A 72,089-nucleotide genomic window follows, 5' to 3' on the forward strand; every position below is an offset into this window, starting at 1 on the left:
GTATGGAAGTAATTGGGTTGATGGTCACTTCCATGGACATCATTCCCTTTGCTCGATTCCAGTTGAAAACTCTGCAATTATGCATGCTCAAGCAAAGGAACGGAAACCATTTGTATCTGTCCCAGAGGATAGATCTATATGTGTTAAAGAGAGACTCCCTTCTGTGGTGGTTTTCTCAGCAATATCTGTCTCAGGGCACATGCTTCCGGAGACTTTCTTGGGTGACCATGGATGCCAGCCTGCTAGGCTGGGGAGCAGTCTTGGATTTGTTAAAGGCGCAGGGATTATGGACTCGGGAAGAGTCTGCTCTCCCCATAAACATCTTGGAGTTGAGTGTTTACAATTCTCTGTTAACTTGGCCTCAGTTGGCTTTAGCCTCTTTATCAGATTTCAGTCGTATAATATCACCTCAGTGGCTTACAAGAACGCCAAGGTACAATTCAAGGTCAAGAGATCCGCAGGCAGCTCTGATAGATGCTCTGGCGGTGCCTTGGGGGTTCAGTCTAGTTTCTTTTTCCTCCATTTGCTCTCCTTCCACGAGTCATTGCTCGTATCAAACAGGAGAAAGCGTTGGTAATTCTACTAGCTCCTGCATGGCCACACAGGATCTGGTATGTAGACCTAGTGAACATGTAATCTCTGCCTCCTTGGAGGTTGTCTCTGGAAGGATCTTCTAACTCGGGTCCTTCCATCCAAATCTTGTTTCTCTGAAACTGACTGAGATTGAATGCTTAGTTTTGTCTAAGCGTGGTTTTTCTGAGTCGGTCATTGAGACCATGATTCAAGCTCGCAAGCCTGTTACTTGGAAAATTTACCATAAGGTATGGCGTAAATACCTTCATTGGTGTGAATCTAAGGGCTACTTTTGGAGTAGGGCTAGGATTCCTAGAATTTTGTCTCTTCTCCAGGAAGGTCTGGAGAAGGGGTTGTCAGTACTCTGAAAGGTCAGATTTTTGCTTTATCTATTCTGTTGCATAAGTGTTTGGCGATTGTGCCAGATCTTAAATTGTTTTGTCAGGCCTTGGTTAGAATCAGGCCTGTGTTTAAGTCGTTTACTCCTCCTTGCTGTCTTAACCTTATTCTTAAGGTTTGCAGCAGGCTCTGTTTGAGCCAATGCATTCCATAGATATTAAATTATCTTGGAAGGTTTTGTTTCTTGTTGTTGTTGTTTCTTCTGCAAGGAGAGTTTCAGAACTCTCGACTTTGCAGTATGAGTCTCATTACCTTATCTTTCATGCGGATAAGGTGGTCCTACGTACTAGGTTGGGTTTTCTTCCTAAGGTGGTTTCAGTTAGGAATATTAATCAGGAAATTGTTGTTCCTTCTTTGTCCCAATCCTTTTTTTCATAGGGAGCGTCTGTTGCACAACTTGGATGTAGTGCATGCTTTAAAATCCTATTTACAGACTACTAAGGATTTTCACCAGTCTTCTGCCCTTTTTGTTTCTTTCTCGGTAAAGCGTAACGCTACTGCTAGCCTCCTGAGAGAGTTACAGCTCATTCCACTAGGTCTCTCGTCGTCTTGGGCTTTCAGAAATGAAGCTTCTGGGGAACAGATTTGCAAGGCTGCAACTTGGTCCTCTCTGCACACTTTCTCAAAATTTTATAAATTTGATACTTTTGCCTCAGCTGAGGCCTCTTTTTGGGAGGAAGGTTCTTCAAGCAGTTGTCAAATATCTTTCACTTTGAAGAAAACGATATCACGCTATTTGGCGCCCTCTTTTCCATTTTTGTATCTTCAAGCAGTGGTGCCTTCTGTTTAAGTCCACCTGTATTTTTCCCTCCCTAGTCATCTGTGTCCTCTAGATTGGGTATTGGTTCCCACTAGTAATTGATATTGTGGACTCACCATATCTTGGGAAAGAAAACAAAATTCATGCTTACCTGATAAATTTCTTTCTTTCCGAATATATGGTGAGTCCACGACCCCACCCTTATATTTAAGACAGTTATTTTTAACTAAACCTCAGGCACCTCTACACCTTTGCGTTATTCCTTTTTCCATTTCCTTTTGGTGGACTTAAGTGGTTGGATGTGCACCAATATTTTTTGTTTTGCAATTGTTTTGGTCACTTTGGTAGCACTCTCACAATATGTGTGTTAAGATTAAACAGTCCTTTTGTGGTGTGCTTAACCAAAAAACCCCTTTGTTGTATCTCTTAAATAGGGAGCTGACCAAATCCCTCCCCTTTGGTTAATCACGCCACCCAGCCCAGGTGTGTTCCAGATAAATATACTTAATAAGCTAGAAAGCTTCACACTGTGTAGACATGACTTGCTGCAGTGTGGAAACTGGTTAGTGTTAGGACCAGTCTTTATGGGACACCTTGTAAGTGGTGAATATTGTGTGGCTAAGATTCTATTTCATTTAAAGGCATTTTTAAAACAAAAAATGTTTTTGCAGCATAAATATAAGTCAGTATTATTGCGAGATGTTAATCCCAATTTTATTTGAACTATGTAAGTATATTTAGCAGATAAAAGTATTTGTTTTGCAGCACAAATATAAGCTCATATTATTGCGAGATGTTTATCCCAATCTTATTAGAAGCTATGTAAGTATATTTGGCAGACAGAAGGATATACAAATATGCCATGAAAGAGTGGACTTAAGTGGTTGGATGTGCACCAATATTTTTTGTTGTTTTGTAATCTATGTGCAGCAACCAATCAGCAGTTACTGAGCCTATCTAGATATGCTTTTCAGCAAAGTATATCAAGAGAATGAAGCAAATTAGACAATAAAAGTAAATTAGAAAGTTGTTTAAAATGTCATGCTCTTTCTAAATCATGAAAGAAAAAAATTGGGTTTAATGTCCCTTTAAGGTTGCTATCTATCTATTTTTGACTATAGCATGAGTTAACAAAAATATCAAGTTGTATACATCTACACTCATTGTGCTATTCCTCCTCTGACCTTTAGATGGTGCAATTATATTTTATGTTACTATGATTCTGTTTGTTACTGAAATTGGTCATATACATTTATGCCTTGTATTTTCCGCGTGATTAAGGGCTGCAATTTATTTTTCTGTAATTCTTTATTTTTTATTGTTTTATTACATTTTTCAGATGATAAAAAAAAAAAGTAAAGCAAAAATACAAGAGCAATAGATTGGGTGCACTATAACATTAGATTGGTGGTGTAACATACATAGCAGCTTTGTATAACTGAACATTAGTGTTAACTTAAACAGCATTTTGATTTTCATATTCAGTATATTTTTCTAACAAAGTTTTTCTAAAATTTGCCCTGACGTTCAGTAAATACAATAATAAAGCAATGATATAACATTATGAAGATGACATATATTTCTCCCAATTACATTTTACAGAGTGGTAATAATCCATTTGTTTGACCTGGTGAAGGGATATTTGTCCAAAGACAGTAACAAAGTAACTGGCACAGTAGAAATATGATATTTCTTCCAATGTTGAGGAATTAGTTGTTTATAATATATCAGTATCTTTCTTTACTTACATTTCATTTTGAGGGGTTTAATAAATAATAAAATCAGAGGGTCAAAACTAATATTTTGAGATATTGCCCTTTATAATTCTTTATGTATATTATGCCAATATGTTATCGCTGGATAAATCCACCAGCGTGTAAAACATATTGTTACATGTCTTCCACACTCCAACAAATTTTATCTGCATGTGGAAATATTTTAGCCTCTTCTTTAATTTAACTGATGATTGAATATCACTCATTACTTCAGTATGCAACTGTATTCTAAAATTGTTTGGTGCTGTTATGCAGAGGGATCTATCAAATAGCAACTCCAAATCTATTCAGTGCAGTATGAGAATACATATTCATGTTGTATGCACAAGGTTCCATTGTACACTGGAGACTTCAATTTATATAAGTGGATGTAAAATACGATTTGTATTTTTTTAAAAAGGTTGACATTTTATTGACTAAGTTGTGAGTTTATTAAGCATCAGGTCTTAATTATGCAGAATTTTCTCCAGTCCTCCATAATGACTTTTGACCACATAAGATTATTCAGTCTGCAACCAACACTTGCTTTGTTTTTAGCTAAAAATAAGATTTGGGAAGCAATTTTTTGGCACTTAAAATTGCAGTCTGATATGTAATTTGTTGTTATTAAGGCTAGATAAAACTACATAAAACAAGATGACATTCATTACCATTTAGTAATCATCAGTATAATTATAGCCTAGGTGACTATAGTAAATATTTTTCTTCTGTTATGTGTGATCAGTCCACGGGTCATCATTACTTCTGGGATATTATCTGCTCCCCTACAGGAAGTGCAAGAGGATTCACCCAGCAGAGTTGCTATATAGCTCCTCCCCTCTACGTCACCTCCAGTCATTCTCTTGCACCCAAAGACTAGATAGGAGGTGTGAGAGGACTATGGTGATTATACTTAGTTTTTATAACTTCAATCAAAAGTTTGTTATTTTACAATAGCACCGGAGCGTGTTATTACTTCTCTGGCAGAGTTTGAAGAAGAATCTACCAGAGTTTTTTATTATGATTTTAACCGGAGTAGTTAAGATAATATTGCTGTTTCTCGGCCATCTGAGGGAGGTAAAAGCTTCAGATCAGGGGACAGCGGGCAGTTGAATCTGCATTGAGGTATGTAGCAGTTTTTATTTTCTGAATGGAATTGATGAGAAAATCCTGCTATACCGATATAATGACATGTATGTATACTCTACACTTCAGTATTCTGGGGATGGTATTTCACCGGAATTACTCTGTAAAAGTACATTAAACCTTTTAATAGGTATTTAATTCATGTTAAACGTTTTTGCTGGAATGTAGAATCGTTTGCATTTCTGAGGTACTGAGTGAATAAATATTTGGGCATTATTTTTTCCACTTGGCAGTCTGCTTGTTTTGATTATGACAGTTTCGTTTCTCTCTCACTGCTGTGTGTGAGGGGGAGGGGCCGTTTTTTGGCGCTCTTTGCTACGCATCAAAAAATTTTCAGTCAGTTACACTTATATTTTCTGCATGATCCGGTTCATCTTTGACAGAACTCTGGGGTCTTCAAACTTCTTTGAAGGGAAGTAGATTCTCTCAGCAGAGCTGTGAGATTTAATAGTGACTGTGATTTAAAACGTTGCTCTGTAATTTTTAATTAGTGTTATTTTACTAATGGGAACAAACCTTTGCTAAAAAGTTGTGTTGTTTGTTAAGAGTGATGCTATAACTGTTTTTCAGTTCATTATTTCAACTGTCATTTAATCGTTTAGTGCTTTTGAGGCACAGTACGTTTTTATTAAATAAACTTGTAACCGAGTTGCATGTTTCTTGCTAGTGTGTTAAACATGTCTGATTCAGAGGAAGATACCTGTGTCATTTGTTCCAATGCCAAGGTGGAGCCCAATAGAAATTTATGTACTAGCTGTATTGATGCTACCTTAAATAAAAGCCAATCTGTACAAATTGAACAAATTTCACCAAACAGCGAGGGGAGAGTTATGCCGACTAACTCGCCTCACGTGTCAGTACCTGCATCTCCCGCCCGGGAGGTGCGTGATGTTATGGCGCCTAGTACATCTGGGCAGCCATTACAGATAACATTACAAGATATGGCTACTGTTATGACTGAAGTTTTGGCTAAATTACCAGAACTAAGAGGCAAGCGTGATCACTCTGGGGTGAGAACAGAGTGCGCTGATAATTCTAGGGCCATGTCTGATACTGCGTCACAGCTTGCAGAACATGAGGACGGAGAGCTTCATTCTGTAGGTGACGGTTCTGATCCAAACAGATTGGATTCAGATATTTCAAATTTTAAGTTTAAATTGGAAAACCTCCGTGTATTACTAGGGGAGGTCTTAGCAGCTCTCAACGATTGTAACGCTGTTGCAATACCAGAGAAAATGTGTAGGTTGGATAAATACTTTGCGGTACCGGCGAGTACTGACGTTTTTCCTATACCTAAGAGATTAACTGAAATTGTTACTAAGGAGTGGGACAGACCCGGTGTGCCGTTCTCACCCCCTCCAATATTTAGAAAGATGTTTCCTATAGACGCCACCACACGGGACTTATGGCAAACGGTCCCTAAGGTGGAGGGAGCAGTTTCTACTTTAGCTAAGCGTACCACTATCCCGGTGGAGGATAGCTGTGCTTTTTCAGATCCTATGGATAAAAAATTAGAGGGTTACCTTAAGAAAATGTTTGTTCAACAAGGTTTTATATTGCAACCCCTTGCATGCATCGCGCCGATCTCGGCTGCGGCAGCATTTTGGATTGAGTCTCTAGAAGAGAACCTCAGTTCAGCTACGCTGGACGACATTACGGACAGGCTTAGAGTCCTTAAACTAGCTAATTCATTCATTTCGGAGGCCGTAGTACATTTAACCAAACTTACGGCTAAGAATTCAGGATTCGCCATTCAGGCACGCAGGGCGCTGTGGCTAAAATCCTGGTCGGCTGATGTAACTTCTAAGTCCAAATTACTTAATATACCTTTCAAGGGGCAAACTTTATTTGGGCCCGGTTTGAAAGAAATTATTGCTGACATTACAGGAGGTAAGGGCCACGCTCTACCTCAAGACAAAGCCAAAGCTAAGGCTAGACAGTCTAATTTTCGTCCCTTTCGGAATTTCAAAGCAGGAGCAGCGCCACCCTCCACTGCTCCAAAACAGGGAGGAACTGTTGCTCGTTACAGACAAGGCTGGAAGCCTAACCAGTCCTGGAACAAGGGCAAGCAGGCCAGTAAACCTGCTGCTGCCTCAAAGACAGCATGAACCGAGGGCCCCCGATCCGGGACCGGATCTAGTGGGGGGCAGACTCTCTCTCTTCGCCCAGGCTTGGGCAAGAGATGTCCAGGATCCCTGGGCGCTAGAGATCATATCTCAGGGATACCTTCTAGACTTCAAATTATCTCCTCCAAGAGGGAGATTTCATCTGTCAAGGTTGTCAACAAACCAAATAAAGAAAGACGCGTTTCTACGCTGTGTACAAGATCTATTATTAATGGGAGTGATCCATCCGGTTCCGCGGTCGGAACAGGGACAAGGGTTTTACTCAAACCTGTTTGTGGTTCCCAAAAAAGAGGGAACTTTCAGGCCAATCTTGGATTTAAAGATCCTAAACAAATTCCTAAGAGTTCCATCGTTCAAAATGGAAACTATTCGGACAATCTTACCCATGATCCAAAAGGGTCAGTACATGACCACAGTGGATTTAAAGGATGCTTACCTTCACATACCGATTCACAAAGATCATTACCGGTATCTAAGGTTTGCCTTCTTAGACAGGCATTACCAGTTTGTAGCCCTTCCATTCGGATTGGCTACGGCTCCAAGAATCTTCACAAAGGTTCTGGGTGCCCTTCTAGCGGTTCTGAGACCGCGAGGAATTTCGGTAGCTCCGTACCTAGACGACATTCTGATACAAGCTTCAAGCTTTCAAACTGCCAAGTCTCATACAGAGTTAGTTCTGGCATTTCTAAGGTCGCATGGATGGAAAGTGAACGAAAAGAAGAGTTCTCTCTTGCCTCTCACAAGAGTTCCATTCTTGGGGACTCTTATAGATTCTGTAGAAATGAAGATTTATCTGACAGAGGACAGATTAACAAAGCTTCTAAATGCATGCCGTGTCCTTCATTCCATTCAACTCCCGTCAGTAGCTCAATGCATGGAGGTGATCGGCTTAATGGTAGCAGCAATGGACATAGTACCCTTTGCACGTCTACATCTCAGACCGCTGCAATTGTGCATGCTGAGTCAGTGGAATGGGGATTACTCAGATTTGTCCCCCACTCTGAATCTGGATCAAGAGACCAGAAACTCTCTTCTATGGTGGCTTTCTCGGCCACATCTGTCCAAGGGGATGCCGTTCAGCAGGCCGGACTGGACAATTGTAACAACAGACGCCAGCCTTCTAGGTTGGGGCGCTGTCTGGAATTCTCTGAAGGCTCAGGGACAATGGAGTCAGGAGGAAAGTCTCCTGCCAATAAACATTCTGGAATTGAGAGCAGTTCTCAATGCCCTTCTAGCTTGGCCCCAGTTAAAGACTCGGGGGTTCATCAGGTTTCAGTCGGACAACATCACGACTGTAGCTTACATCAACCATCAGGGAGGGACAAGAAGCTCCCTAGCAATGATAGAAGTATCAAAGATAATTCGCTGGGCAGAGTCTCACTCTTGCCACCTGTCAGCAATCCACATCCCGGGAGTGGAGAACTGGGAGGCGGATTTCCTGAGTCGCCAGACTCTTCATCCGGGGGAGTGGGAACTTCATCCGGAGGTCTTTGCCCAAATACTTCGACGTTGGGGCAAACCAGAGATAGATCTCATGGCGTCTCGCCAGAACGCCAAACTTCCTCGCTACGGATCCAGATCCAGGGATCCGGGAGCGGTTCTGATAGATGCTTTGTCAGCACCTTGGAACTTCAGGATGGCTTATGTGTTTCCACCCTTCCCGCTGCTTCCTCGATTGATTGCCAAGATCAAACAGGAGAGAGCATCAGTGATTCTAATAGCGCCTGCATGGCCGCGCAGGACTTGGTATGCAGATCTAGTGGACATGTCATCCTGTCCGCCTTGGTCTCTACCTCTAAGACAGGACCTTCTGATTCAGGGTCCATTCAAACATCAAAGTCTAACTTCTCTGAAGCTGACTGCTTGGAAATTGAACGCTTGATTTTATCAAAACGTGGTTTTTCTGAGTCGGTTATTGATACCCTGATACAGGCTAGGAAGCCTGTTACCAGAAAGATTTACCATAAAATATGGCGTAAATACCTATACTGGTGTGAATCCAAAGATTACTCCTGGAGTAAGGTTAGGATTCCTAGGATATTGTCTTTTCTACAAGAAGGTTTAGAAAAGGGTTTATCGGCTAGCTCATTAAAAGGACAGATCTCAGCTCTGTCCATCTTGTTACACAGGCGTCTGTCAGAAAATTCAGACATCCAGGCCTTTTGTCAGGCTTTAGCTAGGATCAAGCCTGTGTTTAAAACTGTTGCTCCGCCATGGAGTTTAAACTTAGTTCTTAACGTTTTACAGGGTGTTCCGTTTGAACCCCTTCATTCCATTGATATAAAATTGTTATCTTGGAAAGTTCTATTTTTAATGGCTATTTCCTCGGCTCGAAGAGTCTCTGAGTTATCAGCCCTACATTGTGATTCCCCTTATCTGATCTTTCACTCAGACAAGGTAGTTCTGCGTACTAAACCTGGGTTCTTACCTAAGGTTGTCTCTAACAGGAATATCAATCAAGAGATTGTTGTTCCATCCTTGTGTCCAAATCCTTCTTCAAAGAAGGAACGTCTTCTACACAATCTGGATGTAGTTCGTGCCCTCAAGTTCTACTTGCAGGCAACTAAAGATTTTCGCCAAACTTCTTCCCTGTTTGTCGTTTATTCTGGACAGAGGAGAGGTCAAAAAGCTTCTGCTACCTCTCTCTCTTTTTGGCTTCGTAGCATAATACGTTTAGCCTATGAGACTGCTGGACAGCAGCCTCCTGAAAGAATTACAGCTCATTCCACTAGAGCTGTGGCTTCCACTTGGGCCTTTAAGAATGAGGCCTCTGTTGAACAGATTTGCAAGGCTGCAACTTGGTCTTCGCTTCATACTTTTTCCAAATTTTACAAATTTGACACTTTTGCTTCTTCGGAGGCTATTTTTGGGAGAAAGGTTCTTCAGGCAGTGGTTCCTTCTGTATAATGAGCCTGCCTATCCCTCCCGTCATCCGTGTACTTTTGCTTTGGTATTGGTATCCCAGAAGTAATGATGACCCGTGGACTGATCACACATAACAGAAGAAAACATAATTTATGCTTACCTGATAAATTCCTTTCTTCTGTTGTGTGATCAGTCCACGGCCCGCCCTGTTTTTTTTTTTTTTTTTAAGGCAGGTAAATATTTTTTAAATTATAATTCAGTCACCACTTCACCCTTGGCTTCTCCTTTCTCGTTGGTCTTTGGTCGAATGACTGGAGGTGACGTAGAGGGGAGGAGCTATATAGCAACTCTGCTGGGTGAATCCTCTTGCACTTCCTGTAGGGGAGCAGATAATATCCCAGAAGTAATGATGACCCGTGGACTGATCACACAACAGAAGAAAGGAATTTATCAGGTAAGCATAAATTATGTTTTTCTGGATATCCTGCATTTGCTTATTGTTCCATGAGAAAACATGATGATTACATGAAATTGTGCACAAACCCATAAAATAGGATGCTGCACTTTTGTCATCAGAACAGATATGGAAGGGTTGTCTATGTGACGCATTAGAGATCACAATCATATAATTATTAAAATTAGTATTCTTAAAGCTTTATTAGGTTTTCTTGAATATCAGATAACAGTGATTGCCAACATCCTAGCACATGAGCACCAAATATCAATATTTGAAGCATTAAGAGATGCATATAAAATTATGGTTATAAAATACACAAATCTATTTCCTAAAACTTTCTAGTGTCACACGGCCAGATTTAGGTAAGGTTGCATGGTGCCGTCTGTATTGCTGTTCAACGAGCTTTAGAGTTTCCACCTTAGTTTCTGCCCCCTCCAGATGTTTTCAAAGCAAAATATTTTTATTTCTGCTTTTCACCGTGGCCACAAATACTATGGAACGCATTCTTAGATCAGGTGGCAGCAACAATGGCATAGGGTTGGGCTGCAAATTGGCGACCCTGATGTATTATGGAATCTTACAATGATTTTCATTTGTGTTACATGTGTTACTGTAATGCATATCATAAGGTGCAAAACTCCATAGATATATTATGGGCACATTGGCAAAAACAGAAAGACATGTCAAGAATGTTTAAATGTTTGTAATAGAATAAGTCTAAATCAAGGCTTAGATTTCTCATTTAACAATGTATCACTTTTAAATTGTGGTAAGTTATTTAGATTAGGGCAGCATGCTATTCCCCCCCCCCCCTTCCTTTTCCCTGTTTGTGCATTAATATTTCCTCTATTACTTTAGCATTTTCTATACACGGCTAGTATAATATACTTGTAATGTTGTTTTCCTGTATCTAACAAGTTTTTTCTTTCCTGATTTTAGGCAAAGCAGTCTTTAGCAACTCTTACAAAGGATGTTCCTAAACGCCATTCACTAGCGATGCCAGGTGAAGCTGTGTTAAATGGTAACCAGGAGTGGGTAATGCATGCGGACCTGCCTCTTACTGCAGCAATCCGACAAAGTCAGCAAACCTTATACCACGTACATCCGTCGCACACAGCAGATCGACAAGGTTTGTTCACAAGTGTTAATATTATGCAGCCTTTTAGAGAAAACCAAACAGCTCTCCCCCTCTTAATAACTTGTCAAAGGTTCTTGGTAACTGCAGGGGGGACCTTTGCCTCTTCCGAGCTGTCCAGGTATTCTCACCAAATCTGTTAACCTAATGATTGACCTTGGGTTAGCTACCCTTATGCTCTACAAAACCATATATAAAAGACACGCACAAAAAAAAAAAAATTTTATGAACTAGGAACAATTTACGCAAGTTGCATTTCATTGTGTTTTTGGCAACAAGCTAAAATAAACCATTATATGTAGTTACTAGAAAATGATCTCCTTAGATTGAGGGTAGATTTTATTATTCTCTCACAAACTAGTAGAACCATGCCAGGACTGTTTGGTATAGTGCCTTTCACTAGGTAGGGATTATACAGGGATGGGTACCTCCTACATATATCCCTGCCCATCCAGCTTGAGTGTGCTTAGTTTATACTTGTTAGGAAGGCTCAGTGACAGTTATCTTGGACCTAACCTGTGACCAAATTTGTATGACCTTATATACTTGATAGAATAATCCCTGGGTCACTCTCTAATAAATTAATAGACTGTGGCTAACTCTAAAAGTAAATTTTGTTGGTTAAAATCACGTACCTATCCAAATCCTGGAGCAGGTAGGAGAGTGTTTGAATTCTCTAGCTTCCTATTCTGATTCCTATCTACTGTACTCCCATATGGTTTAATTTTGCTCAGCAATGCGCATTAGGAATCTGGTTGTATAATTCGGTTTTTAGATATGCCTCTATTTCTTTCATGTAATTAGCAAGAGTCCATGAGCTAGTGACGTATGGGATATACATTCCTACCAGGAGGGGCAAAGTTTCCCAAACCTTAAATGCCTATAAATACACCCCTCACCACACCCACAAATCAGTTTTACAAACTTTGCCTCCTATGGAGGTGGTGAAGTAAGTTTGTGCTAGATTCTACGTTGATATGTGCTCCGCAGCAGGTTGGAGCCCGGTTTTCCTCTCAGCGTGCAGTGAATGTCAGAGGGATGTGAGGAGAGTATTGCCTGTTTGAATTCAATGATCTCCTTCTACGGGGTCTATTTCATAGGTTCTCTGTTATCGGTCGTAGAGATTCATCTCTTACCTCCCTTTTCAGATCGACGATATACTCTTATATATACCATTACCTCTACTGATTCTCGTTTCAGTACTGGTTTGGCTTTCTATAAACATGTAGATGAGTGTCCTGGGGTAAGTAAGTCTTATTTTCTGTGACACTCTAAGCTATGGTTAGGCACTTTTATATAAAGTTCTAAATATATGTGTTCAAACATTTATTTGCCTTGACTCAGGATGTTCAACGTTCCTTATTTCAGACAGTCAGTTTCATATTTGGGATAATGCATATGAATTAATAATTTTTTTCTTACCTTAAAATTTGACTTTTTCCCTGTGGGCTATTAGGCTCGCGGGGGCTGAAAATGCTTCATTTTATTGCGTCATTCTTGGCGCGGACTTTTTTGGCGCAAAATTTTTTTTCTGTTTCCGGCGTCATACGTGTCGCCGGATGTTGCGTCATTTTTTTGACGTTTTTTTGCGCCAAAAGTGTTGGCGTTCCGGATGTGGCGTCATTTTTGGCGCCAAAAGCATTTAGGCGCCAAATAATGTGGGTGTCTTTTTTGGCGCTAAAAAATATGGGCGTCACTATTGTCTCCACATTATTTAAGTCTCATTACTGCTTCTGGTTGCTAGAAGCTTGTTCACTAGCATTTTTTCCCATTCCTGAAACTGTCATTTAAGGAATTTGATCAATTTTGCTTTATATGTTGTTTTTTTCTATTACATATTGCAAGATGTCTGCGAGTAACCCTGAGTCAGAAGCCAAAGCTAAGTTCATTTATTTTAAATGTTATAAATGTTTATCTTTAGCTATGGTTTGTAATAAGTTATTATGATATACTTTTACATGCAGATTCCATTAGTATTTATGCTTTATACATTTCCATTCTTAAGTACAAGAAATGTTTAGAAGATTTATAAGAAATATTTTTTCTGATTAAGGCTTTGTCTGACTTTGTGCCTTCTAATACAATTTTTAGGTCTTTTTTCACTTCTTTTTTAATTATTGAAGTTTCAAATGACCAACAACATACTGATTTATCCTTCTCTGATGATGTTTTTTTCTCTTTCAGAAATTCTCTTCATCAGATATTGACACTAACAAATCTACTTTTTTATATTTTTTTTATTAAAGTACATTTGTTCTTTGTTGAAGAGGTGTTGATTATTTTGGATATTAAGGTAACTAGTTCTTTAAGACTAGCTGACACTATTTCTGCCTTTTTTTCTTCTGTGATTTCAGAGGTTTTCTTTCCAATTCCCCATACTAGGGAATGGAATAGGCTGAGAATTATTTTTTATTCCTTCTTCAAGGTTTTAAACTATATTCTTTGCCAGCAGTTAAATTCAATTTGGAGGGTTCTCCAATTTATTGGGGCTATCTCTACGCCTACTAATTATGCTATTGTTTCTATAGCAAAATAGTATTTATTTTCCTTTATATAGTTGTATCTTATTTATGGAAAATTATTTAGTTTCAGGTACTTTTCTTGGTCCTGTGATATTGCAATTGGTTCATTTTTTCTGTTTACTTTAAGATCAAGTATCAGATTATGATTTATTTTAGCATTGTTAAAGGGACAACATTTACTAGACTAGGTGCTGTTGCATTTTGTCTTGTTGTTTTGCATTTTGCAAGTCCTCTGTTTTGACTGGTCCTTTTAACTGGACTATCATGCTAATGATTTCATTTGTGTCTTCATTTTATTGAATATATTCGCAAATGAGGGTTAATCTATGTCTTTAGCTATTTTAGCTAGAAGAATTTTGTGGTTTTTTTTTTAAAAAAAAAGAAAGAAAATCCATATTTCTCCAACATAGGTGTGTCCGGTCCACGGCGTCATCCTTACTTGTGGGATATTCTCTTCCCCAACAGGAAATGGCAAAGAGCCCAGCAAAGCTGGTCACATGATCCCTCCTAGGCTCCGCCTTCCCCAGTCATTCTCTTTGCCGTTGTACAGGCAACATCTCCACGGAGATGGCTTAGAGTTTTTTGGTGTTTAAATGTAGTTTTTATTCTTCAATCAAGAGTTTGTTATTTTAAAATAGTGCTGGTATGTACTATTTACTCTGAAACAGAAAAGAGATGAAGATTTCTGTTTGTAAGAGGAAAATGATTTTAGCAACAGTTACTAAAATCGATGGCTGTTTCCACACAGGACTGTTGAGAGGAATTAACTTCAGTTGGGGGAAACTGTGAGCAGACTTTTGCTGCTTGAGGTATGACACATTTCTAACAAGACTTGGTAATGCTGGAAGCTGTCATTTTCCCTATGGGATCCGGTAAGCCATTTTTATTAAATAAGAATAAAGGGCTTCACAAGGGCTTTAAAGACTGGTAGACATTTTTCTGGGCTAAAACGATTGATATATAAGTATTTTTAATACTTCATAATTTGAGGAGTTATTTTATTCTTGGGAATTATGTAAAATAACCGGCAGGCACTGTATTGGACACCTTTTTCACTGGGGGCCTTCTCTAATCATAGGACCAAGCCAGCCTGGAGGCCAATGCAAGGCTGGAACAAAGGTAAGCAGGCCAAGAAACCTGCCACTGCTACCAAGACAGCATGAGATGTTGGCCCCCGATCCGGGACCGGATCTGGTGGGGGGCAGACTTTCTCTCTTCGCTCAGGCTTGGGCAAGAGATGTTCTGGATCCTTGGGCGCTAGAAATAGTCTCCCAAGGTTATCTTCTGGAATTCAAGGAGCTTCCCCCAAGGGGGAGGTTCCACAGGTCTCAATTGTCTTCAGACCACATAAAAAGACAGGCATTCTTACATTGTGTAGAAGACCTGTTAAAAATGGGAGTGATTCATCCTGTTCCATTAGGAGAACAAGGGATGGGATTCTACTCCAATCTGTTCATAGTTCCCAAAAAAGAGGGAACATTCAGACCAATCTTAGATCTCAAGATCCTAAACAAGTTTCTCAAGGTTCCATCGTTCAAAATGGAAACCATTCGGACAATTCTTCCTTCCATCCAGGAAGGTCAATTCATGACCACGGTGGATTTAAAGGATGCATATCTACATATTCCTATCCACAAGGAACATCATCGGTTCCTAAGGTTCGCCTTTCTGGACAAGCATTACCAGTTTGTGGCACTTCCATTCGGATTAGCCACTGCTCCAAGAATTTTCACAAAGGTACTAGGGTCCCTTCTAGCGGTGCTACGACCAAGGGGCATTGCAGTAGTACCTTACTTGGACGACATACTGATTCAAGCGTCGTCCCTACCACAAGCAAAGGCTCATACGGACATTGTCCTGTCCTTTCTCAGATCTCACGGGTGGAAAGTGAACGTAGAAAAAAGTTCTCTATCTCCGTCAACAAGAGTTCCCTTCTTGGGAACAATAATAGACTCCTTAGAAATGAGGATTTTTCTGACAGAGGCCAGAAAATCAAAACTTCTAAGCTCTTGTCAAGTACTTCATTCTGTTCCTCTTCCTTCCATAGCGCAGTGCATGGAAGTAATAGGTTTGATGGTCGCAGCAATGGACATAGTTCCTTTTGCGCGAATTCATCTGAGACCATTACAACTGTGCATGCTCAGTCAGTGGAATGGGGATTATACAGACTTGTCTCCGACGATACAAGTAGATCAGAGGACCAGAGATTCACTCCGTTGGTGGCTGACCCTGGACAACCTGTCACAGGGGATGAGCTTCCGCAGACCAGAGTGGGTCATTGTCACGACCGACGCCAGTCTGGTGGGCTGGGGCGCGGTCTGGGAACCCCTGAAAGCTCAGGGTCTTTGGTCTCGGGAAGAATCTCTTCTCCCGATAAATATTCTGGAACTGAGAGCGATATTCAATGCTCTCAAGGCTTGGCCTCAGCTAGCAAAGGCCAAATTCATACGGTTTCAATCAGACAACATGACGACTGTTGCGTATATCAACCATCAGGGGGGAACAAGGAGTTCCCTGGCGATGGAAGAAGTGACCAAAATCATTCAATGGGCGGAGACTCACTCCTGCCACTTGTCTGCAATCCACATCCCAGGAGTGGAAAACTGGGAAGCGGATTTTCTGAGTCGTCAGACATTTCATCCGGGGGAGTGGGAACTCCATCCGGAAATCTTTGCCCAAATTACTCAATTGTGGGGTATTCCAGACATGGATCTGATGGCCTCTCGTCAGAACTTCAAGGTTCCTTGCTACGGGTCCAGATCCAGGGATCCCAAGGCGACTCTAGTAGATGCACTAGTAGCACCTTGGACCTTCAACCTAGCTTATGTATTCCCACCGTTTCCTCTCATCCCCAGGCTGGTAGCCAGGATCAATCAGGAGAGGGCATCGGTGATCTTGATAGCTCCTGCGTGGCCACGCAGGACTTGGTATGCAGACCTGGTGAATATGTCATCGGCTCCACCATGGAAGCTACCTTTGAGACAGGACCTTCTTGTTCAAGGTCCGTTCGAACATCCGAATCTGGCCTCACTCCAACTGACTGCTTGGAGATTGAACGCTTGATTTTATCAAAGCGAGGGTTCTCAGATTCTGTCATTGATACTCTTGTTCAGGCCAGAAAGCCTGTAACTAGAAAAATCTACCATAAAATATGGAAAAAATATATCTGTTGGTGTGAATCTAAAGGATTCCCATGGAACAAGATAAAGATTCCTAAGATTCTATCCTTTCTTCAAGAAGGTTTGGAGAAAGGATTATCTGCAAGTTCTTTGAAGGGACAGATTTCTGCTTTATCTGTTTTACTTCACAAAAAGCTGGCGGCTGTGCCAGATGTTCAAGCTTTTGTTCAGGCTCTGGTTAGAATCAAGCCTGTTTACAAACCTTTGACTCCTCCTTGGAGTCTCAATTTAGTTCTTTCAGTTCTTCAGGGGGTTCCGTTTGAACCCTTACATTCCGTAGATATTAAGTTATTATCTTGGAAAGTTTTGTTTTTGGTTGCAATTTCTTCTGCTAGAAGAGTTTCAGAGTTATCTGCTCTGCAGTGTTCTCCTCCTTATCTGGTGTTCCATGCAGATAAGGTGGTTTTGCGTACTAAACCTGGTTTTCTTCCGAAAGTTGTTTCTAACAAAAACATTAACCAGGAGATAGTCGTGCCTTCTTTGTGTCCAAATCCAGTTTCAAAGAAGGAACGTTTGTTGCACAATTTGGATGTAGTTCGTGCTTTAAAATTCTATTTAGATGCTACAAAGGATTTCAGACAAACATCTTCCTTGTTTGTTGTTTATTCTGGTAAAAGGAGAGGTCAAAAAGCAACTTCTACCTCTCTCTCTTTTTGGCTTAAAAGCATCATCAGATTGGCTTATGAGACTGCCGGACGGCAGCCTCCTGAAAGAATCACAGCTCATTCCACTAGGGCCGTGGCTTCCACATGGGCCTTCAAGAACGAGGCTTCTGTTGATCAGATATGTAAGGCAGCGACTTGGTCTTCACTGCACACTTTTACTAAATTTTACAAATTTGATACTTTTGCTTCTTCTGAGGCTATTTTTGGGAGAAAGGTTTTGCAAGCCGTGGTGCCTTCCATCTAGGTGACCTGATTTGCTCCCTCCCATCATCCGTGTCCTAAAGCTTTGGTATTGGTTCCCACAAGTAAGGATGACGCCGTGGACCGGACACACCTATGTTGGAGAAAACAGAATTTATGTTTACCTGATAAATTACTTTCTCCAACGGTGTGTCCGGTCCACGGCCCGCCCTGGTTTTTTAATCAGGTCTGATAATTTATTTTCTTTAACTACAGTCACCACGGTATCATATGATTTCTCCTATGCAAATATTCCTCCTTTACGTCGGTCGAATGACTGGGGAAGGCGGAGCCTAGGAGGGATCATGTGACCAGCTTTGCTGGGCTCTTTGCCATTTCCTGTTGGGGAAGAGAATATCCCACAAGTAAGGATGACGCCGTGGACCGGACACACCGTTGGAGAAAGTAATTTATCAGGTAAACATAAATTCTGTTTTCTTTTGTTCTAAGATAAATCAATTATTTGTTTTATAATTGGATTCAATTCTTAACTGTTACTATGGGCTTCAAGATTGAGTTCTAAGACTAAAACTTTAAGCTTATACTAGTTTGGTTGTTCTTATTAAGGAACGAATTCCTGAGTTCTTTTCCAAGTAACATGTTTATAATTGGGGTTCGAAATCAGCTCCCTAATATTGCGATGTACGTGCCGTATTCCAGCTTGGCTGGTAAGGGGCAGGTTAAGACTTCTTTGAAATTTATTTGGTTCTATTTTGTCCAAATTTCTTTGATTTTATTCCAGTAAGGCTAACACTTTCTTTAAGTGTGTTTCTTTCCTATATATTTTGGATACTGTTGTAGCATGGCTGGGTACCCATATGGTTCAAGCGCTGCTCAGACCTGGATTCTTCTGGGGTATTTCTTCCAGTTCCTTTTTTTAGGAACTGGGTTTTGGAGTTTTATTCAAACTATTCTGCCTTTTTATGGTCACTGATAGCATTATTTGTTTTCATTAGATACAATAAATGCATATTTTTCATTTTTCTGTTTTCATTCAGATTATTTCCTGAGGATGCGGAATCTCATATGATTCACTTGCTCTTCAGGACATAGTTAGAGGATCTTTTTTTCAAAAGTTCTTGATTCCTCACGTAAGGGTCACCTTTTTTAGGTTTCCAGATGGTTTATGTCACTGTCTTTGTCTCTATCGGACAAGGGACAATTTGTATTGGGTTCCGTCTGTCGGTACCTTTAGTCTCTATTTTTTCCTTCAGTTGCTATATATGCATAGAAGTTTTAACAGCATTGGATTCAATTCCCTTTGCTCATTTTCAACGGAAAGATCCTTTCCAGCTTTTTATGAGTGTTGTTTCTTCAAGAACATGGTTGGAGGATCAATTAACCAATGTTGATTCCTCAGACAAGAGTAACCTTTTTTTAGGTTTCCAGTTAGATTCAGTGTCCATTACTCTGTCTCTGTCGGACAAGAGACGTCTGAATTTGGTTTCAGCTTATCGAAACCTTCAGTCTCAATCATTCCCTTCGGTAGCCTTATGCATGGAAATTCAAGGTTCTTATGACTGCTGCATTGGACGTGTTCCCCTTTGCTCATCTTCACATGCGACCTCTTCAGCTCTGTATGCTGAACCAGTAATGCAAGGATTATACAAAGATATCTCATTTAATATCTTTAAAACCGATTGTTCGACACCCTCTGACGTGGTACAGACCACCATCATTTAGTTCAGGGGGCTTCTTTTGTTCTTCCAACCTGGACTGTGATCTCAACAGATGCAAGTCTGACAGGTTGGGGAGCTGTATGGGGGTTTCTGACAGCACAAGGAGTTTGGGAATCTCAGGAGGTGAGATTTCCAATCAACATTTTGGAACTCCGTGCAATTTTCAGAGCTCTTCAGTCATGGCCTCTTCTAAGGAGAGAGTCGTTCATTTGTTTACAGACGGACAATGTCACAAATGTGGCATATGTCAATCATCAAGAGGGACTCACAGTCCTCTGGCTATAAAGGAAGTATCTCGAATACTTGTATGGACGAAATCCAGCCCTTGTCTAATTTCTGTGGTTCATATCCCAGGTATAGACAATTGGGAAGCGGATTATCTCAGTCGCCAAATGCTACATCCGGGCGAATGGTCTCTTCACCCAGAGGTATTTCTTCAGATTGTTCAAATATGGGGACTTCCAGAAATAGATCTGATGGCTTCTCATCTAAACAAGAAGCTTCCCAGGTATCTGTCCAGATCCAGGGATCCTCAGGCGGAAGCAGTGGATGCATTGTCACTTCCCTGGAAATATCATCCTGCTATATCTTTCCGCCTCTAGTTCTTCTTTCAAGAGTGATTTCCAAAATTCTAAAGGAGCGTTCGTTTATTCTGCTGGTGGCTCCAGCATGGCCTCACAGGTTTTGGTATGCGGATCTTGTCCGGATGGCTCCTTGCCATCCGTGGACTCTTCCGTTAAGACCAGACCTTCTATCACAAGGTCCTTTTTTTCCATCAGGATCTCAAATCCTTAAATTGAAAGTATGGAGATTGAACGCTTGATTCTCAGTCATAGAGGTTTTTCTCTGACTCCGTAATTAATACTGTGTTGCAGGCTCGTAAATCTGTATCTAGGATGATATATTATCGAGTCTGGAAGACTTGCATTTTTTTGTTTTTTTCTCATCATTTTTCTTGGCATTCTTTTAGAATTCCTAGAATTTTACAGTTTCTTCAGGATGGTTTGGATAAGTTTTGTTTGCAAGTTCCTTAAAAGGACAAATCTTTGCTCTTTCTGTTCTTTTTCACAGAAAGATTGCTAGTTTTCCTGATTTTTATTGTTTTGTACAAGCTTTGGTTCGTATAAAACTTGTTATTAAGTCAATTTCTCCTCCTTGGAGTTTGAATTTGGTTCTGGGGGCTCTTCAAGCTCCTCCGTTTGAACCTATGCATTTTCTGGACATTAATTACTTTCTTGGAAAGTTTTGTTCTTTTGGCCATCTCTTCTGCTAGAAGAGTTTTTGAATTATCTGCTCTTTCTTGTGAGTCTCCTTTTCTGATTTTTCATCAGGATAAGGCGGTGTTGCGAACTTCTTTTAAATTTTTACCTAAGGTTGTGAATTCTAACAACATTAGTAGAGAAATTGTAGTTCCTTCATTTTGTCCTAATCCTAAGAATTCTAAGGAGAGATCAGTGCATTCTTTGGATGTAGTTAGAGCTTTGAAATATTATGTTGAAGCTACTAAGATTTTCCGAAAGACTTCTAGTCTATTTGTTATCTTTTCCAGTTCTAGGAAAGGTCAGAAGGCCTCTGCCATTTCTTTGGCATCTTGGTTGAAATCTTTAATTCATCATGCTTATGTCGAGTCGGGTAAACTCTGCCTCAAAGGATTACAGCTCATTCTACTAGGTCAGTTTCTACTTCCTGGGCGTTTAGGAATGAAGCTTCGGTTGGTCACTAGCTCATGGACTCTTGCTAATATGAAAGAAATGAATTTATCAGGTAAGTTCTTACATAAATTATGTTTTTTCCCTCATGAATCGTTACTATTGGATGTATTTATGTTTAGTTAATTCCTCAAATCTACGTTGTTAATGTTTTGGCTGATGTAAAAAATATATATATATTTTTAAATTTAAAGCCGCTGGCTTGTCTACAGTTATGTTGGTTTTTCTCTATTCAGTTTTGTTTTTTGCTTTATGGCTTCAAGGAACAGCAGGGCAGAGACTAAGCTGTGGCTTGTGATATCATTAATGTATAATTTTAACTCAATTTTGCAGTTTCTCAAAATTATGTACAGATGTGATATACAATGGTCTGATGATGATTCTTAAACCTATGAAGAATATTATTTAATGCTAGATCTGTGGTTCAAATGGTGTATCCTGTTTCATCGTTGTTTCTGGTTTGTTGAGTTATGTTTTTTGGCCTGTTTGGATTTTTTTTTTCTTTCAGACTTGATTCGATGTCACCCAAAAGTGAATCAGTTTTTAAGTTTTGGGAAAAAGTAACTAAGTAAGGTTATACCTATATTTGCATTATACAGTAGTCTGTGATTCATTTAAAGATAGCTATTCATTTAAAGACCCAATGAACCAGTCAATACACTCTGCTTTTAAAAGGTTTCTTCATTGTTCGTGTTTGGTTTATAATCTACTAGTTAATTATGTTTGTGGATTAATTCATTTGGAAATGTGTTTATTCTGCTTTATTTTGGGTAAATTCTTTACAAATTACCTGATACTCCTATGTTTTATTATGTTGGGTGTTTATCATTTTCGCTACTAGAACTACAGCATTTACTTGTGATAATAGTTATAAATGTATTCTCTGGTACACAATATACACATGACATCTTACGTGGCTCCATGCACTTTTATTGAAAGCATTTTGGATGGTAAGATTTTATCTTCTGCAAATCTATAAGAGGAAGTCCACGGAGACTTTATCATTAGGCATGACTTTCAAATCTACAAATATGTTGGCAACATTTATTTTTTCCTGAAGATATTAAAAATGTTTTATCCTTCTCCTCTAAGGTTCTTTCTTGCTTACGTTTCTTGTGACCTATATAATGGAAAGGCCTTTTAACCTGGTTTACAGGATATTGCATATCTGAAAGGAATCTTCATAATCTTAGAGAAAGTTAAGACTTTTTTTATTCCAACTTTGCCACTGCTTCAAAAAACAAAAAAGGCACTTTTTGGCCAATGTTAGACTCAATCTTTGAAATGAGGAATCTTCAATTTTGTTTTAGACTTAGTTGCCTCAGTCTCATCAGTGCCCTAAAATCTGGTCAGTTTATGACCATATTAGAGCTGAAGCATTCTACCCTTCATGTTTCAAGGACATATAGTGGATGATTCTTCTGTTTCCTGCTTGAAAGAGAACTTTTATTTTTGGATCTAGTTCTGGCACTACATATGTTTACCTTCACAGTCTCCGTCCTTTGTTTCGGGGGCCATCCTTTATCAAAGCCTTACAGTGCTTTCACTGACAGTTTGGTTACTGAATCCTTGATTCATAACGTTAAAGGTTTCTGAGTTAAAATATTTTATATTATTCTGAAGAACTTTATAGCTGAAAGGCAAAGTTGGGCACCTTTTTGTTAAAATATTTCAAGACCAAAACCTTTTTCAATAGTGTGTAAAATAACATATTTCTCCTGTTAAGTGTGGTCAGTCCACGGGTCATCATTACTTCTGGGATATTAACTCCTCCCCAACAGGAAGTGCAAGAGGATTCACCCAGCAGAACTGCTATATAGCTCCTCCCCTCTACGTCACCTCCAGTCATTCTCTTGCACCCAACGAATAGATAGGATGTGTGAGAGGACTGTTGTGATTATACTTGGTTTCATACCTTCAATCAAAAGTTTGTTATTTTATAATAGCACCGGAGTGTGTTATTCCTTCTCTGGTAGAATTTGAAGAAGAATCTACCTGAGTTTTTTCTATGATTTTAGCCGGCGTAGTTAAGATCATATTGCTGTTTCTCGGCCATCTGAGGAGAGGTAAACTTCAGATCAGGGGACAGCGGGCAGATTAATCTGCAAAGAGGTATGTAGCAGCTTATTATTTTCTGACAATGGAATTGATGAGAAAATTCTGCCATACCGATATAATGTAAACTCAGCCTTAAATGCAGTAGCAGCAACTGGTATCAGGCTGTCATGTATGTATATTTTACACTTCAGTATTCTGGGAATGGCACTTCACTGGAATTATACTGTATGCATAAGACTTTAGCCTAATTTGCAGGGACTAGCAACAGGCTTTTTAATAACACTTAATTTATTTAATGTTAAACGTTGTTTGCTGGCATGTAAAATCGTTTAATTTTCTGAGGTACTGGGTGAAAAAATGTTTTGGGCACTATTTTTTTCCACTTGGCAGTCGTTTTATTTAATTTATGACAGTTTACTGAGCTCTCTCACTGTTGTGTGTGAGGGGGAGGGGTCTTTTTTGGCGCTTTTGCTACGCTTCAAAAAATTCAGTCAGAATTTTATTGTCTTCCCTGTATGATCCGGTTCATCTCTACAGAACTCAGGGGTCTTCAAAACTTGTTTTGAGGGAGGTAATCACTCACAGCAGAGCTGTGAGATTGTAGTTGAGTGTGATAAAAAACGTTTATTTCTGTATTTTTTTTCTGCTATCAGGGTTAGTTATCCTTTGCTAATGGGAGCAATCCTTTGCTAAAATTGTGTTTTTTACAAAGATTTGATGCTATAACTTTTCAGTTTATTAATTTTCAACTGTCATAACTTTTTCTGTGCTTCTTATAGGCACAGTACGTTTTCATATTATAGTAAATTACTTGAAAAGTATTTCCAAGTTGCTAGTTTATTTGCTAGTGTGTTAAACATGTCTGATTCAGAGGAAGATATCTGTGCTATATGTGCTAAAGCCAAAGTGGAGCCCAATAGAAATTTATGTACTAACTGCATTGATGCTACTTTAAATAAAAGTCAATCTGTACAAATTGAACATATTTCACCAAACAACGAGGGGAGAGTTATGCCGACTAACTCGCCTCACGTGTCAGTACCTGCATCTCCCGCTCGGGAGGTGCGTGATATTGTAGCGCCGAGTACATCTGGGCGGCCATTACAAATCACATTACAGGATATGGCTACTGTTATGACTGAAGTTTTGGCTAAATTACCAGAACTAAGAGGTAAGCGTGATCACTCTGGGGTGAGAACAGAGTGCGCTGATAATATTAGGGCCATGTCAGACACTGCGTCACAATTTGCAGAACATGAGGACGGAGAGCTTCATTCTGCGGGTGACGGTTCTGATCCAAACAAACTGGATTCAGATATTTAAAATTTTAAATTTAAGCTGGAAAACCTCCGTGTATTACTAGGGGAGGTGTTAGCGGCTCTGAATGATTGTAACACAGTTGCAATACCAGAGAAAATGTGTAGGTTGGATAAATATTTTGCGGTACCGTCGAGTACTGACGTTTTTCCTATACCTAAGAGACTTACTGAAATTGTTACTAAGGAGTGGGATAGACCCGGTGTGCCGTTCTCACCCCCTCCGATATTTAGAAAGATGTTTCCAATAGACGCCACCACACGGGACTTATGGCAAACGGTCCCTAAGGTGGAGGGAGCAGTTTCTACTTTAGCTAAGCGTACCACTATCCCGGTGGAGGATAGCTGTGCCTTTTCAGATCCAATGGATAAAAAGTTAGAGGGTTACCTTAAGAAAATGTTTGTTCAACAAGGTTTTATATTGCAACCTCTTGCATGCATTGCGCCTGTCACGGCTACAGCAGCATTTTGGTTTGAGTCTCTGGAAGAGACACTTGAATCAGCTCCATTAGATGAGATTACACACAAGCTTAAAGCCCTTAAGTTAGCTAACTCATTTATTTCGGATGCCGTAGTACATTTAACTAAACTTACGGCTAAGAATTCCGGATTCGCCATTCAGGCGCGCAGAGCACTGTGGCTAAAATCCTGGTCAGCTGACGTTACTTCTAAATCTAAATTGCTTAATATACCTTTGAAAGGGCAGACCTTATTCGGGCCCGGGTTGAAAGAAATTATCGCTGACATTACAGGAGGTAAAGGCCATGCCCTGCCTCAAGACAGAGCCAAACCTAAGGCTAGACAGTCTAATTTTCGTTCCTTTCGTAATTTCAAAGCAGGAGCAGCATCAACTTCCTCTGCACCAAAACAGGAAGGAGCTGTTGCTCGCTACAGACAAGGCTGGAGACCTAACCAGTCCTGGAACAAGGGCAAGCAGGCCAGGAAACCTGCTGCTGCCCCTAAGACAGCATGAATTGAGGGCCCCCGATCCGGGAACGGATCTAGTGGGAGGCAGACTTTCTCTCTTCGCCCAGGCTTGGGCAAGAGATGTCCAGGATCCCTGGGCGTTAGAGATCATATCTCAGGGATACCTTCTGGACTTCAAATCCTCTCCCCCAAGAGGGAGATTTCATCTGTCAAGGTTGTCAACAAACCAAATAAAGAAAGAGGCGTTTCTACGCTGCGTACAAGATCTTTTATTAATGGGAGTGATCCATCCGGTTCCGCGGTCGGAACAAGGACAAGGGTTTTACTCAAATCTGTTTGTGGTTCCCAAAAAAGAGGGAACTTTCAGGCCAATCTTGGATTTAAAGATCCTAAACAAATTCCTAAGAGTTCCATCGTTCAAAATGGAAACTATTAGGACAATTTTACCCATGATCCAAAAGGGTCAGTACATGACCACAGTGGATTTAAAGGATGCTTACCTTCACATACCGATTCACAAAGATCATTACCGGTATCTAAGGTTTGCCTTTCTAGACAGGCATTACCAGTTTGTAGCTCTTCCATTCGGATTGGCTACGGCTCCAAGAATCTTCACAAAGGTTCTGGGTGCTCTTCTGGCGGTACTAAGACCGCGAGGAATTTCGGTAGCTCCGTACCTAGACGACATTCTGATACAAGCTTCAAGCTTTCAAACTGCCAAGTCTCATACAGAGTTAGTACTGGCATTTCTAAGGTCGCATGGATGGAAGGTGAACGAAAAGAAGAGTTCTCTCTTTCCACTCACAAGAGTTCCCTTCTTGGGGACTCTTATAGATTCTGTAGAAATGAAGATTTACCTGACAGAAGACAGGTTAACAAAGCTTCAAAATGCATGCCGTGTCCTTCATTCCATTCAACACCCGTCAGTAGCTCAATGCATGGAGGTGATCGGCTTAATGGTAGCGGCAATGGACATAGTACCCTTTGCACGTCTACATCTCAGACCGCTGCAATTGTGCATGCTAAGTCAGTGGAATGGGGATTACTCAGACTTGTCCCCTACTCTGAATCTGGATCAAGAGACCAGAAATTCTCTTCTATGGTGGATGCCATTCAGCAGGCCGGACTGGACAATTGTAACAACAGACGCCAGCCTACTAGGTTGGGGCGCTGTCTGGAATTCTCTGAAGGCTCAGGGACAATGGAATCAGGAGGAGAGTCTCCTACCAATAAACATTCTGGAATTGAGAGCAGTTCTCAATGCCCTTCTGGCTTGGCCCCAGTTAACAACTCGGGGGTTCATCAGGTTTCAGTCGGACAACATTACGACTGTAGCTTACATCAACCATCAGGGAGGGACAAGAAGCTCCCTAGCAATGATGGAAGTATCAAAGATAATTCGCTGGGCAGAGTCTCACTCTTGCCACCTGTCAGCAATCCACATCCCGGGAGTGGAGAACTGGGAGGCGGATTTCTTAAGTCGTCAGACTTTTCATCCGGGGGAGTGGGAACTTCATCCGGAGGTCTTTGCCCAAATACTTCGACGTTGGGGCAAACCAGAGATAGATCTCATGGCGTCTCGACAGAACACCAAGCTTCCTCGTTACGGGTCCAGATCCAGGGATCCGGGAGCGGTTCTGATAGATGCTTTGACAGCACCTTGGACCTTCGGGATGGCTTATGTGTTTCCACCCTTCCCGATGCTTCCTCGATTGATTGCCAGAATCAAACAGGAGAGAGCATCAGTGATTCTAATAGCGCCTGCATGGCCACGCAGGACTTGGTATGCAGATCTAGTGGACATGTCATCCTGTCCACCTTGGTCTCTACCTCTGAAACAGGACCTTCTGATCCAGGGTCCCTTCAAACATCAAAATCTAATTTCTCTGAAGCTGACTGCTTGGAAATTGAACGCTTGATTTTATCAAAACGTGGTTTTTCTGAGTCAATTATTGATACCTTAATACAGGCTAGGAAGCCTGTTACCAGAAAGATTTACCATAAGATATGGCGCAAATACTTATATTGGTGCGAATCCAAGAGTTACTCATGGAGTAAGGTTAGGATTCCAAGGATATTGTCTTTTCTACAAGAAGGTTTAGAAAAGGGTTTATCCGCTAGTTCCTTAAAGGGACAGATTTCAGCTCTGTCCATTCTTTTACACAAACGTCTGTCAGAAGTTCCGGACGTTCAAGCTTTTTGTCAGGCTTTAGCTAGGATCAAGCCTGTGTTTAAAACTGTTGCTCCACCATGGAGTTTGAACTTAGTTCTTAATGTTTTACAGGGGGTTCCGTTTGAACCCCTTCATTCCATTGATATCAAGCTGTTATCTTGGAAAGTTCTGTTTTTAATGGCTATTTCCTCTCCTCGAAGAGTCTCTGAGTTATCTGCCTTACATTGTGATTCTCCTTATCTGATTTTTCATTCAGACAAGGTAGTTCTGCGTACTAAACCTGGGTTCCTACCTAAGGTGGTCACTAACAGGAATATCAATCAAGAGATTGTGGTTCCATCTTTGTGTCCTAATCCTTCTTCGAAGAAGGAACGTCTGCTACACAATCTAGATGTAGTCCGTGCCCTGAAATTTTATCTACAGGCAACTAAGGATTTTCGACAAACGTCTTCCCTGTTTGTCGTTTATTCTGGTCAGAGGAGAGGTCAAAAAGCTTCGGCTACCTCTCTCTCTTTTTGGCTTCGTAGCATAATACGGTTAGCCTATGAGACTGCTGGACAGCAGCCTCCTGAAAGAATTACAGCACATTCTACTAGAGCTGTGGCTTCCACTTGGGCCTTTAAGAATGAGGCTTCTGTTGAACAGATTTGCAAGGCTGCAACTTGGTCTTCTCTTCATACTTTTTCCAAATTTTACAAATTTGACACTTTTGCTTCTTCGGAGGCTGTTTTTGGGAGAAAGGTTCTTCAGACAGTGGTTCCTTCCGTATAAAGAGCCTGCCTGTCCCTCCCGTCATCCGTGTACTTTAGCTTTGGTATTGGTATCCCAGAAGTAATGATGACCCGTGGACTGACCACACTTAACAGGAGAAAACAAAATTTATGCTTACCTGATAAATTCCTTTCTCCTGTAGTGTGGTCAGTCCACGGCCCGCCCTGTTTTTTATGGCAGGTAAAAAAAATTTGAATTATACTCCAGTCACCACTACACCCTTTGGCTTCTCCTTTCTCGTTGGTCCTTGGTCGAATGACTGGAGGTGACGTAGAGGGGAGGAGCTATATAGCAGTTCTGCTGGGTGAATCCTCTTGCACTTCCTGTTGGGGAGGAGTTAATATCCCAGAAGTAATGATGACCCGTGGACTGACCACACTACAGGAGAAAGGAATTTATCAGGTAAGCATAAATTTTGTTTTTCTCTTGTTAAGTGTGTTCAGTCCACGGGTCATCCATTACTTATGGGATATATTCTCCTTCCCAACAGGAAGTTGCAAGAGGATCACCCAAGCAGAGCTGCTATATAGCTCCTCCCCTCACATGTCATATCCAGTCATTCTCTTGCAACCCTCAACAAAGAAGGAGGTCGCGAGAGGAGCTGGAGTTTTAACTTAATTATTCTTCAATCAAAAGTTTGTTATTTTAAATGGCACCGGAGTGTGCTGTTTTTCTATCTCAGGCAGTATTTGGAAGAAGAAACTGCCTGCGTTTTCTATGATCTTAGCAGGCGTAACTAAGATTCACTGGCTGTTCTCGACTTTCTGAGGAGTGGGGTAACTTCAGAAAATGGGAATAGCATGCGGGGTCTCCCGCAAATGAGGTATGTGCAGTACAATATTTTCTGGGAATGGAATTGACTAAGAAAACACTGCTGTTACCCGTATGATGTAAGTACAGCCTTAAATGCAGTAGTAGTGACTGGTATCAGGCTGATAAATGTATGCACAGTAGAGTTATTTTCTAGGGACTAGAATTTGACTGAAAAAATACTGTTAATACTGATATAATGTGTGAGCCTTAACTGCAGTAGAAGCGACTGGTAGCAGGCTTAGTAATAACTTTACACAGCATCTGAAATGTTGTTTTTTAAAACGTTTACTGGCATGTTAATCGTTTTTTGAGGTACTTTGGTGATAAATCTCTTTGGGCATGATTTTTTTCCACATGGCTAACGTATATTTCTGCATAGAAACAGTTATATCAGGTCTCCCACTGTTGTAATAGGAGTGGGAGGGACCTTTTTTAGCGCCTTGTTGCGCAGTTAAAATTCTAGCACAGTCTTCCTGCTTCTTCCTCTTTGATCCAGGACGTCTCCAGAGAGCTCGGGGATCTTCAAAATTCGTTTTTGAGGGAGGTAATCAGTCACAGCAGACCTGTGACAGTGTGTTTGACTGTGATAAAAGCTTTAAATCTTAATTTGATATCCGTTTTGGGTACTGAGGGGTTAATCATCCTTTTGCTAATGGGTGCAATCCTCTGCTAATTAATACATTTAAAGAATTGTTGACTATAACTGAACTAGTTCTTTGTTATTCAATTGTGTTTTTTAAAAAAGCGCTGCAGCGTTTTTTATATTGCTTGTAAACTTATTGAAGTAATTTTCAAGCTTGCTAGCTTCATTGCTAGTCTGTTTGAACATGTCTGATACAAAGGGAATCTGCTTGTTCATTATGTTTAAAAGCCGATGTGGAGCCCAATAGAAATATGTGTACCAATTGTATTGATATTACTTTGAATAAAAGTCAATCTGTACCAATAAAGAAATTATCACCAGACAACGAGGGGGAAGTTATGCCGTCTAACTCTCCTCACGTGTCAGTACCTTTGTCTCCCGCTCGGGAGGTGCGTAAGATTGAGGCGCCAAGTACATCAAGGCCCTTACAAATCACTTTACATGATATGGCTAATGTTATGAAAGAAGTATTATACAATATGCCAGAGTTAAGAGGCAAGCGCGACAGCTCTGGGTTAAGGACAGAGCGCGCCGATGACACGAGAGCCATGTCTGATACTGCGTCACAATTTGCAGAACATGAGGACGGAGAGCTTCATTCTGTGGGTGACGGTTCTGATTCGGGGAGACCGGATTCAGAAATTTCAAATTTTAAATTTAAGCTTGAGAACCTCCGCGTGTTGCTAGGGGAGGTGTTAGAGGCTCTGAATGATTGTGACACGGTGGCAATCCCAGAGAAATTATGTAGGCTGGATAAATACTATGCGGTACCGGTGTGTACTGACGTTTTTCCTATACCAAACAGGCTTACAGAGATTATTAGCAAGGAGTGGGATAGACCCGGTGTGCCTTTTTCCCCTCCTCCGATATTTAGAAAAATGTTCCCTATAGACGCCACCACACGAGACTTATGGCAGACGGTCCCTAAGGTGGAGGGAGCAGTTTCTACTTTAGCCAAGCGTACCACTATCCCGGTGGAGGATAGCTGTGCTTTCTCAGATCCAATGGATAAAAAATTAGAGGGTTACCTTAAGAAAGTGTTTGTTCAACAAGGTTTTATATTACAGCCTCTTGCATGCATTGCGCCTGTCACTGCTGCAGCGGCATTCTGGTTTGAGTCTCTGGAAGAGGCGATTTGCACAGCACCATTGGATGAATCTTTGAGCAAGATTAGAACCCTTAAGCTGGCTAATGCGTTTGTTTCGGATGCCGTAGTGCATTTAACCAAACTTACGGCTAAGAATTCCGGATTCGCCATACAGGCGTGCAGAGCGCTATGGCTTAAATCCTGGTCAGCAGATGTAACTTCTAAGTATAAACTACTAAACATTCCTTTCAAAGGGCAGACCTTATTCTGGCCCGGCTTGAAGGAAATTATTGCTGACATTACTGGAGGTAAGGGCCACACCCTTCCTCAGGACAGGGCCAAATCAAAGGCCAAACAGTCTAATTTTCGTGCCTTTCGTAATTTCAAGGCAGGAGCAGCATCAACTTCCTCCGCTCCAAAACAGGAAGGAGCTACTGCTCGTTACAGACAGGGTTTGAAAGGCAACCAGTCATGGAACAAGGGCAAGCAGGCCAGAAAGCCTACTTCCGCCCCTAAGACAGCATGAAGACAGGGCCCCCTTTCCGGAGACGGATCTAGTGGGGGGCAGACTTTCTCTCTTCGCCCAGGCTTGGGCAAGAGATGTACAGGATCCCTGGATGTTGGAGATTATATCTCAGGGATACCTTCTGGATTTCAAAACCACCTCCACAAGGGAGGTTTCATCTGTCAAGGTTATCAACAAACCTAGTAAAGAAAGAGGCATTTCTACAATGTGTACAAGACCTCTTAGTGATGGGAGTGATCCACCCAGTTCCGCGAACGGAACAGGGGCAAGGGTTTTATTCAAATCTGTTTGTGGTTCCCAAGAAAGAGGGAACTTTCAGACCAATCTTAGACTTAAAGATCTTAAACAAATTCCTAAGGGTTCCGTCGTTCAAGATGGAAACCATTCGGACCATCCTACCCATGATCCAAGAGGGTCAATATATGACCACAGTGGACTTAAAGGATGCCTACCTTCACATACCGATTCACAAAGATCATTATCGGTACCTAAGGTTTGCCTTTCTAGACAGGCATTACCAGTTTGTAGCTCTTCCCTTCGGGTTAGCTACGGCCCCGAGAATTTTTACAAAGGTTCTGGGCTCACTTCTGGCGGTACTAAGACCACGAGGCATAGCGGTGGCTCCGTACCTAGACAACATTCTGATACAAGCGTCAAGTTTTCAAAATGCAAAGTCTCATACAGAGATAGTTCTAGCATTTCTGAGGTCGCATGGGTGGAAAGTGAACGTGGAGAAGAGTTCTCTGTTACCACTCACAAGGGTCCCTTTTCTAGGGACTCTTATAGATTCTGTAGAGATGAAGATTTACCTGACGGAGTCCAGGTTATCAAAGATTCTCAATGCTTGCCGTGTCCTTCACTCCATTCCAAGCCCATCAGTAGCTCAGTGCATGGAAGTAATCGGCTTAATGGTCGCGGCAATGGACATAGTGCCATTTGCGCGCCTACATCTCAGACCGCTGCAACTATGCATGCTAAGTCAATGGAACGGGGATTACTCAGATCTGTCCCCTTTGCTAAATCTGGACCAGGAGACCAGAGATTCTCTTCTCTGGTGGTTGTCACGGGTTCATCTGTCCAAAGGAATGACTTTTCGCAGACCAGATTGGACGATTGTAACAACAGATGCCAGCCTACTAGGCTGGGGAGCAGTCTGGAACTCCCTGAAGGCTCAGGTATCGTGGACTCAGGAGGAGAGACTCCTCCCGATAAACATTCTAGAATTAAGAGCAATATTCAATGCTCTTCTAACTTGACCTCAGTTAGCAACACTGAGGTTCATCAGATTTCAGTCTGACAACATTACGACTGGCTTACATCAATCATCAAGGGGGAACCAGGAGTTCCCTAGCGATGTTGGAAGTCTCGAAGATAATTCGCTGGGCAGAGTCTCACTCTTGCCACCTGTCAGCAATCTACATCCCAGGCGTGGAGAACTGGGAGGCGGATTTTCTAAGTCGACAGACCTTTCATCCGGGGGAGTGGGAACTTCACCCGGAGCTATTTGCTCAACTGATTAGTCGTTGGGGCAAACCGGATCTGGATCTCATGGCATCTCGCCAGAACGCCAAGCTTCCTTGTTACGGATTTAGGTCCAGGGACCCGGGTGCGGTGCTGGTAGATGCACTAGCAGCCCCTTGGGTTTTCAACATAGCTTATGTGTTTCCACCTTTTCCGTTGCTACCTCGACTGATTGCCAGGATCAAACAGGAGAGAGCATCAGTGATTCTGATAGCGCCTGCGTGGCCACGCAGGACCTGGTATGCAGACCTAGTGGACATGTCGTCCTGTCCACCATGGTCTCTACCCCTGAGGCAGGACCTTCTAATCCAGGGTCCTTTCAACCATCCAAACCTAATTTCTCTGGGGCTGACTGCTTGGAAATTGAATGCTTGATTCTATCAAAGCGTGGGTTTTCGGATTCGGTTATTGATACATTGATACAGGCTCGGTAACCTGTTACCAGAAAAATTTACCACAAGATATGGCGTAAATATTTATATTGGTGTGAATCCAAGAGTTACTCATGGAGTAAGGTTAGGATTCCTAGGATATTGTCTTTTCTACAAGAGGGTTTAGAAAAGGGCTTATCCGCTAGTTCGCTAAAGGGACAGATTTCTGCTCTGTCTATTCTTTTACACAAGCGTCTGGCAGAGAATCCAGACGTCCAGGCTTTTTGTCAGGCTTTGGCTAGGATTAAGCCTGTGTTTAAAACTGTTGCTCCTCCGTGGAGCTTAAACTTGGTTCTTAAAGTTCTTCAGGGTGTTCCGTTTGAACCCCTTCATTCCATTGATATTAAGCTTTTATCTTGAAAAGTTCTGTTTTTGATGGCTATTTCCTCGGCTCGAAGAGTCTCTGAGTTATCTGCCTTACATTGTGATTCTCCTTATCTGATCTTTCATTCAGACAAGGTAGTCCTGCGTACTAAACCTGGGTTTTTACCTAAGGTTGTTTCTAACAGGAATATCAATCAAGAGATTGTTGTTCCATCGTTATGTCCTAATCCTTCTTCAAAGAAGGAACGTCTTTTGCATAATCTAGACGTGGTCCGTGCCCTGAAGTTCTACTTACAGGCAACTAAAGATTTTCGACAAACTTCTTCTCTGTTTGTCGTTTACTCTGGACAGAGGAGAGGTCAAAAGGCTTCGGCTACCTCTCTCTCTTTTTGGCTTTGTAGCATAATATGCTTAGCCTATGAGACTGCTGGACAGCAGCCTCCTGAAAGAATTACAGCTCATTCCACTAGAGCTGTGGCTTCCACCTGGGCCTTTAAGAATGAGGCCTCTGTTGAACAGATTTGCAAGGCTGCAACTTGGTCTTCACTTCATACTTTTTCCAAATTTTACAAATTTGACACTTTTGCTTCTTCGGAGGCTGTTTTTGGGAGAGAGGTTCTACAGGCAGTGGTTCCTTCTGTTTAATGTTCCTGCCTTGTCCCTCCCATCATCCGTGTACTTTAGCTTTGGTATTGGTATCCCATAAGTAATGGATGACCCGTGGACTGAAAACACTTAACAAGAGAAAACATAATTTATGCTTACCTGATAAATTTATTTCTCTTGTAGTGTGTTCAGTCCACGGCCCGCCCTGTCTTTTTGAGGCAGGTTCTAAATTTTAAATTATAACTCCAGTCACCACTGCACCCTATAGTTTCTCCTTTCTCGTCTTGTTTCGGTCGAATGACTGGATATGACATGTGAGGGGAGGAGCTATATAGCAGCTCTGCTTGGGTGATCCTCTTGCAAGTTCCTGTTGGGAAGGAGAATATATCCCATAAGTAATGGATGACCCGTGGACTGAACACACTACAAGAGAAATAAATTTATCAGGTAAGCATAAATTATGTTTTTTTACTGTAAATTGCTATATAAAAGATAACTTTCCTAACCACTGGTTATATTCAAACAATTTAAAAACATAATATCCCAAATAATGTGAGAAAAAGAAATTTGTCGTATGAACAATATATTCACCTGCTTCTGTGAACAAAACAAAAAAGTCTCCCCATAACTCCTCGCCCCACATTTTCCTCAGCCTACCTATCCCTCCAGAAGTCAGATCACCCAGCAGGCCTTGGAAAATTTTAAACCGCTTTAATGTAAAGCTTTTATTCTGAAAAAATATTCCTCCACCTAAAATAGTGATTTTTGTTTCTCATGTGCAGGAGACACATTTATTGTGCTTAAAGTTCTTTTGTTTCCACCTTTTATTAGTGGAATATGAGCAAGGTGACCACATGGTCTTCTCTAAATTCTGTTTTCTTTTTCATGTGTTGGCATTTAGTTTAAGCTGTACTTTGTAGAAAAGTGCTTAATGCTTCCTCAGACTGGCTAATCTTGTGTTCCTTGCCTTCATATGGTCCAGCTTTGTTTCTGAGCCACCTGTATTAATACTAAATTGTAAGAGAATAAGGTTAATAGTAAAATCAGTTTCTTCACGTTCTTGGTGTAAGATTTATTTAAAGGACTACACATTTTGGTTTATAACTTATTTTGGGGTCAGATTTTCTTTCTCTGGGTTCTTGCTTGGTTGTGTATAAGCTAACTTAGGCAGGAGGAGGGCGGCTATATGTGTGAAGAACCCACAATCTCATACTGATATGTTGGTTCTTTGAGTGTGAAGAACTGGTTTATCAGTAAGTATTCAGTTTGTTTTTTCCCTTATGTTTTTATGATTTGATTTTAACTGATATGAAGTACATAATATGTAAAAGACTTCTTTTTCTCAGCGTATATATGCTTGTGTGAATGTTTATACTGTGTGTTTTTGTGTATATAACAATATGTTTTCTTTCATGTAATTAACAAGAGTCCATGAGCTAGTGACGTATGGGATATACATTCCTACCAGGAGGGGCAAAGTTTCCCAAACCTTAAAATGCCTATAAATACACCCCTCACCACACCCACAAATCAGTTTTTACAAACTTTGCCTCCAAGGGAGGTGGTGAAGTAAGTTTGTGCTAGATTCTACGTTGATATGCGCTCCGCAGCAAGTTGGAGCCCGGTTTTCCTCTCAGCGTGCAGTGAATGTCAGAGGGATGTGAAGAGAGTATTGCCTATTGAATGCAGTGATCTCCTTCTACGGGGTCTATTTCATAAGGTTCTCTGTTATCGGTCGTAGAGATTCATCTCTTACCTCCCTTTTCAGATCGACGATATACTCTTATATTTACCATTTCCTCTACTGATTCTCGTTTCAGTACTGGTTTGGCTTTCTACAAACATGTAGATGAGTGTCCTGGGGTAAGTAAGTCTTATTTTCTGTGACACTCTAAGCTATGGTTGGGCACTTTATTTATAAAGTTCTAAATATATGTATTCAAACATTTATTTGCCTTGACTCAGAATGTTCAACTTTCCTTATTTCCAGACAGTCAGTTTCATATTTGGGATTATGCATTGAATTATCATATTTTTTCTTACCTCAAAAATTTGACTTTTTTCCCTGTGGGCTGTTAGGCTCGCGGGGGCTGAAAATGCTTCATTTTATTGCGTCATTCTTGGCGCAGACTTTTTTGGCGCAAAAATTCTTTTCCGTTTCCGGCGTCATACGTGTCGCCGGAAGTTGCGTCATTTTTTGACGTTATTTTGCGTCAAAGATGTCGGCGTTCCGGATGTGGCGTCATTTTTGGCGCCAAAAGCATTTAGGCGCCAAATAATGTGGGCGTCTTTTTTGGCGCTAAAAAATATGGGCGTCATTTTTGTCTCCACATTATTTAAGTCTCATTATTTATTGCTTCTGGTTGCTAGAAGCTTGTTCACTGGCATTTTTTTCCCATTCCTGAAACTGTCATTTAAGGAATTTGATCAATTTTGCTTTATATGTTGTTTTTTTCTTTTACATATTGCAAGATGTTCCACGTTGCAACTGAGTCAGAAGATACTACAGGAAAATCACTGCACAGTGCTGGAGCTACCAAGCTAAGTCTGCTATAAACTTTTGGTATCTGTCTCTCCAGCTGTTATTTGTATTGCATGTCATGTCAAACTTATTAATGCAGATAAAATTTCCTTTAGTACTGTTACATTACCTGTTGCTGTTCCGTCAACATCTAATTTTCAGAGTGTTCCTGATAACATAAGAGATTTTATTTTTTAAATCCATTAAGAAGGCTATGTCTGTTATTTCTCCTTCTAGTATACATAAAAGTCTTTTAAAACTTCTCTTTTTTTCAGATGAATTTTTAAATGAACATCATCATTCTGATACTGATAATGGTTCTTCTGGTTCAGAGGTTTCTGTCTCAGAGGTTGATGCTGATAAATCTTTGTATTTGTTCAAGATGGAATTTATTCATTCTTTACTTAAAGAAGTGTTATTTGCATTAGAAATAGAGGATTCTGGTCCTCTTGATACTAAATGTAAACGTTTTAATAAGGTTTTTAAATCTCCTGTAGTTATTCCAGAAGTGTTTTATCTCCCTGATGCTATTTCTGAAGTAATTTCCAGGGAATGGAATAATTTGGGTAATTTATTTACTCCTTCTAGACGTTTAAGCAAATTATATCCTGTGCCATCTGACAGATTAGAGTTTTTTGGGACAAAAATCCCTAAGGTTATGGGGCTGTCTCTACTCCTGCTAATGTACTACTGTTCCTATGGCAGATAGTACTTCATTTAAGGATCCTTTAGATAGGAAAATTGAATCCTTTCTAAGAAAAGCTTACTTATGTTCAGGTAATCTTCTTAGACCTGCTATATTTTTAGCGGATGTTGCTGCAGCTTCAACTTTTTGGTTAGAAGCTTTAGCGCAACAAGTAACAGATCATAATTTTATAGCATTATTATTATTCTATAACATGCTAATAATTTTATTGGTGATACCATCTTTTGATATCATTAGAGTTGATGTCAGGTATATGTCTCTAGCTATTTTAGCTAGAAAAGCTTTATGGATTAAACTTGGAATGCTGACATGTCTTCTAAGTCAACTTTGCTTTCCCTTTCTTTCCAGGGTAAATAATCATTTCGTTCCTTTCCTCACAACAAGGAACAAAAGCCTGATCCTTCATCCTCAGGAGCGGTATCAGTTTGGAAACTATTTCCAGTTTGGAATATATCCAAGCCTTATAGAAACCTATAGCCAGCTCCTAAGTACCTATGAAGGTGCGGCCCTTATTCCAGCTCAGCTGGTATGGGGCAGATTACGTTTTCTTCAAAGAAATTTGGATCAATTCCGTTCTTAATCTCTGGTTTCAGAAACATTGTTTCAGAAAGGTACAGAATTGGCTTCAAGTTAAGGCCTCCTGCTAAGAGATTCTTTTTCTTCCCCGTGTCCCAGTTGACACAGCAAGGCTCAGCATTTCTGAAATATGTTTCAGATCTAGAGTTGGCTGGAGTATTTATGCCAGTTCCAGTTCTGGAACAGGGGCTGGGGTTTTATTTTATCTCTTCATTGTACCAAAGAAGGTCAATTCCTTCAGACCAGTTCTGGATCTATCATTATTGAATCGTTATGTTAGGATACCAACATTCAAGATGGTTACTGTAGGACTATCCTGCCTTTTGTTTAGCAAGGGCATTATATGTCTACAATAGATTTACAGGATGTGTATCTGCATATTCCGATTCATCTAGATCACTTTTAGTGTCTGAGATTCTCTTTTTAGACAAGCATTACCAGTTTTGTGGCTCTACTGTTTGGCCTAGCCTCAGTTCCAAGAATTTTTTTCAAAGGTTCTCGGTGCCCTTCTTTCTGTAATCAGAGAATAGGGTTTTGGTATTTCCTTATTTGGACGATATCTTGGTACTTGCTCAGTCTTCTCATTTTCGAAGAATCTCATACGAATCGACTTGTGTTGTTTCTTCAAGTTCATGGTTGGAGGATCAATTTACCAATCAGTTCATTGATTCCTCAGACAAAGGTAACCTTTTTAGGTTTCTAGATAAATTCAGTGTCTATGACTCTGTCCTTGTCAGACAAGAGAAGTTTAACATTGATATCAGCTTGTCAAAACCTTCAGTCACAATCATTCCCTTTGGTAGCCTTATGCATGGAAATGTTGGGTCTTAGGACTGCCGCATCAGATGCGATCTCCTTTGCTCGTTTTCACATGCGACCTCTTCAGCTCTGTATGCTGAACCAATGGTGCAGGGATTACTCAAAGATATCTCAATTAATATCTTTAAATCGATTTTACGACACTCTCTGACATGGTGGACAGATCACCATCGTTTAGTTCAGGGGGCTTCTTTGTTCTTCCGACCTGGACTATAATCTCAACAGATACAAGTCTTACAGGTTGGGGAGCTGTGTGGGGGTATCTGACGGCACAAGGGGTTTGGGAATCTCAGGAGGTGAGATTTCCGATCAATATTTTGGAACTCCGTGCAATTTTCAGAGCTCTTCAGTCTTGGCCTCTTCTGAAGAGAGAGTTGTTCATTGTTTTCAGATAAGACAATGTCACAACTGTGGCATACATCAATCATCAAGGAGGGACTCACAGTCCTCTGGCTATGAAAGAAGTATCTCGAATTTTGGTTTGGGCGGAATCCAGCTCCTGTCTAATCTCTGCGGTTTATATCCCAGGTATGGACAATTGGAAAGCGGATTATCTCAGTCGCCAAACGTTGCATCCGGGCGAATGGTCTCTTCACCCAGAGGTATTTCTTCAGATTGTTCAAATGTGGGAACTTCCAGAAATAGATCTGATGGCTTCTCATCTAAACAAGAAACTTCCCAGGTATCTGTCCAGATCCCGGGATCCTCAGGCGGAGGCAGTGGATGCATTTTCACTTCCTTGGAAGTATCATCCTGCCTATATCTTTCCGCCTCTAGTTCTTCTTCCAAGAGTAATCTCCAAGATTCTGAAGGAATGCTCGTTTGTTCTGCTGGTAGCTCCGGCATGGCCTCACAGGTTTTGGTATGCGGATCTTGTCCGGATGGCCTCTTGCCAACCGTGGACTCTTCCGTTAAGACCAGACCTTTTGTCTCAAGGTCCTTTTTTCCATCAGGATCTGAAATCCTTAAATTTAAAGGTATGGAGATTGAACGCTTGATTCTTGGACTCTGTGATTAATACTATGTTACAGGCTCGTAAATCTGTATCCAGAGAGATATATTATAGAGTCTGGAAGACTTATATTTCTTGGTGTCTTTCTCATCGTTTTTCTTGGCATTCTTTTAGAATACCGAGAATATTACAATTTCTTCAGGATGGTTTAGATAAGGGTTTGTCCGCAAGTTCCTTGAAGGGTCAAATCTCTGCTCTTTCTGTTCTTTTTCACGGAAAGATTGCTATTTTTCCTGATATTCATTGTTTTGTACAAGCTTTGGTTCGTATAAAGCCTGTCATTAAGTCAATTTCTCCTCCTTGGAGTTTGAATTTGGTTCTGGGGGCTCTTCAAGCTCCTCCATTTGAACCTATGCATTCATTGGATATTAAATTACTTTCTTGGAAAGTTTTGTTCCTTTTGGCCATCTCTTCTGCCAGAAGAGTTTCTGAATTATCTGCTCTTTCTTGTGAGTCTCCTTTTCTGATTCTTCATCAGGATAAGGCGGTGTTGCGAACTTCTTTTGAATTTTTACCTAAAGTTGTGAATTCCAACAACATTAGTAGAGAAATTGTGGTTCCTTCATTATGTCCTAATCCTAAGAATTCTAAGGAGAAATCGTTGCATTCTTTGGATGTTGTTAGAGCTTTGAAATATTATGTTGAAGCTACGAACTCTTTCTGTAAGACTTCTAGTCTATTTGTTATCTTTTCCGGTTCTAGGAAAGGCCAGAAAGCTTCTGCCATTTCTTTGGCATCTTGGTTGAAATCTTTAATTCATCTTGCCTATGTTGAGTCGGGTAAAATTCCGCCTCAGAGAATTACAGCTCATTCTACTAGGTCAGTATCTTCTTCCTGGGCGTTTAGGAATGAAGCTTCGGTTGACCAGATCTGCAAAGCAGCAACTTGGTCCTCTTTGCATACTTTTACTAAATTCTACCATTTTGATGTATTTTCTTCTTCTGAAGCAGTTTTTGGTAGAAAAGTTCTTCAGGCAGCGGTTTCAGTTTGAATCTTCTGCTTATGTTTTTTGTTAAACTTTATTTTGGGTGTGGATTATTTTCAGCAGGAATTGGCTGTCTTTATTTTATCCCTCCCTCTCTAGTGACTCTTGTGTGGAAAGATCCACATCTTGGGTAGTCATTATCCCATACGTCACTAGCTCATGGACTCTTGTTAATTACATGAAAGAAAACATAATTTATGTAAGAACTTACCTGATAAATTCATTTCTTTCATATTAACAAGAGTCCATGAGGCCCACCCTTTTTTGTGGTGGTTATGATTTTTTTGTATAAAGCACAATTATTCCAATTCCTTATTTTATATGCTTCGCACTTTTTTTCTTATCACCCCACTTCTTGGCTATTCGTTAAACTGATTTGTGGGTGTGGTGAGGGGTGTATTTATAGGCATTTTAAGGTTTGGGAAACTTTGCCCCTCCTGGTAGGAATGTATATCCCATACGTCACTAGCTCATGGACTCTTGTTAATATGAAAGAAATGAATTTATCAGGTAAGTTCTTACATAAATTATGTTTTTGCTTCCATACTGATTGGATATACAATAATTTTTATGTTTCTTACTTTTAAGTAATGGAGGATTTTAATCTCACAGTTCTATCTCCTTCATAACTTTAAATGAATATTGCTTTTTGCCTGGAAATAAGCTTTTCACTAAGCAGCAGAACAAACATATCTTCTTCTAATAAGTTAATAAACTCAAAACAGTTGTCCAGAAGTGATTTCTTTTTTGCTGCACTTACCCCATATTGTGGGGTCAGTCACAGTATGGAAGGAAAAATGTAAGATATTGTATATCTAATTTGCATATCTTACCCAGAGTTGTCTGGGGCATTGGTAACAATGTATACAGACTACTTTTATGGGAAAGCAAGCAGGGATACTTGCCTAGATGTGCTGATTTGGTTATACAGTATTTTATTATGGTTCTTTTATGTTATGAAAGATTTTAATCTTAGTTTTATCTCTTCCATCTTAAATAAATATAAATATATATATATATATATATATATATTCCTTCTTAATACAAGGAGAGTCCATGGCTTTATTCCTTACTGTTGGGAAATACTGAACCTGGCTACCAGGAGGAGGCAAAGACACACCAGCCAAAGGCTTAAATACCTCTCCCACTTCCCCATCCCCTAGTCATTCTTTGCCTTTCGTCACACGCTCTGGCTGAAGTCCTGGCCTGCTGACATGACTTCTAAGTCTAGACTAATTTCCCTCCTCTTTAAGGGAAACATTTTATTTGGTCCAGGCCTGGACTCCATTATCTCCACAGTTACAGGGGGCAAGGGTGCCTTCCTACCGCAGGATAAAAAGAACAAGTCTAAGGGACAAGGTTCTAATTTTCGTTCCTTTCGTTCTGAAAAATCCCAACGTCAGCAGTCCTCTAAGCCCGAGCAAACCAAGAGCACTTGGAAGCCTGCTCAATCCTGGAATAAATCCAAACAGAACAAGAAGCCAGCCGAGAACACGTCGGCATGAAGGGGCGGCCCCCAATCCACAGCAGGATTGTGTAGGGGGAAGACTGTCTCTGTTTTTAGACGCTTGTTCCAGGGATGTGCAGAATCCGTGGATCCTGGAAGTCATAGCTCAGGGATACAAGATAGGTTTCAAATCTCATCCACCCAAGGGCAGATTTCTCCTATCAAGCCGGTCTTAAAAACCAGAAAAAAGGGAAGCCTTTCTGGGGTGCAATCAGGATCTGTCCTCCTTGGGGGTCATTGTCCCGGTTCCTATCGCAGAAAGAGGTTTGGGATTGTACTCAAACCTGTTTGTGATCCCAAAGAAAGTGGGAACTTTCCGCCCAATTCTGGACCTAAAGTGCTTAAACAAATTTCTAAATGTCCCCTCGTTCAAGATGGAGACAATAAGGTCCATTCTTCCTCTAGTGCAGGAAGGACAGTTCATGACCACTGTAGATCTGAAGGATGCTTACCTTCACGTTCCAATCCACAGGGACCACTTCCAGTTCCTAAGGTTTGCTTTCCTGGATCAGCACTTCCAGTTCATTGCACTTCCGTTTGGTCTAGCTTCGGCCCCAAGAATCTTTACAAAGGTTCCAGGAGCTCTTCTGGCCGTCGCCAAAACCCACGTTATAGCAGTAGCTCCCTACTTGGATGAAAATTCTGGTTCAAGCGCCATCCTTTTGTCTAGCAGAGGACCATTCTCTCTTCTTTGATCACATGGATGGAAGTAGAACTTAGAGTAGAGTTTTCTTATTCCAAGCAACAGGGTAGAATTCCTTAGTACTATACTAGATTCAATATCCATGAGGATATTTCTAACCGACCAAAGACGGTGCAAGCTAGCTTCGGCATGTCTTGCCCTCCGAACCTCCTTAAGGCCACCTGTGGCTCAGTGTATGGAGGTAATTGGTCTCATGGTGTCCAGCATGGACATAATTCCTTTTGCAAGGTTCCGTCTCAGACAGCTACAGCTGTGCATGCTGAGGCAGTGGAACAGCAATCATTTGGATCTGCCTCAACAGATTTCCCTGGGTAACCAGTCGAGAGAATCGCTCTCTTGGTGGCTCTGTCCAGATCTGTGCCAAGAGACATTCTTTCTCAGACCGTCCTGGGAGATTGTGACTACGGACGCGAGCCTCTCAGGATAAGGAGCTGTTTGGGGTGCCAAAAAGGCATAGGGCCTGTGGTCTCAGGAGGAACGCTCCCACCTGATCAACATTTTGGAGCTTCGAGCAATCTACAATGCTCTGAAGGCTTGGCCTCTTCTGGGTTTGTCCTGTTTTATCAGATTCCAATCAGACAATATAACCTTGGTGGCTTACATCAACCATCAGGGGGGAATGAGAAGCTCCCTAGCAATGAGGGAAGTATCTCTGATTCTGGAGTGGGCGGAGACCCACAGTTGTTTGCTGTCAGCGATCCACATTCCGGGTGTGGACAACTGGGAAGCATACTTTCTCAGCAGACAATCCTTTCATCCGGGGGAATGGTCTCTCCATCCCGAAGTGTTTTGCAGAGATATGCTTCAGGTGGGGGATGCCGGAGATGGATCTCATGGTGTCTGGTCTCAATACCAAACTACCCAGATATGGGTCGAGGTCCAGGGATCCTCAGGCGGAGCTAATAGATGCATTAGCGGTGCCTTGGAGGTTCAATCTAATCTACCTTTTTCCACCATTACCACTCCTTCCTCAAGTTGTGGCCCGCATCAAGCAAGAGCAGGCGTCAGTAATATTGATTGCTCCATCGTAGGCACGAAGGATGTGGTTCGCGGACCTAGTGAGGAGGTCATCTTCCCCTCCATGGAAGTTACCTTGTCGCAGGGATCTGATGGAACAAGGTCCTTTTTTTTCATCAAAATCTAGATTCTCTGAGGCTGTCTGCGTGGAGAGTAAACGCTTAGTCCTAGCCAAGAGAGGTTTTTCAGAGAGAGTTATTGATACTCTCATCCAAGCTTTTAAATCTACTTATTCTGGTGTGAGGAGCGTGGTTTTCCTTGGCATAAAGGTAAGGTTGCCAGGATTCTGCTGTTTCTCCAGGATGGTCTGGAGAAGGGTCTTTCGGCCAGTTCCTTGAGGGGACAGATTACGGCCTTGTCTGTTTTACTGCACAAGAGGCTCTCTGAGCTTCCAGATGTTAAGTCCTTTGTTAGGGCTCTGATTAGGATCAGACCTGTGTTCAGGTCTTCGGCTCCACCTTGGAGTTTGAATTTGGTTCTTAAAGTTTTGCAAAGGGCTCAGTTTGAGCCTTGCTTGAAATTGATATCAAATTGTTTCCTGGAAAGTTCTCTTTCTACTGGCTATTTCCTCGGCGCGAAGAATATCTGAGATTGCTGCCTTGCAATGTGAGCCTCCTTATCTGGTGTTCCATGCAGATAAGGCTGTCCTATGTACAAAGTTAGGGTTTCTCCCTAAAGTTGTCAGACCGTAACATCAATCAAAAGATTGTGGTCCCTTCTTTGTGTCCTAATCCTTCTTCAATGAAACGTTTACTTCATAATTTGGATGTGGTTCATGCTTTGAAGTTTTATCTTCAAGCTACTAAGGATTTTAGACAAACTTCTTCCTTGTTTGTGGCATATTCTGGAAAGCGTAAGGGTCAAAAGGTCTCTTATTATTATTATTATTATTATTATTATTATCGGTTATTTGTAGAGCGCCAACAGATTCCGCAGTGCTGTAAACAGAGGGTAGTACAACAAAACAATTAAAGGGATCAGATGGGTAGAGGGCCCTGCCAAGAGTTGCACTGTTGTAATTAGCTCTTAAGAAGGTGATCTACAAACAGCTGGACTTAAGGGGGTTCAGGGGATAACAATGGAGGAGTGGAACTGGTATAAAGTAAGGTTAGCATAGGTAGGTTGTATGCATCCCTGAACAGTAGAGTCTTTAGGGAGCGCTTGAAGCTTTCAAAACTAGGGGAGAGTCTTGTGGGGCGAGGCAGAGAATTCCACAAGATGGGAGCCAGTCTGGAGAAGTCCTGTAAACGGGAGTGCGATGAGGTAACCAGAGAGGAGGAGAGTAGGAGGTCATGAGCAGAGCGAAGGGGACGGGAGGGAGAGTATCTGGAGACAAGGTCTGAGATATAGGGGGGAGCAGTGCAGTTGAGGGCTTTTTATGTCAGTGAGAATTTTGTGTTTGATCCTAGAGGCAAGAGGAAGCCAGTGAAGGGATTGGCAGAGAGGAGCAGCAGATGAAGAGTGACGTGTAAGGAAGATGAGTCTGGCAGAGGCATTCATTATGGATTGTAAGGGAGGTAGGCGGCAGGTGGGAAGACCATAGAGGACAGAGTTGCAGTAATCAAGGCGGGAAAGAGTCGATTAAAATCTTAGTTGTGTCTTGTGTAAGGAAGTGTCTAATTTTGGAGATGTTTTTAAGGTGGAAGCGGCAGGCTTTAGCCAAGGACTGAATGTGAGGAGTGAAGGAAAGATCTGAGTCAAGTGTGACCCCGAGACATCGGACATGCGGGGTAGGGGTAATGATGGAGTTGTCGACCGTTATAGAGATATTGGGGGTTGAGATTTTGGAAGAAGGGGGGGAAATGAGGAGCTCAGTTTTGGAGAGATTTAGCTTGAGGTAGTGAGAGGACATCCAGGAAGAGATCTGAGAAAGACAGTTAGTGATACGGGTTAGCAAGGAAGGAGATAGGTCTGGTGCAGAGAAGTAGTTTTGGGTGTCATCGGCATACAAATGATATTGGAAACCGTGGAAACTCTTCGACTTGCTTATCTTTTTGGTTGAGGAGTTTTATCCGCTTAGCTTATGAAACAGCGGGGCATAGACCTCCTCAGAGAATTATGGCTCATTCTACTAGAGCAGTGACTTCCTCTTGGGCTTTTAAGAACGAGGCCTCTATGGAGCAGATTTGTAAGGTGGCTACCTGGTCTTCCTTACACACTTTTTCTAAATTCTTCAAATTTTTGTTTTCTCCAATGGGCGGCCCCTAAATTTTTTTTTTCTTTTGGCACCTTTTATACCCTGATATTTCTCCTACTGTTCCTTGTTCCTTTGGCAGAATGACTGGGGGATGGGGAAGTGGGAGAGGTATTTTAAGCCTTTGGCGGGGTGTCTGCTGCCTCCTGGTGGCCAGGTTCAGTATTTCCCAACAGTAAGGAATGAAACTATATATATATATATATATATATATATATATATATATATATATATATATATATATTTATTTATTTATATTTTTAGTAGTGTAATTTGCATAATCAAATGAAAAGGTGAATTCAGCCGATAATGGATATGCATTGATATGTGGTAGTGTTGTTCTCACTAAATATTTAATATGCAACATCTCACTAGTTTTCCTTTTGAACAAATTTAAAAATTGCAGTTCCAATTGAATATTTCTATTTACAGACATTAGTCTGCTGCACCCAGATTCTGTATAGTTTCTGTATAGTTTCTGCATAAATCAAGAACATAACAAAAATGTGAATTTGACATATATTTTTGAATTATATCACATAACTAATTTCCTAATGATTACTAGTGCTATAAATTTTAAGGGACATAGAATTGAAATTTAAATTGGTTTACGTCTATCAAATTGTAGCTCTTTCATTTGCTCTTCTTGATTGAAACTTGACTTCATTCCATTAGAGCATTTTGAGGTATGCTCAGGAATATGCACGTCTTCAGCATTGTATAGCAGCAGTGTGTATAGCAATGTTATATAAGCAACCTCTAAAGAGAGCGTTATAGTGCAGAAGTTGTGTCAACTCTATGGTTAAATGCTATATTGAACTTAAGCTAGTGTTGCTTGATGCATTGTATAAAAAAAAATTTCAACCGTGTGCACCCTCTTGAACATGATACATCCAGACAGTGTGTGAAAGAGCTGCTGCAGTTTCCTCTACAGGTTGCTTGTATAACATTGCTACATGTACTACTGCTACATTGCTGCTCAAGACACATGCACACTAGTGAGCCTTTAAAATACAAGCATTTGGTTCAACATTTTGCAATGTTTTAAAATATATTTTTTATATTTTTTTTATATAAAAGAATTCCCTGCTGTTTTATTTTAAGGTGTCAGAGTTAGCCCTTGCCATTCACGGCAGCCCTCTATTATATCTGATGCATCAGCTGCAGAAGGAGATAGGTCATCAACACCAAGCGACATCAATTCTCCAAGACATCGAACGCATTCGCTCTGCAATGTAAGACGGTAGTGTAGGTTCTTTTTTTACTTCTTCATATTTTTGTTTCTTTTATATCTTTTGCAATGTTTTTATACATTTACTGCATGCCTATTAAATACGCTATATTGCCTTAAACAAGGTTTACAATTGTTTTTTTCTTTTTTTTCTTACTAATGCTGTTCTTGTCACATGCCGTTTGATAAAATGTTTACTTAATCTCACATAATCAGTGCCCAGTTTAGGTCTTCAACAATTCAGTAAGCAATGGGGTATGTCTACATTAGAATTCTGGTACCTGAAATCTTTCGTAAGATTATTTTATGTATATTCTATGATTCTTAGTATTCGAGACTAATATATGTAGTTAGGTACAATGTCCACATAAAGTTAGTTTGCTCACAGAAACATCCGTTTTACAAAAAAACAAAACACTGAAGTTTAAGTGGAAATCTTTTTAGATGGAGCAGGGAACATTGAGTTCCTTTAAGTTTCCAACATTGTCAACTTCTGGGTTAATTCATCTAATAACAAAAATAGAAAATTGTATAGTAGACAAAACTTTATTAGTTCTGTAAACGAACAAAGTTTTCAATTTATGCAAGCATCGAATAGTATGTACTAATACAAAATTTGTCATTTAGTTTGAGTAATATTTCAGGAACGAAGGATACGGTTTAGTGTTTTCAGAACAGAATTATGTATACTGGCAGAGGTGTTTATGGGAAAATGTAAATATTGTTTTCTTCCATATGGCAGGGAGAGTCCACAACTTCATTCCTTATTGTTGGGAAATACAATACCTGGCCACCAGGAGGAGGCAAAGACACCCCAGCCAAAGGCTTAAATATCCCTCCCACTTCCCCTATCCCCCAGTCATTCTTTGCCTTTCATCACTATACAAGGTGGCAGAGAAGTGTCAGAAGATTTGGATAGTCCTGTAATGGGTATGTTCCCCTCAAGAAAGGACTGGGGTTTTAAGTAATCATGTCAACCTCTCAGTGAGCGTATTGATGACAGTCTGGAGATGCAGGGAAAGTTTTCCTGCAAACCCATCCAGACTGTCGCCTAACAGCTCCTGAGCAATCAGTGTTGACGAGTTTCACTGCTTGCTGTTACACACTCAAGTCCATGTCAGAGCGTCGCTGAAAGACTGTCACACTTAAGAGGCTGTGCCTGTTCTACAGCATAGATCCTGGAGGGTAAGACCATTTTATATATACACTTTTACTATACAGGGTCACAGTGTGACTCCTTTATGCCTCGATAGGATCAAGGGTTAATATCTCCTTCAGGGAGATTATTTGAACAGCTAGGAGTTATTTATAACTGCTTTAATGAGAGAGTTTTTGGGCTCATAGACTGTGTGCTTGGAACTAACAGGTTTCACTTTCGTTTTTGAGTGTTGCGCAGCTCATAGCTTAGCGCCTTTTTCATAGCAGGGGAAGTCCTGTCCTTCGCACCACATGACCGGGTGCAGTCTTCATTTTCCTTCGATCCTGCTATGGACATCACTCCTAAGGAGAGTGTTTTCACTGTTAGCTGTCTGGGTCTAGGAGGTGGTGAGTGCCCCAGCCATTGGGTTTATAAAGGTACCATTTGTGGATATATCTTAGCTATGGAGGACTCTGATACATTATAAGGTTCCGCTCCTTCTGTACTGATTAATAATTCCTGTTCATATTGTGAGGAGGCCGTGGTTTGCCTGGCTGCTCAATTTTGTTCCATTTGCCTAAGCACTGTTCTAAAGTCTAAGAAGGGAGACAAGCGTGCTAATACTCATAGCGCTATTAGCCCCTTTGAGCCGTCTACCTCTCAGGAATCTGTGTCCCGAGAGATTACTACCCTTTCTACACTACCCGCTCCACATGCAGTTCCCTGCGGTTCAACTAATCCTTGATCTGGAGGGGGCTTTTTTCCTGTGGACTTTACCGCACAGTTAGAATCGGCGGTGTCTGCGGCCCTGAGTGCCTTACCTCCCTCTAGCAAATGTAAGAGGTTAAACATAGTTCTCCTGACCTAGAATCTAAATATTTGTCAGATTTAGCTACTATGTCCCAGCTATCCAAGGATGTGTTAGCCTCTCTAGCTTCAGAGGGTGAACTTTCTGAGTTGGACACTTCTAAACCTCCTTTTGATTTAAAATTGAGCATCTGTGTTTTTTTTATTAAAGGAGATTCTGTCTACGCTAGAGGTTCCAGAGGCTAAACTCACTGAGGAACCTAAGATACCTAAATTAGACAGGGTTTATGAAGACAGGAAGGTCCCTCTGACTTTTCCTGTGCCAGTTAAGATGGTGAACATTATTCGTAACGAATGAGAGAATAGGAACTTCTTTTTCCCCATCATCTACTTTTAAGAAAATTTCATATTCCCGGTCCCTGACTCGCAATTAGATTTGTGGGTGGCGCTATTTCTATGCTGGCTAAGTGTACTACTATCCTTTTGTAGGATAGTTCTTCTTTTAGAGAGCCTATAGATAAGAAGATGGAAACTTTTCTGAGGAAGATGTTTCAACATAAGGGGTTTTAATTTCAACTGGTGGCAGCTGTAACCGCGGTTGCTGGAGCAGCTACCTACTGGTGCAGCACTCTGTCGGAGCTCATTGAGGTGGAGACTCCCCTCGAGGATATTCAGGAGAGAATTAAAGCTGAAAATTGCTAACTCCATCTGTGACATGAATATGCAGATTTGCCTAAATGCAAAGGCTTCTGGCTTTGCGGTCCTAGCCCACCGGGTTCTCTGGTCGAAGTCTTGGTCTGCGGATATGACTTCTAAATCCAGACTCCTTTCTCTTCCTTTTAAGGTGGAAGATTTTATTCGGTCCAGGGCTGGACTCCATTATTTCTACGGTTACTGGAGGGAAGGGTGCCTTCCTACCACCGGATAAGTAGAATAGGCCTAAGGGACGGCAATTGTCTAATTTTCGTTCTGACAAATCACGACAACGGCAATTCTCATCCAAGTCCGAGCAGCCCAAGAGTACTTGGAAGCTGGCTCAGTCCTGGAATAAGTCCAAACAGACTAAGAAGCCCGCTGAGAACAAATCAACATTAAGGCGCGGCCCCCGATCCAGGATCGGATCGAGTAGGGGGCAGACTGTCTTTTTTTTTTTTTCCAGACGCTTGGTTCTAGGATGTGCAGGATCCTTGGGTCCTGGAGGTTGTATCTCGGGGATACTGGATAGGATTCAAATCTCATCTGCCCAGGGGCAGATTCTTACTCTCCAGACTGTCTACAAGACCAGAAAAGAGGACTGCCTTTTTAGGTTGCGTACGGGATCTCTCCTCTCTAGGAGTAATTGTCCCGGTACCTACGACAGAAAGAGGTTTGGGGTTTTATTCAAACCTTTTCGTGGTTCCAAAAAAGGAGGGAACTTTTCGTCCAATTCTGTACTTAAAATGCCTAAACAATTTTCTGAGTGTTCCCTCTTTCAAGATGGACACAATACGGTCAATTCTTCCTTCCTCTGGTTCAGGAAGGACATTTTCTGACCACCATAGACCTGAAGGATGCATACCTTCACGTTCCAATACACAGGGAACATTTTCAGTTCCTGAGGTTTGCCTTTCTGGACCAGCACTTCTAGTTCATAGCTCTTCTATTTGGCCTAGCTACTGCTCCAAGGATATTTTCGAAGATTCTGGGGGCTCTTCTAGCCGTTGCCAGAACACGAGGTATTGCAGTAGCGCCTTACCTGGACGATATCTTGGTACATGCACCATCTTTTTGTCTAGCGGAAGAACATTCAGAGTCCCTACTCAATCTTCTTCGATCACATGGATGGAAGATAAACTTGGTAAAGAGTTCTCTTACTCCAAGTACAAGGGTGAGTTTCCTGGGGATAATAGACTCCATATCAATGAGAATATTCCTCACAGATCAGACACGTTGCAAGCTAACTTCTGCATGTCCTGCCCTCCAGGCCTCCTTGAGACACTCAGTGTATGGAGGTAATCAGACTCATGGTGTCCTGCATGGACGACATTCCTTTTGCCAGATTCCATCTCAGACCCTTACAATTATGCATGCTGAGACAATGGAACAGCGACCATTTAGATCTGTCAACAGATTGTGCTGGACAGCCTGTCAAGAGACTTGCTCTCCTGGTGGCTCTATCCATATAATCTGTCCCAAGGCAAGTGCTTCTTGAGACCGTCCTGGGAGATTACTACGGACGCAAGCCTTTTGGGCTTGGGAGCAGTTTGGGGTGCCTAGAAGGCACAAGGTCTGTGGACTCAGGAGTCGTCCTCCCTTCCAATGAATATTTTGGTACTCCGGGCAATCTTCAATGTCTTGAAGGCTTGGCCCCTTCGGGGGTTCATCCCAGTTTCAGATTCCAATCAGACAATATAACATCGATTTCCTTTATCAACCATCAAGGGGGAACGAGCAGTTCCTTGGTGATGAGAGAAGTATCTTGGATACTAGAGTGGGCAGAGACTCACAAATGTACGCTGTCAGCGATCCACATTCGGGGTGTGGACAACTGGGAAGCTGACTTTCTCAGCAGGCAATCCTTTCATCCAGGGGAATGGTCTCTTCACCCCAAGGTATTTGCAGAGATATGTGAGTGGGGGATGCCGTAAATAGAAATCATGGCATCCCACCCCAACACCAAGCTACCCAGGTACAGGTCGAGATTGAGGGATCCTCAGGCGGAATTGATAGATGTCCTATCAGAACCATAGAGGTTCAGTCTCATATCTTTTCACTCCATTACTGCTTCTCCCTCGTGGGGTGGCTCGCATCAAGCAGGAGCGAGCATCTGTGATTCTGATTGCTCCATCGTGGCCGCGAAGGACGTGGTTTGCAGATCTGGTGGGGGTGTCCTCATCTCCTCAGTGGAGGTGTCCTCATCTCCTCAGTGGAGGTTGCCTTGTCGCAGAGATCTGCAAATACAGGGTCCCTTCGTTCATCAAATTCTAGATTTTCTGAGGCTGCGTGGAAATTGAACGCTTAGTCTTGACCAAAAGAGGGTTCTCTGAGAGTGTTATCGACACTCTGGTTCAAGCTCGTAAGCCAGTTACTTGTCGTATCTACCATAAAGTGTGGAGGACTTACTTGTACTGCTGTGAGGAGCGTGGCTTTTCCTGGCATAAGGTTAAGGTTGCCAGAAATTTAGCTTTCCTCCAGGATGGACTGGAAAAGGGCCTATCTGCTAGTTCCCTGAAGCTACAGATATCGTCCCTGTCGGTGTTACTGCACAAAAGATTGGCTGCGCTTCTGAATGTGCAGTCCTTTGTTAAGGCTCTGGTTAGTATCCGACCCATGTTTAGATCTGGGGCTCCTCCTTGGAGCCTCAATCTTGTTCTTAGTCTCTTGCTGCAGTCTCCATTTGAGCCTAATGCATACTGTTGACATTTAAATTGTTATCTTGGAAGGTTCTTTTTTTGTTGGCTATTGCCTCTACGCGCAGAGTTTGTGAGATTTCTGCTTTGCAATGTGATCCCCCTTATCTGGTTTTTCATGCTGATAATGCGGTTGTACGCATTAAACTATGGTTCCTCCCTAAGGTGGTATCAAATTATAACATTAATCAAGAAATTGTTGTTCCTTCCTTGTGTCCTAATCCTTCTTCAGCGAAGGAACGTTTTCTTTAAAAATATAGATGTGGCTTGAAGTTCGATCTTCAGGCTACTAAGGAATTCAGACAATCTTCCTCTTTGTTTGCCATCTATATGGGGAAGCGTAAAGGGGCAGAAGGCTACTATGACTTATCTATCTTTCTAGTAGAGGAGTGTCATCCGCTTGGAGATGAGGATAACGACTCATTCCACTAGAGCCCTGGCTTCCTCTTGGGCTTTTAAGAACAAAGTCTCAATGGATCAGATTTGTAAGATGGCTACCTGATTCTCCTTACACACTTTTTTTTTCTTAATTTTTACAAATTTGATGTTTTTGCTTCTGCTGAAGCAGCCTTCAGGAGAAAGGTTTGCAGGCTGTGGTGCCCTCAGAATAAGGTCCACTTCTTTTTTTCTGTTCCCTCCCGTTATTCATTCGGTGTCCTCTGGAGCTTGGGTATAGTTTTCCCAACAGTAAAGAATTAAGTTGTGGACTCTCCCTGCCTTATGGAAGGAAAACATAATTTAAGCTTACCAGATAAATTCCTTTCCTTCCTGGCAGGGAGAGTCCACCACCCCGCCCGTAATTTATTTTTTTGATGGGTGGCTCCCTTTTTATATTTCTTCTTGCGCCTTTTAGACCCTGATGTTTCTCCTACTTTTCCTTGTTCCCTCGGCAGAATGACTGGGGGATAAGGGAAGTGGGAGAGATATTTAAGCCTTTGTCTGGGGTGTCTTTGGCTTTTCCTGGTGGCCAGGTATTGTATTTCCCAACAGTAAGGAATGAATCATGGACTCTCCCTGCCAGGAAGGAAAGGAATTTATCTGGTAAGCATAAATTGTTTTTCACACCACCTATTGCATCTCTTTACTTTTTATTGTTAGGAAATAATTAGAAAAATGATTTAATACATCATTTTAAGACTAACAAACACAACAAAAACGTGCTTCCTTGGTGTAGGGCTAAAAAATGTTCACATATAGGGTTGTCCCTTAAAAAAGTAAATTAAAATAACTTTTTAAAGCTTCATTGGACTCGCGTTTCTCTGTTCCATGTAAAAAGAAAAACAAAAAAAAAACTTTAGTGTTATTTCTTGTTGTATGAAAATGGATGTTCTTGTGATGAATAAACCAACTAAGCGAGCAGTAGAGTCCACATTTGTACATACTGGCATATTTCCTGTTTGACATTTAAATTTAAACACCTTATGTTACTATGCACCATAAGCATCTGCTCTCCCAGCTTCTCTTTTTCTTAAACACATAGTAAACTGCTTTGTTCTCTTACTTATGTTACCAATGACTTGTTATACCAGCTATATAGTCATTTTTTGGGGATTTGAAATAGATTGTTTTGCTCATTGCATCCATTACTCATTGTTTTTAAGAACATGTCCATTAAAATGGGCTGAGCCAACAGGAAGAGCAGATCTTAGAGCATCATCTTATTTCTTTTTATAAACAAATCTGTTATTTAAATGCTTATTTTAGGTTTTCCATTGGCAAAACCAGCTATTTCAAAGGCAAAAATAAACCTAAGGAACATTAGCGAGTACCTTTATTACTCTGTGTTCTCAATGGGATTGTTATACCAGCTACAAAGGGGAACAATTACAGTACACTGTCCTGTTATGGGACAGCTGCTAACATGCCCACTTATAGTAACTCACCATTTTGGGGGGGGAATATGCAGGAGTATGATACAGTTTGGGAGAGTTGGGCAATATAGTAGCATCCTAGGCAGCTTCCCTTGGCTGGTCTTAATTTTCTGTGACGAATTTTATGTCCGAACACCTAGTATTTGGTGATGTGTTAGTAGTGATGTTGAGGTTATATCACTATTTGGTTTTACTTGTAACTAAGGGACTAAACCGTTGTGTGTTTGACAACCAAGGGGTTAAATTATTGGTTAGTTACAGGTAACCCTGGTGTTAAATATACATGTATGCTTAAAGGGACAGTCTAGTCAAAATTAAACTTTCATGATTCAGATAGAGCATGCAATTTTAAACGTTCCAATTTACTTTTATCATGAAATGTTCCTTTTTTCTCTTGGTATTCTTTGTTGAAATCTAAACCTAGGTAGGCTCATGCTAATTTCTAAGCCCCTGAAGGCCGCCTGTTATCTCAGTGCATTTGACAGTTGTTGCTAAACGGAGCTAGTTCACGTGTGCCATATAGATTACATTATGCTCACTCCCGTGGAGTTACCTAGGAGTCAGCATTGATTGGCTGAAATGCAAGTCTTTCAAAAGAGCTGAAATAAGGGGGCAGTCTTTCGAGGCTTAGATATGAGTTAATAAAGAGATTATCTTATTATTAAACAATACCAATTCTGGAGTTGACAGTTCCTTTAAGAATCTGTCTTTGATTTTCTACAAACTTGTTAAAGGGACAGTCTACTCCAGAATTGTAATTGTTTAAAAAGATAGGTAATTCCTTTATTACCCATTCCCCAGTTTTGCATAACCAACACAGTTATATTAATAAACTTTTAACCTCTGTGATTACCTTGTATCTAAGCCTCTGCAGACAGCCTCCTTATCTCAATGCTTTTGACACACGCATTTTAGTCAATCAGTCCTGATTCCTAGGTATCTCCACGGGCATGAGCACAATGGTATCTATATCGCACACGTGAACGAACGCCCTCTAGCTGTGAAAAACTGTCTGCATATGAGCCTACCTAGATTTAGCTTTCAACTAAGAATACCAAGAGAACAAAGCAAATTTGATGATACAAGTAAATTGGAGAGTTGTTTAAAATTGCCCTATCTGAATCATGAAAGTTTAATTTTGACTAGACTGTCCCTTTTTAATGATACTAATAACAATAGAAACCCTGTTACACCATCACAATACTAAAATTCTTTGGAGAAAAAGTTGTGTGTCTATCCAAGATGCTTTAAAATACAACCCAACCAACACAAAGTTTTGTTTATTTATATTTATTTTAAGAACAAATAATCATAAATACACACAAACTGGTTTTAAAATGATATAAAAAACTGATAAATCATTTGATAAAATATTTTTCCATTTTCTTTACATCTGAGTGCCCCGTTTTTTATTATTTTAGGGCAGACAATGTTCCCAGCTAGGGAACCTGTCAACCTATGTTTGTGTTGAGCGGACAGTCGTTTCAAGATTTAAAAAAAAAAAAACTTATAGGGTTAGTGTGATTTTCAAAATGTATGTAACTTTAATTTTTTTTTTCACAGTATTCATTTTTTTCCCTGTCCTTTCTCCCAATACAGTCTTTAGAAGATCTTGAAGACCAAAAGCGTAAGAAGAAAAAGGAGAAGATGGGCTTTGGATCCATTTCAAGAGTGTTTGCAAGGGGAAAACAGCGAAAATCTTTAGACCCTGGCCTTTTTGATGGTACCACACCGGACTATTACATAGAGGAGGATGCAGACTGGTGATTGGTTGTAGCATCTGCTTACTCTGTACATATACTTGTGAAAGGGCGTATGTGCCCGTTTTATCAAACCATGGAACAATTGAGCCTTTTTTTGTGTTTGCATCGCCAATTCTGTAATTGCTGTAAATATTAGAGAAAGATGTGTGTGAACCTGTTACTTGTCTTTATAGCAATGTAGTTGTATTGTAAATTTGTCTTTTTATTTTATCTTTTTTTTTATTATTATTATTATTATTATAGGGGGAAAGTTTGTTTTTTTTTTCTCTAAGAAACTTGAAAATCTGATGTGTATTTGTAAATAACAAAATGTGCACTTTGTGCTTGTAGTGTCTGTCTTAAAAAGCTGTTTTCTTGAGCCCTTTGTGTGATGCATTCTGTATTTGATATGTTTCAAGCTGTTTTGAGTGACGATATCCTGTTCAAGGGGTGTGCCAGCGCTTTGTAAAAAAAATAAAATATATATATATAGATATATATAGATAAATATATATACTAAATCTTTATTCAGGAATTCTAAATTGTATTCCTGGATGAAGTATTACCTTTAATGCCTGCCAGACAGAAACTTTTTTTTTTTTTTTTGTATTTTTAATTTATTTGCATAAATGCACAAAGTTGTTATATCTAAATTATAAAGTAAATGTTGAAGTTATATTTTCCTAAAGGATGAAGGGTATGTTTATATCATTGTGTTCTCTAGAGCTGCTGCCTCGCCCGGTTCTTTAATGTAGGTTATATATGGTGGACTCAAATACAAATGCAGCGGAACCAAATTAACTTTATTAACAAAAACCTGTGTCAATATTCACTTGGTCGTGTCTTCCACTATTCAACTTATACCATATCCACAGTATTTATGAACTAGTAACTTATGTTTTGTGGATTGTTAGGAATCAGTATATCTAAATGCTTACTAATGAACATTTTTAACTATTTTGTTGCCAAGTGGCTACAAAATTCATCACATGATGTTTTAACCTTATAACAAATCTCTTAAACTGTTTGCAGTCCATAATTCAGCCATGACCTGATAATGAATTAGGGAAGGCTGTATATATTTTTAACAATGTAAATAATAACCTGGATATATATATATATCAAAGTTAACAGTTGCAAAAAAAATGTAATCTTGGGTACCTTTTCTTCTGCAATTTCCATTAAAATGCAGCAATGTTTGGTCATGCAGAGTAGACTGGCAGTGGCATAAAAAGATCTTTTATTTGGGCATTTTTTTAATCAAAGTACTCTCTGTGCAAGTGACTGTAAGTCTAGCTTTTTCAGACAGCTGGGGTTGCAAGTAGCCAGCTCTGTGCTTCTCAGTTTCGACTAATGTGGTACATAAATGCTGCAGTACAATTTGCTTTATCCTTAAAATACTGAATGTCAAAATCTGAAACTGTAAATGAACATTTGATAATGTAGATGGTATTTTTTTTTCTCAGTTTAGTGTACCCTATTTAAAGGGATATTTAGTCTTAAACATCTAAATGTTTTTTCTTAACATGAATATTTTCACTGGCAAACAGTGGCTTAACAACTCAACTGCATTTTAAAGGGATTAGTCTGATGACAAAAAAAAGGCATATTTGCTTTTTCATAGTCAGACAAATGTTTTTTAAAGCTTTTTTTTTTTCTTGCGTTTTATTTTTTTATAAAAAGCTCATTGTTATTTAGTACTTTTCATTACATGCTAGGAAATAATTCTAAAAAATTACTAAGATGGTCTATTTATGAGAACGATAATAAGTAGTTTAATTGATTGGTAACACTAGTTTTAATAATTATGCCCACACATGTGTGGATGGATTCTAAAGGCATGGAGGCAAATACAAAAAAAATAAAATAAAGCTTATTTTAAAATAAAAGTGTGTTTTTTGTTTATTTAGCACTGCAAGAGACATAAAGTGCACAATAAGCTGTACAACGCGTGCCTTTATATTGTTATGGTATCCTATTCAGAAACTGGTGGGTATAAAGTTGTTTATAGCTACTTCAAAGCAGCAATCGTCTTTTAAAGTGACAGTAAACATGTTTGGGGTTGTAATGCAAAATGCTTAATTATTCACAGTAAAGCAACTTATCAATGCACTCATTATTTTTGTCCCCTTCTGCAAATCTGTAACCTGAAAATTTGCATTTTTTCCTGTTTTGAAAACTGAAAGAGCACATGGCAGATATCACAAGCCTAACCTTGCCTCAAACTATTTGGCCAAATGTATATGGACACCCCTACTAATTATTGAGTTCAGGTTTAATGGTAAAATCTCCACAGACAAACTTTAGCAGTATGAGTACTGAAGAATCCAATGACTTTAAACATGGCACTGCCACAAGTCAGTTTGTGAAATGTCTGCCCTGGTCAACTTTAATTACTATTATTGTGAATTGAAAGTTTCTAGGAGCAACAGCCCAGCCACAAAGTGTTAGACCATGCAAACTTACAGGGAGGTTGCCAAGTGCCAAAGTGTGTGGTGCATAAAAATCACCTTTCATCTGTTGCATCATTCACTAGATAGTTCCAACCTGCCTCTGGAAACCAAGTAACTGTAGACGAGCCTCACAGCAACCTGAGCAATGCCAAATGTCGGCTGGAGTGGTGCAATTCATGCCACCAACGGACTCTAGAGAAGTGGAAATGTGTCCTCTGGAGTGATGACTCACTCTTCACTATCTGGTGGAAGAGTCTGGATGTGACGTTTGCCAGGAGAATGTTACCTAATGCAATGCAAAGTTTTGTGGAAGAGGGATAATGGTGTGTGGATGTTTTTCAGGGTTGAGCCAAGTCCTTTAGTGTCTAGTAAAGGGTCATCTTAATGCTACATGGTACAAAGACATTTTAGACAAATGGGTGCTTTCAGCTTTATAACAGCAGTTTGCGGAAGGCCAATTCCTGTTCCATAGAACAGGAAATAAAAAGGGCGACTCCTAGTGCAGATCAGTTTGGCTTTATAGGTATCAGTAGTTACCCAACTATCCCAGGGTACTCACATTTGTTGAAGCACCAAATGGTGCATAAAGCGCCTACTGGACTATTAAAAGTGGCCCAGTGCACTTATCAACACCAAAGTCCGCAATGAATATTCCCAAAGGGTCTCCAGTAGTCAGCAATGGTAGGTAAAAAAAGGACTGACAAAAAGTGATAATCGTAAAAGTTGAAATTTATATAAAAAGGTTAAAAAATATGCAATATATGGTATATAAAATAACTATTTCAACGCGTTTCTCTGCGTCCTCTGTGCCGTTTCCTCAGGCATATAATTCTAACAGCACTTTGAGTCTAAGATATACAGTCAACCTACCAATCGTAAACAAGTAACCTCCCCCCTATATGCAGGTGTCTAATTGTCAACACGACATATCACCAAACATAATGTCCAAAACAATGTGATATCCTACCCCTTCAAACAAACATCTGATCAAACAACCCCGCATATAACAAAACATTATTTTTAAAGGAAAAAATAGAATAAAACATTGTCTGCACAATAAATACTTACAAAAGTATCCCATACATAATGAATCTGACACATTTAAAAACAATCGCCGATCATGAGTTGATATGCTATATACAATATAACAATTGTTTTAAAACATGTTATGTGTAGTAAAGCCGTGATCACATATTAATCGCATATAGAAACATATCAATTAGAAACATTGTAACCACTAACCCATATTACAATGTTTATAACAAATCTATTTGGAAGCGTGATAGGAGTGTCCATGTAGCTTGCCCATCCGGGCTAATGACAACGTCGCGTATCAAACCAATCAGATTGAAATCAATAGTAAGCCAATAGTGTCTCTTACTGCCGACAAAAAGAAATCCGTATGAACGAGCCACATAGAATTCCCATATAATAATGAACCAATGTAAACAAATCAAGTTACGGAAATTATAAAAAAGATAAACAAACAATGTAACACTCAAATAGTAAAGGAAATATCTATGAACATCACAATATCTTATAAATTTTTAGTGTAAAATTCAAATTAGTACGTAAAAGTGTCATACAATCATATATAATAAACCCGTTAATTCCATATATGTATGCAAAATAAAAAATAGTAGATAATGTGATATATTAAATTAATGCTAAAAATAATGAATGTGATATATAGGATAAACTAATACTACCCTAAAAAGTTGATCTCCATATATGTGTATACATTTAATAGTGATGAAAAAAATGTCTAATTATATACATAATATAATTAGGAATAGGATAGAGTGAGCCTATTAAAAATGTGGATAATATAAAAGTATAAATGAATACTAGTTTTTGATGCGAGAAATACTAAAATATAATGTGTATCCTAATAAAATAAATATCTGCCTAAAAAAAGTGTAGATTGATCATTAATGCTATATAAAAGTGAACTAATAAGTGTGTGGATATCACAAATTCGTAATAATAGATATTGATAAAGTACCCTAATGGAATACAAGGTGTGATACTAATGTTATGATACATGTAAATTAATAAAAAGATGAAAAGAATAAAAAAGGGGGTATATATATAGATACAAAAAAGTGTGAACATAATTAGTGTATAAGTGATGTGAATAGCTGAATGGATACAAGTAGAAAATAAAGTAAATAAGGATACATAATATACTCTAATATGAATTCTAATCTATATTTCTCCAACATAGGTGTGTCCGGTCCACGGCGTCATCCTTACTTGTGGGATATTCTCTTCCCCAACAGGAAATGGCAAAGAGCCCAGCAAAGCTGGTCACATGATCCCTCCTAGGCTCCGCCTACCTCAGTCATTCTCTTTGCCGTTGTACAGGCAACATCTCCACGGAGATGGCTTAGAGTTTTTTAGTGTTTAACTGTAGTTTTTATTATTCAATCAAGAGTTTGTTATTTTGAAATAGTGCTGGTATGTACTATTTACTCAGAAACAGAAAAGAGATGAAGATTTCTGTTTCTATGAGGAAAATGATTTTAGCAAACGTCACTAAAATCCATGGCTGTTCCACACAGGACTGTTGAGAGCAATTAACTTCAGTTGGGGGAACAGTGAGCAGTCTCTTGCTGCTTGAGGTATGACACATTCTAACAAGACGATGTAATGCTGGAAGCTGTCATTTTCCCTATGGGATCCGGTAAGCCATGTTTATTACGATTGTAAATAAGGGCTTCACATGGGCTTATTAAGACTGTAGACTTTTCTGGGCTAAATCGATTCATTATTAACACATATTTAGCCTTGAGGAATCATTTTATTTGGGTATTTTGATATAATAATATCGGCAGGCACTGTTTTAGACACCTTATTCTTTAGGGGCTTTCCCAAAGCATAGGCAGAGCCTCATTTTCGCGCCGGTGTTGCGCACTTGTTTTTGAGAGGCATGGCATGCAGTCGCATGTGAGAGGAGCTCTGATACTTAGAAAAGACTTTCTGAAGGCGTCATTTGGTATCGTATTCCCCTTTGGGCTTGGTTGGGTCTCAGCAAAGCAGATACCAGGGACTGTAAAGGGGTTAAAGTTCAAAACGGCTCCGGTTCCGTTATTTTAAGGGTTAAAGCTTCCAAATTTGGTGTGCAATACTTTTAAGACTTTAAGACACTGTGGTGAAAATTTGGTGAATTTTGAACAATTCCTTCATGTTTTTTCGCAATTGCAGTAATAAAGTGTGTTCAGTTTAAAATTTAAAGTGACAGTAACGGTTTTATTTTAAAACGTTTTTTGTACTTTGTTATCAAGTTTATGCCTGTTTAACATGTCTGAACTACCAGATAGACTGTGTTCTGAATGTGGGGAAGCCAGAATTCCTGTTCATTTAAATAAATGTGATTTATGTGACAATGACAATGATGCCCAAGATGATTCCTCAAGTGAGGGGAGTAAGCATGGTACTGCATCATTCCCTCCTTCGTCTACACGAGTCTTGCCCACTCAGGAGGCCCCTAGTACATCTAGCGCGCCAATACTCCTTACTATGCAACAATTAACGGCTGTAATGGACAATTCTGTCAAAAACATTTTAGCCAAAATGAACTCTTATCAGCGTAAGCGCGACTGCTCTGTTTTAGATACTGAAGAGCATGACGACGCTAATAATAATGTTTCTGAAGGGCCCCTAACCCAGTCTGATGGGGCCAGGGAGGTTTTGTCTGAGGGAGAAATTACTGATTCAGGGAATATTTCTCAACAAGCTGAACCTGATGTGATTACATTTAAATTTAAGTTGGAACATCTCCGCATTCTGCTTAAGGAGGTATTATCCACTCTGGATGATTGTGATAAGTTGGTCATCCCAGAGAAACTATGTAAAATGGACAAGTTCCTAGAGGTGCCGGGGCTCCCAGAAGCTTTTCCTATACCCAAGCGGGTGGCGGACATTGTTAATAAAGAATGGGAAAGGCCCGGTATTCCTTTCGTCCCTCCCCCCATATTTAAAAAGTTGTTTCCTATGGTCGACCCCAGAAAGGACTTATGGCAGACAGTCCCCAAGGTCGAGGGAGCGGTTTCCACTTTAAACAAACGCACCACTATACCCATAGAGGATAGTTGTGCTTTCAAAGATCCTATGGATAAAAAATTAGAAGGTTTGCTTAAAAAGATGTTTGTTCAGCAGGGTTACCTTCTACAACCAATTTCATGCGTTGTCCCTGTCGCTACAGCCGCATGTTTCTGGTTCGATGAGCTGATAAAGGCGGTCGATAGTGATTCTCCTCCTTATGAGGAGATTATGGACAGAATCAATGCTCTTAAATTGGCTAATTCTTTTACCCTAGACGCCACTTTGCAATTGGCTAGATTAGCGGCTAAGAATTCTGGGTTTGCTATTGTGGCGCGCAGAGCGCTTTGGTTGAAATCTTGGTCGGCTGATGCGTCTTCCAAGAACAAGCTACTTAACATTCCTTTCAAGGGGAAAACGCTGTTTGGCCCTGACTTGAAAGAGATTATCTCTGATATCACTGGGGGTAAGGGCCACGCCCTTCCTCAGGATCGGCCTTTCAAGGCAAAAAATAAACCTAATTTTCGTCCCTTTCGTAGAAACGGACCAGCCCAAAGTGCTACGTCCTCTAAGCAAGAGGGTAATACTTCTCAAGCCAAGCCAGCTTGGAGACCAATGCAAGGCTGGAACAAGGGAAAACAGGCCAAGAAACCTGCCACTGCTACCAAGACAGCATGAAATGTTGGCCCCCGATCCGGGACCGGATCTGGTGGGGGGCAGACTCTCTCTCTTCGCTCAGGCTTGGGCAAGAGATGTTCTGGATCCTTGGGCACTAGAAATAGTCTCCCAAGGTTATCTTCTGGAATTCAAGGGGCTTCCCCCAAGGGGGAGGTTCCACAGGTCTCAGTTGTCTTCAGACCACATAAAAAGACAGGCATTCTTACATTGTGTAGAAGACCTGTTAAAAATGGGAGTGATTCATCCTGTTCCATTAAGAGAACAAGGGATGGGGTTCTACTCCAATCTGTTCATAGTTCCCAAAAAAGAGGGAACGTTCAGACCAATCTTAGATCTCAAGATCTTAAACAAGTTTCTCAAGGTTCCATCGTTCAAGATGGAAACCATTCGAACTATTCTTCCTTCCATCCAGGAAGGTCAATTCATGACCACTGTGGATTTAAAGGATGCGTATCTACATATTCCTATCCACAAGGAACATCATCGGTTCCTAAGGTTCGCATTCCTGGACAAGCATTACCAGTTCGTGGCGCTTCCTTTCGGATTAGCCACTGCTCCAAGGATTTTCACAAAGGTACTAGGGTCCCTTCTAGCTGTGCTAAGACCAAGGGGCATTGCTGTAGTACCTTACTTGGACGACATTCTGATTCAAGCGTCGTCCCTTCCTCAAGCAAAGGCTCACACGGACATAGTCCTGGCCTTTCTCAGATCTCACGGATGGAAAGTGAACGTGGAAAAGAGTTCTCTATCTCCGTCAACAAGGGTTCCCTTCTTGGGAACAATAATAGACTCCTTAGAAATGAGGATATTTCTGACAGAGGCCAGAAAAACAAAGCTTCTAGACTCTTGTCGGATACTTCATTCCGTTCCTCTTCCTTCCATAGCTCAGTGCATGGAAGTGATCGGGTTGATGGTAGCGGCAATGGACATAGTTCCTTTTGCGCGCATTCATCTAAGACCATTACAACTGTGCATGCTCAGTCAGTGGAATGGGGATTATACAGACTTGTCTCCGAAGATACAAGTAAATCAGAGGACCAGAGACTCACTCCGTTGGTGGCTGTCCCTGGACAACCTGTCACAAGGGATGACATTCCGCAGACCAGAGTGGGTCATTGTCACGACCGACGCCAGTCTGATGGGCTGGGGCGCGGTCTGGGGATCCCTGAAAGCTCAGGGTCTTTGGTCTCGGGAAGAATCTCTTCTACCGATAAATATTCTGGAACTGAGAGCGATATTCAATGCTCTCAAGGCTTGGCCTCAGCTAGCGAGGGCCAAGTTCATACGGTTTCAATCAGACAACATGACAACTGTTGCGTACATCAACCATCACGGGGGAACAAGGAGTTCCCTAGCGATGGAAGAAGTGACCAAAATCATTCTTTGGGCGGAGTCTCACTCCTGCCACCTGTCCGCTATCCACATCCCAGGAGTGGAAAATTGGGAAGCGGATTTTCTGAGTCGTCAGACATTGCATCCGGGGGAGTGGGAACTCCATCCGGAAATCTTTGCCCAAGTCACTCAACTGTGGGGCATTCCAGACATGGATCTGATGGCCTCTCGTCAGAACTTCAAAGTTCCTTGCTACGGGTCCAGATCCAGGGATCCCAAGGCGGCTCTAGTGGATGCACTAGTAGCACCTTGGACCTTCAAACTAGCTTATGTGTTCCCGCCGTTTCCTCTCATCCCCAGGCTGGTAGCCAGGATCAATCAGGAGAGGGCGTCGGTGATCTTGATAGCTCCTGCGTGGCCACGCAGGACTTGGTATGCAGATCTGGTGAATATGTCATCGGCTCCACCTTGGAAGCTACCTTTGAGACGAGACCTTCTTGTTCAGGGTCCGTTCGAACATCCGAACCTGGTTTCACTCCAGCTGACTGCTTGGAGATTGAACGCTTGATCTTATCGAAGCGAGGGTTCTCAGATTCTGTTATCGATACTCTGGTTCAGGCCAGAAAGCCTGTAACTAGAAAGATTTACCACAAAATTTGGAAAAAATATATCTGTTGGTGTGAATCTAAAGGATTCCCTTGGGATAAGGTTAAGATTCCTAAGATTCTATCCTTCCTTCAAGAAGGATTGGAAAAAGGATTATCTGCAAGTTCCCTGAAGGGACAGATTTCTGCCTTGTCTGTGTTACTTCACAAAAAGCTGGCAGCTGTGCCAGATGTTCAAGCCTTTGTTCAGGCTCTGGTTAGAATTAAGCCTGTTTACAAACCTTTGACTCCTCCTTGGAGTCTCAATTTAGTTCTTTCAGTTCTTCAGGGGGTTCCGTTTGAACCCTTACATTCCGTTGATATTAAGTTATTATCTTGGAAAGTTTTGTTTTTAGTTGCAATTTCTTCTGCTAGAAGAGTTTCAGAATTATCTGCTCTGCAGTGTTCTCCTCCTTATCTGGTGTTCCATGCAGATAAGGTGGTTTTACGTACTAAACCTGGTTTTCTTCCAAAAGTTGTTTCTAACAAAAACATTAACCAGGAGATTATCGTACCTTCTCTGTGTCCGAAACCAGTTTCAAAGAAGGAACGTTTGTTGCACAATTTGGATGTTGTTCGCGCTCTAAAATTCTATTTAGATGCTACAAAGGATTTTAGACAAACATCTTCCTTGTTTGTTGTTTATTCCGGTAAAAGGAGAGGTCAAAAAGCAACTTCTACCTCTCTCTCTTTTTGGATTAAAAGCATCATCAGATTGGCTTACGAGACTGCCGGACGGCAGCCTCCCGAAAGAATCACAGCTCATTCCACTAGGGCTGTGGCTTCCACATGGGCCTTCAAGAACGAGGCTTCTGTTGATCAGATATGTAGGGCAGCGACTTGGTCTTCACTGCACACTTTTACCAAATTTTACAAGTTTGATACTTTTGCTTCTTCTGAGGCTATTTTTGGGAGAAAGGTTTTGCAAGCCGTGGTGCCTTCCATTTAGGTGACCTGATTTGCTCCCTCCCTTCATCCGTGTCCTAAAGCTTTGGTATTGGTTCCCACAAGTAAGGATGACGCCGTGGACCGGACACACCTATGTTGGAGAAAACAGAATTTATGTTTACCTGATAAATTACTTTCTCCAACGGTGTGTCCGGTCCACGGCCCGCCCTGGTTTTTTTAATCAGGTCTGATAATTTATTTTCTTTAACTACAGTCACCACGGTACCATATGGTTTCTCCTATGCTAATATTCCTCCTTAACGTCGGTCGAATGACTGGGGTAGGCGGAGCCTAGGAGGGATCATGTGACCAGCTTTGCTGGGCTCTTTGCCATTTCCTGTTGGGGAAGAGAATATCCCACAAGTAAGGATGACGCCGTGGACCGGACACACCGTTGGAGAAAGTAATTTATCAGGTAAACATAAATTCTGTTTCATATGCAATACATATGTCAGAGTACACCATAAGGGTGAAAATGTTATGAATAACCTAAATAAAATAATGTATGTAGAATACTCATAAATTAATGCTTCTGTAATAGGTAACGACCTCTAACTATATGTCCATCTAAAGCACCTAACCCAATATTAGATGATAGTTGATAGATTTTAGAAAGCCCCCGTGTCAACTACTTCATTGAGACCATCTGGATACAAATCTATATATCCAGTATGTCTCTCGCTGACATTCTATTATTGTTCAAAACAATTTATAGAGGTGTTATTTTCATTTGACAAGGTCCAATCCCATGTACCTGGGTATGGTGTCTTGAGGTGCTATATTTATTGGTACCTCTTTAAATGTTTCTAAGGTGTTCAGACCATCGCTGACGTACCTTCCTACATTAAATGTATACACATAGATGGAGATAAACTTTTTAGGGTAGTATTAGTTTATCCTATATATCACATTCATTATTTTTAGCATTAGTTTATTTAATATATCACATTATCTACTATTTTTTATTTTGCATACATATATGGAATTAACGGGTTTATTATATATGATTGTATGACACTTTTACTTACTAATTTGAATTTTACACTAAAATTTTATAATAAGATATTGTGATGTTCATAGATATTTCATTTACTATTTGAGTATTACATTGTTTAACTTTTTTATAATTTCCGTAACTTCATTTGTTTACATTGGTTCATTATTATATGGGAATTCTATGGGGCTCGTTCATACTTTTTGTCGGCAGTAAGAGACACTATTGGCTTACTATTGATTTCAATCTGATTGGTTTGATATGTGACGTTGTCATTAGCCCGGATGGGCAAGCTACATGGACACTCCTATCACGCTTCCAAATAGATTTGTTATAAACATCGTAATATGGGTTAGGGGTTACAATGTTTCTAATTGATATGTCTCTATATGCATTTAATATGTGATCACGGCTTTACTACACATAACATGTTTTAAAACAATTGTTATATTGTATATAGCATATCAACTCATGATCGGAGATTGTTTTTAAATGTGTCAGATTCATTATGTATGGGATACTTTTGTATGTATTTATTGTGCAGACAATGTTTTATTCTATTTTTTTCCTTTAAAAATATGTTCTGTTATATGCCGGGTTATTTGATCAGATGTTTGTTTGCAGGGGGAGGATATCACATTGTTTTTGACATTGTTTGGTGATATTTCGTGTTGACAATTAGACACCTGCATATAGGGGTGAGGTTACTTGTTTACGATTGGTAGGTTGACTCTATATCTTAGACTCAAAGTGCTGTTAGAATTATATGCCTGAGGAAACGGCACAGAGGACGCAGAGAAACGCGTTGCAATATAGTTATTTTATATACCATATATTGTATATTTTTAAACCTTCTTTTTATATAAATTTCAACTTTTACGATTAGCACTTTTTGTCAGTCCTTTTTTTTACCTACCATTGCTGACTACTGGAGACCCTTTGGGAATATTCATTGCGGACTTTGGTGTTAAGTGCACTGGGCCACTTTTAATAGTCCAGTAGGCGCTTTATGCACCATTTGGTGCTTCAACAAATGTGAGTACCCTGGGATAGTTGGGTAACTACCGATACCTATAAAGCCAAACTGATCTGCACTAGGAGTCGCCCTTTTTATTTCCTGTTCTATAGATCATTGAATACCTCTTTTGGTTCAAGAAGGAGCAGCCCTTGTCGATGCAGAGTTTACTGAGACACTGAAAGTTCTCAGACCGTTTACCTTGGCATTATCTTTGCCTCTATATATTATGAGTGCCCATCATATATTTGTTGTACCTGTTCTGGATTTTCCATACTGGCTACACAATTTCTGTTCAGAATGACTGTTCTCCTGTGCACAAAGCAAGTCCCATGAAGACGGTTTAACAAGTTTGTTGTGGAGGCACTCAACCAAACTGAACACCTTTTTAGTTTTTCACAACTAAATGTGTGTGCCATATTGATAAAATTGTGCTCACGCCGTGGAGTTACCTAGGAGTCAGCACTGATTGGCTAAAATGTAAGTGTCAAAAGAACTGAAGTAAGGGGGCAGTCTGCAGAGGCTTAGATATAAGATTATCACATAGTTAAAAAGTATATTAATGTAACAGTGTTGGTTATGCAAAACTGGGGAATAGGTAATAAAGGGATTATCTATCTTTTTAAACAAAAAAACATTCTTGTGTACATTCTTGTGTAGACTGTCCCTTTTAATGCCAAGGTTATGGTGACCACAAATCTTGTCTCTACTAGGATCATCATTCCAGTTCTGCAAGATCTTCTTAAAATAACTAGAGGTTTTCATCTACAAAAGGTAAGAGTACCTGCCATTCTTCCTCAGACTCCTTTGTTTTGAAGATCTATCTCCTCCTCTCACAAGAGTGGTACAGTACAAAGGATTTAAAATGATGGGATCTAAGGCCTAGATTTGGAGTTTGGCGTTAGCCGTGAAAACCAGGGTTAGAGGCTCCTAACGCTGGTTTTAGGCTACCTCCGGTATTTGGAGTCACTCAAAAAAGGGTCTAACGCTCACTTTTCAGCCATGACTTTTCCATACCGCAGATCCCCTTACGTCAATTGCGTATCCTATCTTTTCAATGGGATGTTTCTTACTCCGGTATTTAGAGTCGTGTCTGAAGTGAGCGTTAGAACTCTAACGACAAAACTCCAGCCGCAGGAAAAAAGTCAGTAGTTAAGAGCTTTCTGGGCTAACGCCGGTTTATAAAGCTCTTAACTACTGTACTCTAAAGTACACCAACACCCATAAACTACCTATGTACCCCTAAACCGAGGTCCCCCCACATCGCCGCAACTCGATTAAAAATTTTTAACCCCTAATCTGCCGACCGCCAACTACGTTATCCTTATGTACCCCTAATCTGCTGCCCCTAACACCGCCGACCCCTATATTATATTTATTAACCCCTAATCTGCCCCCCACAACGTCGCCGCCAGCTACCTACACTTATTAACCCCTAATCTGCCGACCGCAAAGCGCCGCCACCTACGTTATCCTTATGTACCCCTAATCTGCTGCCCCTAACACCGCCGACCCCTATATTATATTTATTAACCCCTAATCTGCCCCCTCAACGTCGCCTCCACTTATTAACCCCTAATCGGCCGAGCGGACCGCACCGCTACTATAATAAAGTTATTAACCCCTAATCCACCTCACTAACCCTATAATAAATAGTATTAACCCCTAATCTGCCCTCCCTAACATCGCCGACACCTAACTTCAATTATTAACCCCTAATCTGCCGACCGGAGCTCACCGCTATTCTAATAAATGTATTAACCCCTAAAGCTAAGTCTAACACTAACACCCCCCTAAGTTAAATATAATTTTAATCTAACGAAATTAACTCTTATTAAATAAATTATTCCTATTTAAAGCTAAATACTTACCTGTAAAATAAATCCTAATATAGCTACAATATAAATTATAATTACATTGTAGCTATTTTAGGATTAATATTTATTTTACAGGCAACTTTGTAATTATTTTAACCAGGTACAATAGCTATTAAATAGTTAAGAACTATTTAATAGTTACCTAGTTAAAATAATTACAAAATTACCTGTAAAATAAATCCTAACCTAAGTTACAATTAAACCGAACACTATACTATCATTAAATTAATTAAATAAAATACCTACAATTACCTACAATTAAACCTAACACTACACTATCAATACATTAATTAAATACAATATCTACAAATAACTACAATGAAATAAACTAACTAAAGTACAAAAAATAAAAAAGAACTAAGTTACAAAAAATAAAAAAATATCTACAAGCATAAGAAAAATATTACAACAATTTTAAACTAATTACACCTACTCTAAGCCCCCTAATAAAACAACAAAGCCCCCCAAAATAAAAAATGCCCTATTCTAAATTACTAAAGTTAAAAGCTCTTTTACCTTACCAGCCCTGAACAGGGCCCTTTGCGGGGCATGCCCCAAGAAGTTCAGCTCTTTTGCCTGTAAAAAAAAACATACAATACCCCCCCCCAACATTACCACCCACATACCCCTAATCTAACCCAAACCCCACTTAAATAAACCTAACACTAAGCCCCTGAAGATCTTCCTACCTTATCTTCACCATACCAGGTTCACCGATCCGTCCTGAAGAGCTCCTCCGATGTCCTGATCCAAGCCCAAGCGGGGGGCTGAAGATGTCCATGATCCGGTAGAAGTCTTCATCCAAGCGGGGCAGAAGAGGTCTTCCATCCGATTGAAGTCTTCATCCAAGCGGGGCAGAAGAGGTCTTCCATCCGATTGAAGTCTTCATCCAGGCGGCATCTTCTATCGACATCCATCTGGAGCGGAGCGGCAGCATCCTGAAGACCTCCGACGCGGAACATCCATCCTGGCCGACGACTGAACGACGAATGACGGTTCCTTTAAATGACGTCATCCAAGATGGCGTCCCTCGAATTCCGATTGGCTGATAGGATTCTATCAGCCAATCGGAATTAAGGTAGGAAAAATCTGATTGGCTGATTGAATCAGCCAATCAGGTTTAGCTCGCATTCTATTGGCTGATCGGAACAGCCAATAGAAGGCAAGCTCAATCTGATTGGCTGATTGGATCAGCCAATCGGATTGAACTTGATTCTGATTGGCTGATTCCATCAGCCAATCAGAATATTCCTACCTTAATTCCGATTGGCTGATAGAATCCCCACACCCACAAATCAGTTTTACAAACTTTGCCTCCTATGGAGGTGGTGAAGTAAGTTTGTGCTAGATTCTACGTTGATATGCGCTCCGCAGCAGGTTGGAGCCCGGTTTTCCTCTCAGCGTGCAGTGAATGTCAGAGGGATGTGAGGAGAGTATTGCCTGTTTGAATTCAATGATCTCCTTCTACGGGGTCTATTTCA

The 72,089-nt window shown here is 40.5% G+C and overlaps 1 protein-coding gene across 1 annotated transcript; it reads left to right on the forward strand.

Annotated features, from left to right (window-relative positions):
• The first annotated feature begins 10,953 nt into the window (after positions 1-10,953).
• LOC128643913 (kazrin) lies at positions 10,954-58,512 on the forward strand. Its single transcript, XM_053696683.1, has 3 exons — positions 10,954-11,209; positions 47,550-47,680; positions 56,481-58,512. The coding sequence occupies exons 1-3, from the start codon at positions 11,077-11,079 to the stop codon at positions 56,646-56,648; spliced, it is 432 nt and encodes a 143-aa protein (XP_053552658.1). The 5' UTR covers positions 10,954-11,076; the 3' UTR covers positions 56,649-58,512.
• Positions 58,513-72,089: the final 13,577 nt, after the last annotated feature.

Source organism: Bombina bombina, unplaced genomic scaffold (genome assembly GCF_027579735.1).
Source record: "Bombina bombina isolate aBomBom1 unplaced genomic scaffold, aBomBom1.pri scaffold_787, whole genome shotgun sequence".
Classification (NCBI taxonomy): Eukaryota; Metazoa; Chordata; class Amphibia; order Anura; family Bombinatoridae; genus Bombina; species Bombina bombina.

Excerpts from the sequence above, each read along its gene's own strand:
- LOC128643913 (XM_053696683.1), top strand. The coding sequence starts at position 11,077 with ATGCCAGGTGAAGCTGTGTTAAATGGTAACCAGGAGTGGGTAATGCAT. Across the intron at positions 11,210-47,549 it reads GCACACAGCAGATCGACAAG|GTGTCAGAGTTAGCCCTTGC; the intron begins GTTTGTTCACAA and ends TTTTATTTTAAG. Across the intron at positions 47,681-56,480 it reads GAACGCATTCGCTCTGCAAT|TCTTTAGAAGATCTTGAAGA; the intron begins GTAAGACGGTAG and ends CTCCCAATACAG.